Here is a 63,190-nt window from a genome sequence, read left to right on the forward strand (position 1 = left end):
TTAATATTACATTATTTTTAATGATTGTATGTCACAATATTCAGCAGTATGCTGCGACATTTTTAAGTAAACAAACCATTAGGCCATTAAAACCACATAATAACAGGGAAAAACAATTGACAAAAGTACAAAAAACAACCTAAAGTCGGTTCCATGGTTATTTTAACACAAACGGGTTTGAAACTGTGTAGACCCTAATAGATTCCAGGGGAATATTATACAAAATAAATATTCGGCAATGCGATACGAACACAATTTTTACATTTTATGTCGACCAGAGGCCTGGCTATACACACTGTACAATCGGGCGTCAGTGCATGATTTTGCTGTCTTTTTATTATGCACAAACTTGATCCAGAATTTTAGTTTTCCGTTCATGGAGTTTAAAAATGAGAAAAAAAGTAGGGGTACTTTATAGTCCAGCCTGTGTGCAAAGTTTGATGATTCGTGAAAAACAGCCGTGACAATAATAATTAATGAAACAATTATTTTTGTTGGAAGGGGTCATTGCCCATCCGAACGTCAAAACACAAGTTTTCCCGAGTCTTGGCATTGACACATGACAGTGATAAATTGTTCTAATCGTGGCACTTGGTGGCGGTCTTTACGCAACTATGTAGACTTGATTTCAAGTCCACGATCACGGTTATTTTCTCCGCATCAGCCATTCAAAACGCCCCACATAGCTATCATCACGCGCCACAACGGTAGGTAAATCTACAAGAGGTCGCTATTTCGGGTAGACTACTAAAAGCAACGATCACAGACTTGGAACCAAGTCTAGAGCCCATGCTGCATTTCTCCTATTGCTCTCTGCGGCGCGTCCGTGTACACTAATTTTCCAACCGTGATTTATAAAAGCAAAGAGTAGGGACAGAGAGAGCGAACGTGGGCTGGGTGGTGGCTGTCGTCTGGACAGCTGTTGTTGTTCGCGATGGACAATTATTTTCATTTACACACGTGAGCGTAAGTAGAATTGTGTACTTAATTTTTTTGCAGCAGCAAACATCCCATTGGTTATTTTGATCATCGAATAATGAGGTGCCAGGCTGGCTTGATTTTAATGCTGAGCTAGCTGAGAATTCGGTTTTACGCCATGATGCTTGATCATGACACTCTCAGTGTGACACGCGCGCAGGTAAACAAACAACAAAGCATGCAGTTACTGTACGGTTCCACGGGAATTACTCTATGGTTCAACCATCAACTTGCAATATTGACGTTTGACTCCTGACCAGTAGTGACAGTGCAACAGTGATTGAATGATCCATTATGATCCATTGTTGGGCACTTTGTCAGAAGCTTACAACTTATTTAGGTTAATCCCTTTAGCTCTTTGCAGGTTCATTGAAGCTTATTATGTGAAGAGTACACTGCTTTGAGTGGATTCTTCAAGGGGCAACACAATGGGGAAAGTCAACAGTGAACAGTTATTAAAGGCCAAACCTTTAGTACTCATCATGCTGGTCCATCTAGCAGTCATCTGGCATCCAGCTATGGCCCAAACTGGTAAGTGATTTTCTCTAAATTTGAGTTTCCAGACCAGACCATTATTTTAATAATAAATCTTAGACTGTGAGAGTGTGTTGGTGGAAGATAGGCCTAATAGGGAGTATAGAGAGGGAGTGGCAACAGCCTAGTTGGACAGTTTCTTCAATTTCAATAGGGGAATAACTTTACTATTAAGTATTAGTACGTAAAAAACAGACAAGATCTTAAAATACGTAGCTATGTTAAACTGGCAGAGTGGGGGTTGTGCGATAAAGGACCGAGCTGAAGGCAAGAAACGGCCGCAAACCTGCAAGGTTTTAAATAGCCGATTGTGACCCATCAACGCACTTCAATATTCCCATGGATTAGTTGAACTTTTTGTTAAAAAATAAATAATGTTCGAAGGTCTGTAATTGTACATTGAGTACTTTACTGGTATGTAAACTGTGTCACACGGCCACGACCTTGCCAGTTTTAAACGTCCATTTAAGACCTTGTCACAACCCTTTGTTCCCTTATTAACAAATGTAACAGTTTCAATTCGGAGTCAAACATAGTGTCGAATATAGAGAACTTCTACTTAAAGTGCTAAGTCACAATTCCTGCTTCATTTTTGTTTAATGTAACCTTGCCTTAGCTGAGGAGTACAAAAACAACTACTGAAATTTGAAGTAGATTATACCAAAATTTGGAAACAACTCTTTAAACTTTGTTTAATTTTGGCTGGTAACCTGTTTCTGCTTAGCAATACTATTATGTGCTTAGCAAGTTTGTGTTTAAACAGGCTAGATACAATTGGGCCCAGATGTGTGCAATCCAGATCTTCTAATAATATTATACATTATTTGAAAACGCCTTCCATCACAGACATCACAAAGCGCTGTACAAGTTATTAAAACAAATTACATTTAAATGCAACATCTTTAAAAATCATTCAGCCCTTTGTTTTTTGACAGGGAACAATTTTGTTCAGCAATTTTGTAAAACAAAATATATTAGCTGGAAAATTTTGCGCACAATGAATGCAGCCATTGAATAGCAAATGATGATTTTTGAGTAGCAACTGAGATATTTTGTGGAGCATTGTGGAGCATTTTGCTCTGCTATATAATGGAGTTTGTTCACAGGTTCATCTTGTCCCTGTTCTTGACTGTGCTAGCTAGGGCCACCGTGTGTTCAAATTATTTTATTTTTATGAAAATTTAAAATGAGATTTTAACAAAAATTGAAAGTAATGCACAAATTCATATGGAAAACTAGCTCAACGATCTTGTCCCTGTTCTTGACTGTGCTAGCTAGGGCCACACTGTGTGTTCAAATTTCATTTTTTTTTGTAAATATGATAATTTAAAATTATATTTTAAATGTTTTTTTTTAATTAAAAATTGAAAGTAATGCGCAAATTCATATGGAAAACTAGCGCAACGATCTTGTCCCTGTTCTTGACTGTGCTAGCTAGGGCCACCGTGTGTTCAAATTTCTGGGGTTTTTTCAATGATAATTTTAAGTTATATTTTAAATGTTTTTTTAAAATAAAAATTGAAAGTAATGCGCAAATTCATATGGAAAATTAGCGCAACGACATCCTCATTGTAGCCTTCAACACGTGAAACTTCATCGAGCAAACAGAGCTCTCAAATTCAGGGGACATAACTACAGCAGGGCTTGTAGCTCAAAATGTTTACTAAACCAGAATTAAGCTAACAAGACAAAAAACAGTTTGCACACTGGATACTATTTGAACAAGCACTAAAACATCTGCTTCATAAGAGACCTCATTTGTCTTTATGGGTATACACTCCAGACTCAATCATGCATTGAGAGTTATAAATCATACTCAAATTCAACATTTTAACACCATGCATTATAATTGGCTCAACACCAAAATCACTGTCCTCTGGCCTGTGGTCCAGTGTCTCGATCCCTTTTCAGTTTAAACTTTCAACTTTTCAGCCAGTTAATAAAAAGCTAATTTCTAACTGGCTAATTGATGGATATCTTTTGTAATGCATAGTCAAACTTTTTTAATCATCTCTATTTTTAGTCTAGTTTGCAGATTCCAGTTTGGCATGTAACCAATTCATGTCAAATGTTTCCGTTTCACAATGGAAAACTGAAATGACAGACTGAATACCTTTCCATGCTGTACGTTTTTCCCCACGACAGTGTGTGACTATCTCTAATTCCGACACCCCTTATTTAAAAAACATGTTCTGACAAACCCGGTGTTCTCAACCCTCAGTGAGTTACAGGCAAGAGTTAGGGTAGGTTCAGGTTAATAATATGCAAACACACTAAGATTAAGGGTGTCGGAACGTAGGGGTGTTGGAACATCTAGTGATGTCAGAACATTAGGTGTACTTTTCTGAGTTTCGTGAAAAAATAAATCACAGGCATATATCACTTGATTTGGATTCCAATTTTGAACCCAAGCCATTTGCATTGCTAGAGCAGATGTCTACATAGGGTGCGTTCGTTTAGCTTCCCTGGGTCGACCCAGGTGTGTGGCGGTTTTCTTTTCCAGGATGAACGTGGGTAATTATCTGCACACGATCGTCCTGGAAAAAAAACCCGCCACACACCAGGTCGACCCAGGGAAGCTAAATGAACGCACCCATATGTAAAGGCAATTAAAATAAAAGCAATCATTCACAAAATAAAATGAAGGACTGTCACACAATGTAATAGTTACCCCTTCTAAAGGGTACTTTTGTTTTTCAAAAATCTTCACATTATATCGTCATATCGGCGATGTTTACCTGACCATATATCGCCAGTCAAAATGTTCAGGGCTATGTATTCAGTGTTTGAATGTTTATGAACAAATCCATTTAGACTGAAGGGTTTGTTGCTCAGCTGTTTCACTGGACCAGTGCATTCTAATATAAGACCAGAATCAAAATGAGATTAAATAGTAGATAAACTGATTTTATTTGAGCAACACTAACGATAAGTTTTATCTCTCTTTATGTGTACACTAAACACAATAATGCTCAACATAATTGACAGGCTATGCTTATCAGATTCAAAGTCAACATTTGAACATTATTTGTTTGTTATAAAGCTGTAAACTACACACTATACACAGTGAAGTATTTTTCAATTACAAAACCCGGACTGTGTGGGCTTTAGCCGGCATCCATTTTGGATCAGTTCCTGGTCGCCTTTTTTTTGAAAAAAGATTTAAGATTATTTTTAAGATTTATTTTGGGATTGAACTTCCTGGTGGCACTACTTTTCAATATTTTCCTCCTCAGTCCAGCCCACTTAAACCAACCCTTGTTTCCGCACGTTTCGCCGTGTCAGTGGCTTTAAAGGGTATTTTTATGTACTTTTTCCTAACACAAAACACAATGTCCACGGATTTACATTAAACCTGCATAGTTTGAAGATTATGATAGTAAAAAGCTTCCCTTGAAATTCTACTTTACTTACTGAGGTTCGGCAGTTTTTGAGAAATGAGTAAAACAAATCATTTTCCTCTCAGTTTTAGCATGTAAAAACGTATTAACCAGTTATGCTATGGTTATGGTATAATCATAACTGGTTAAAGCCATTATACACTTTCGGTAAACAGTATGTCCAAGTCCCACACTTTGTGCACAACTTATTTAAAATAACAAACCTTCGGCTCAGTCGGTCATCGGAGTCGGGAGAAAATAACGGGAAAACCCACTCTTGTTTCCGCGCGTTTCGTCCGTGTCATGACATGTGTTTAAAATAAATCCGTAATTCTCGAATTGATATTGTTTTAATGTTTTCTCAAAAAGTAAAGCATTTCATGAAATAATATTTCACGAGAAGTCTTTCACCATTACCTTCTGTAATCCCTACAACGGGACCCTTTTTTTTTTCCTACCGAAAGTGTAAGGACACTTTCGGTACAGAAAAATAAGAAAAAAAGTTCACATATTTACATACAACTTACAGGGTTTACAGAAGGTAATAGTGAAAGACTTCTCTTGAAATATTGATCCATGAAATGCTTTACTTTTTGAGAAAACATTAAAAAAGTATCAATTCTCGATTTCGAGAATTTTTAATTTATTTTAAACACATGTCATGGACACAGCGAAACGTGCGGAATCAAGGGTTGGTTTTCCCTGTAATTTTCTCCCGACTCCGATGACCGATTGAGCCTAAATTTTCACAGATTTGTCATTTATTTTTATATAAATATAAGTTGTGGTACACAAAGTGTGGGCCCTGGAGGATACTCTTTATTGAAAGTGTCCAATGGCTTTACGAGGCCTTTAGTCAGAATTTAATTTTCAGTGTGATCATTGACTGTTTGGCCGTTGTGGTTGGTTTGGCAAAGTATTCCTTGCCTTCACCTATAGGACTCTGGTTGGAATCATGAAGGGGGCACAATATGAATCTGAGATTTCAGTTTGACCTGACTTCACTCCTTAGTGATGAAGTTTGCTTTTTGAGAGTCTTATTCTTTCGCAAAATTCACAACCAGAACAAATGAAATTGTTTACATTTGCTTTTTGTATAGAAAAAAGGAATAAAATAGCCCCCTCTGGTGGTTATGCATTTGTTTGCGACCATGACAACTGTGTCTTTGAACCTAGACAAGAAAGGGCATTGTCCATGTAGGTTCAGGGAAATAACAGAACTAGTCAATGCAATGTGTGCATTTATACCAGTATATTTTCATGCGCATATTACGTATGATGATGAAAAGGAAGTAAATATAACTGATAACTAGAGGGTAAACATTTTTAGAATATTTCTCTTTGAAAATAGTTTGTAAGGAATTTACCAAACTGCCAACCTGCGTTATAACTTGATGGTTCGCTGAGAGGATTATAATATTTGAGTGTTTTCACTTGTTTTGTTGTGATGGTAGGCCTACTATACGTCATCATACCATAGAGCAATCATACCAAACAAACAAATCCAAAATTTTAGTTTGCTGGCCTCGCAAAAATGTGCGCTTAGCTTGTCCCAACAACAAAACAATTTTTTGGGGCGGACATTTTTGTGTTTATCGGGATTGTACAGTTGCATTTTATGAGGGTCTTTTTGCTGAAACTTTGATTTGCAATTATTTGAGTGTTTTCACTTGTTTTGTTGTGATGGTAGGCCTACTGTACGTCATCATACCATAGAGCAATCATACCAAACAAACAAATCCAAAATTTTAGTTTGCTGGCCTCGCAGAAATGTGCGCTTAGCTTGTCCCAACAACAGAACAATTTTTTGGGGCGGACATTTTTGTGTTTATCGGGATTGTACAGTTGCATTTTATGAGGGTCTTTTTGCTGAAACTTTGATTTGCAATTACGCCCAAAACCAAGAGGTCAGCAAACTGAAATTTGGGGTTTAATCATTTGATTTGAAGATGTATCACTCTAACGTTCTAGAAGAATATCTGACAACCCATGCATAACACCCCCCCCCCAACTTGATATAAAACGCTTACATGCAAAGAATCTTTAAAAAAGGAGACACCAAAACAAACCCCAGTATACTCCACTTAGCTAAGCTGTGTGAAGAAAACAAATACACCAGTCAAGGGTTAGAATCCCTCTTGAGTGATTTGCCCATGGATTTTGTTTCACAGAACTCGGGAAAGTACCATCCACTCTTAGGGTTATATAATACAGTGCTTAGAACACATTGGTGTAAGGGTAAAAGCAAGTTATGTATTTCTTTATTCTGGATGCAATGTATTTTAAACAGTTTTTAGAAAGTTCCAAATTCTTCTCCAATCGTTGGTTGTTTGTTTGAGAATTGGAATTGTCCAGCTTATTGAGTGCCATATGTTCCAGTACTTAGCATCGCTATATTCAAGTATTGTAAATAATGTATATTTGCTAATTGGCCTTGATGAGAGACAGAATGAGGCACATGATCCTGGGTTGGATGCATGGATGTAAGCTTTTATCAAGTGTTCGTTATCATCAGGTATTTTTTAAGTGTTATAACAAATAGATGATAATAATAGTCAGTTTTTATATAGCCCTATATACACCATGTCTCAAAGCGCTTCCACATTTTTACCCCTGGTCACTGGGCCCTAAATCATTCCTTAAACCATCTCAGCTCCCTGGGGAGTACAGCCTATGCTGCTTAATATGTAGCGCACTAAGCTAATCAATCACAAGAACCAACTCTGCCCTCACAGGTACCAATTTACCCCTGGGTGGAGAGAAGCAATTAAGTGTCTTGCTCAAGGACACAAGTGTCACGACCGGGGTTCGAACCCACACTGTGCTGAACAGCAGAAACACGAGAGCTTGAGTTTGGTGCTCTTATCCACTCGGCCACGATACCCCACTGTATTTGACCCAAGCCTGATACATTTCACAGATTTTAATATGAGATTGAATTCAAATGTCTTGAATATGATAAGTGGAAGTAGTTGTCTTGTCTGATTTTGTCAGATAGATATATCATTGGTTTACAGGTTAAAGAATCCATGTTTTGTAAATATAATTAGCAACAAATAAAGCCATTAGACGTGCATGCCATACTTGTGCTTTTACATTTAATTTTTGAAAAGTAGCCCACAGGGCAGGTAAACTGCCTTTTACTTGCCCACAGGAAGTTATGATGGGCCTACGTACCTCATGTGTTTTTGGAATTTGAAGTGAAACAGATGACCTCAACATGTGTGCAAAACTGGAGTGTTTCTAAATAAATTGAAATTTAAGACAGTTTTGATAGCAGCTACTATATGTAAATTTCATACAATATAGAATGTATTTCAAATCTAATAAATTTGTGTTAACACGTAAATAGCACTTTGCATTAGCACATAATGGATTAATACGTGTACAACATATAAAAAGCAGACACAATTAACATAACATCAATGTCAGCTTATAGTTAATGAAAATGAGTCATGCTGTATCACAAAGCAATTGAAGTAACATATGGAAATGTATGGAATAATCATAGAAAAGCTGTAAAGGATACAGATTGTTTACTTTGGATGAACTACGTCTGAGAAAGGTAATATCATGTGGGATGTCCAGCTGTGACATGCTAGGATGCTAGTTAATCGATGGGGAGCTTCCTGGGCCCAATTTCATAGCGCTGCTAAGCGGCCGATTTTGTGGTTACTGTGCAATTTCTATTTCATAGCGCTGCTAACCGCAAGCACACAAAAAGGCATGCTTACCTTCCAGTGCTTACCGCATGAAAATAAATGACGTCACATTGCAAATCAACGGTAAACACGCAATATAGCCGACCAATTTTTCTGCTTACCTGTGAAATACGCTAAGGCTCAAGCAAATTTGTCTGCTACAGTAAGCACAGCAAATTTGCTTACCGTTAAACAGCGCTATGAAATTGGGCCCAGATTGAAACTACACAGCTCATGAATTTCTTTGCAAAGTCCAAGGAGAATTTATTGTTGATCTGGGCCCAATGTCATAGAGGTGCTTAGTAACCTTGGTGTATAGAGGGTCTGTATACATTCGGTAATGACTCTGAAAATTAATGGTAAAACAAAAAAATATGGTGAGAAGTACAAAAAAACTATGGATAGTAAAATGCATTATAAGAAACATTTTACTTTGAAGTAGGCTTAGTACACTACAGTCATGGAAATAAAATATGAGCGTTACCGAGGGTGCATATTCCCTCTGGAGTTTGTTTAGTTATTTTTGATTTATTTCTTCTTTAGCTTGGGGAGACCTCTCAGTAAAATACTTTTTTGCAGAGGTGCCCATCAACTACAAACACATTAAAAAGTTAAAATTGTATTAATATAAAAATACATATTGATTAAGAGCAATAAAAAAATAGAAGAACAGCCAAATTTAAATAAAGACTACGGATATACGAAACAGCACAAACACTTCACAACAACTAAAATATAAAATTCGGCATTACCTTGGCAATACCTCTTTAAATATTTCAATTTGTCAAACTGTGCATCTGACTATTGTGTTCAGCCAAGTTTCATATGATTTGAATTCGGACACAAAAGCGCAATATGATGACGTACTGTGTTTCCATACACACTGATGAATGCATGCTGCGTACGCAGTGAAAACGCTGGCGTATAAACCAGCCTGAAGGGTGGGAGGGCTTTCAGGGGGGGGGGGAGGGCTCACCACTGTATGTAACAACTCAAATTCTGTATACATGTAGTGCACTTGTAATACAAAGGTAATGGTTTCTATTTATTTGTTTACTGTGTTTTTTTTTGTCTGAAATTTGGGGTAATTTTCCTATATTTTGTCAATGCCTACAATAATTAAACCCTAACCATCTCACATCTTTTTAGGATGTGTCTGATTGCAGAGTTAAGAATTGACGGTCTTTAGAAAGAACATTTGGTGATAACTGTGCCACGCATACTAATTTTGTTCCAATTATTGTGGTGTTGGGTTACAATAGAGTGGAAGAAAGTCAATGAGTTAGGATGCTCTGTCTAGACAAATCAATGACTCAAACATATGTTGGATCTGCTTTTTGTTATTGTAATTTTGAATGTCATGTCAAATTCAACATTTGGTTTTATCTCACCAGATGGCTTCGCTACCATGAAGACCCAACCAGCTGCCACAAGTCATCAATATTCAACAGCTTCAACAACAAAGGTATCAGATTATAGGTGGATTAAACAACAATCCTGTTTAGCACAGTCTCCCTCTTTCTCAGCCTGCCTGTTTTGTTTTTTAAAAGATACATTTTTAACGACCCTTACTCATACTAAACAAATTAGATCACGTTTGTTTTTACTGTAGCACACCCCCCCAAAAAACACCTGCAAAACGGTGGCAACCATCTTGAAAAATATACTAGGCGTTTTTTTGGAAATAAAGTGTGGATGACCAGTTTTGAAACAAAAACAAGTAGATGTCTCTTGTTGCCTTTTTGGTGGATGTGTGTGTGTGAGTGTATCAAATATCCAAAATGATTAAGTATGCTGTTTTGATGCAACTAGTGCTTTGGAAACCCCAAGCATTTCATGATTTTTGTGTAATTATAATGGGAGACTTTTGGACAGTCCTTTTTTCACATTTCTTGCCAGGATTGTGCGTGCTCAGCCTTAGAAGGGCATTGCATGTGCGCGCATGCTCAGAGCCACAAAGGGATCGTTTATGTCTGCTGCTACCAGCTTTACAAAAGTCTCAAAATAATGCCAAAATCCTATGGTTTTTATATTTTCTTTTAATTATTAAAATATAATGTAACTTATATCCATCTTTTTGTGTGGGAGAAAAAAAAAATGAATGGACTGTTTGGTATATATTTGTTCAATATCAGAGCCTAATTTCATAAAGCTGCCTTAGAAGAAATATTGCTTAGCAGTTTTCTGCTAATCAGGAATGTGCAGGATAACAGTACAAAATTTACTGATACGATTGGATAGTAAACTTATTATTATACTTTGGATAGTAAACTTATTCTGGTAATTTGGGTATGCTTAGCTACTTGTTGTGCTCAAGCAGCTCCATCTAATTGGGCCCAGGTGCTCAATAAATCACATTATTCCCAGCTAATACACTATGTTGCAAGAATACTTTTGATTGAAGTTTTTAAACTTTGAAAAGTGTGGTCATTAATTTTGATCATTTCACTCTTATAACATTGTCATAAGGCTTTTTAATGAGTCTTTATGTGAAGTTAATCACTAATCATACAACAATTCATACAAAACCAAACTTATCAAACACATTGATTTGTGTAGAAATTAAAAATCTCAACCAAGTTATGAAGTTTTCATTGACGAGAAATTGCTCTACTAAAAAAAAGTTGGTTAATTTTCCTGATATGACAGTTACACTTACTTTACACGACTCCACTTAGTCACTGTCGCAATCTTTGGGTGTATATATCATTGTCTTTTATCTAATTCATAACAAGAATGTCTGTCTTTGTTCCAGACAAAAAGTGCAACAAGCACAGAACCATCAACTGCTACATTCTGGCCTGCAACAGAGTCAATGACTTCATTGTCTTCAAGTTCAAAAGAAACAATTGTTTTAACTTCTGACAGTTCTGAAATACTGCCTTCAACTAATTCGCCAACAGAAGAAGTAACAGAAGGAATGAAAACAGGTACTGAGAGTTTAGCAACAGGCATAACCCTAACATCAGACAATTTAGCAACCGATGATACCTCTTTTCAAGTTACTAGTGAGCTAACACAAACTGTACCAATGTCACCTCTAACTACTAATAAAAGTGAGCTATTAACAAGCACAGGAACCGCGACAGAAGAACAAACTGTAGTTGAGCTTACAACATTTGCCAATGTAACATTACTAACAACAACTGATGAGACTGCTACACAGGTTACTAATGAGCTTACCCAAACCAGTACAATAACAAGTCTAACCTCTGATGTTACAAAAATAACAAGCACAGAAGGCACAACATTGGAACCATCAACAGGAGAGCCAACTACAGTTGCAGATGTAACATTCCTAGCAACTGATGAAACTGCTACACAGGTTACTAATGAGCTTACCCAAACCAGTACAATGTCAAGTCTAACCTCTGATGTAACGAAACTAACAAACACAGAAGGCACAACATTGGAACCATCAACGGGAGAGCTAACTACAGTTGCAGATGTAACATTCCTAGCAACTGATGAAACTGCTACACAGGTTACTAATGAGCTTAATCAAACCAGTAAAATGTCAAGTCTAACCTCTGATGTTACAAAACTAACAAGCACAGAAGGCACAACATTGGAACCATCAACAGGAGAGCCAACTACAGTTGCAGATGTAACATTCCTAGCAACTGATGAGACTGCTACACAGGTTACTAATGAGCTTACCCAAACCAGTACAATGTCAAGTCTAACCTCTGATGTAACGAAACTAACAAACACAGAAGGCACAACATTGGAACCATCAACAGGAGAGCTAACTACAGTTGCAAATGTAACATTCCTAGCAACTGGTGAGACTGCTACACAGGTTACTAATGAGCTTACCCAAACCAGTACAATAACAAGTCTAACCTCTGATGTAACGAAACTAACAAACACAGAAGGCACAACATTGGAACCTTCAACAGGAGAGCTAACTACAGTTGCAGATGTAACATTCCTTACAAGTGATGAGACTGCTACACAGGTTACTAATGAGCTTACCCAAACCAGTACAATGTCAAGTCTAACCTCTGATGTTACAAAACTAACAAGCACAGAAGGCACAACATTGGAACCATCAACGGGAGAGCTAACTACAGTTGCAGATGTAACATTCCTAACAACTAATGAGACTGCTACACAGGTTACTAATGAGCTTACCCAAACCAGTACAATGTCAAGTCTAACCTCTGATGTTACAAAACTAACAAGCACAGAAGGCACATCATTGGAACAATCAACAGGAGAGCTAACTACAGTTGCAGATGTAACATTCCTTACAACAACTGATGAGAATGCTACACAGGTTACTAATGAGCTTACCCAAACCAGTACAATGTCAAGTCTAACCTCTGGTGTAACGAAACTAACAAACACCAAAGGCACAACCTTGGAACCATCAACAAGAGAGCTAACTACAGTTGCAGATGTAACATTCCTAACAACAACTGATGAGACTGCTACACAGGTTACTAATGAGCTTACCCAAACCAGTACAATGTCAAGTCTAACCTCTGATGTTACAAAACTAACAAGCACAGAAGGCACAACATTGGAACCATCAACGGGAGAGCTAACTACAGTTGCAGACGTAACATTCCTAGCAACTGATGAGACTGCTACACAGGTTACTAATAAGCTTACCCAAACCAGTACAATGTCAAGTCTAACCTCTGATGTAACGAAACTAACAAACACAGAAGGCACAACATTGGAACCCTCAACAGGAGAGCTAACTACAGTTGCAGATGTAACATTCCTTACAACTGATGAGACTGCTACACAGGTTACTAATGAGCTTACCCACACCAGTACAATAACAAGTCTAACCTCTGATGTTACAAAACTAACAAGCACAGAAGGCACAACATTGGAACCATCAACGGGAGAGCTAACTACAGTTGCAGATGTAACATTCCTAGCAACTGGTGAGACTGCTACACAGGTTACTAATGAGCTTACCCAAACCAGTACAATGTCAAGTCTAACCTCTGATGTTACAAAACTAACAAACACAGAAGGCACAACATTGGAACAACCAACAGGAGAGCTAACTTCAGTTGCAGATGTAACATTCCTTACAACTAATGCGACTGCTACACAGGTTACTAATGAGCTTACCCAAACCAGTACAATGTCAAGTCTAACCTCTGATGTAACGAAACTAACAAACACAGAAGGCACAACATTGGAACCATCGACAGGAGAGCCAACAACAGTTGCAGATGTAACATTCCTAACAACTAATGAGACTGCTACACAGGTTACTAATGAGCTTACCCAAACCAGTACAATGTCAAGTCTAACCTCTGATGTTACAAAATTAACAAGCACAGAAGGCACAACATTGGAACCATCAACGGGAGAGCTAACTACAGTTGCAGATGTAACATTCCTAGCAACTGGTGAGACTGCTACACAGGTTACTAATGAGCTTACCCAAACCAGTACAATGTCAAGTCTAACCTCTGATGTAACGAAACTAACAAGCACAGAAGGCACAACATTGGAACAATCAACAGGAGAGCCAACTACAGTTGCAGATGTAACATTCCTTACAACTGATGAGACTGCTACACAGGTTACTAATGAGCTTACCCAAACCAGTACAACAACAAGTCTAACCTCTGATGTAGCGAAACTAACAAACACAGAAAGCACAACATTGGAACCTTCGACAGAAGAGTTAACTACAGTTGCAGATGTAACATTCCTAACAACAACTGATGAGAATGCTACACAGGTTACTAATGAGCTTACCCAAACCAGTACAATGTCAAGTCTAACCTCTGGTGTAACGAAACTAACAAACACCGAAGGCACAACCTTGGAACCATCAACAAGAGAGCTAACTACAGTTGCAGATGTAACATTCCTAACAACAACTGATGAGACTGCTACACAGGTTACTAATGAGCTTACCCAAACCAGTACAATAACAAGTCTAACCTCTGATGTAACGAAACTAACAAACACAGAAGGCACAACATTGGAACCATCAACAGGAGAGCTAAGTACAGTTGCAGATGTAACATTCCTAACAACAACTGATGAGACTGCTACACAGGTTACTAATGAGCTTACCCAAACCAGTACAATAACAAGTCTAACCTCTGATGTAACGAAACTAACAAACACAGAAGGCACAACATTGGAACCATCAACAGGAGAGCTAACTACAGTTGCAGATGTAACATTCCTAACAACTAATGAGACTGCTACACAAGTTACTAATGAGCTTACCCAAACCAGTACAATGTCAAGTCTAACCTCTGATGTTACAAACCAAACAAATACAGAAATGACAACTGATTTAACTAACTCTTTTACTTCTGCTGGCACTGCACTCTCAACCCCAAGCACTACTACTGATGAGACTTCTTCCAATAAAACATCAGGTACAACTGCTAATACAATGTCAACTTCAATTGAACCAACAGTAACTACTGCGCCCAACACAACATTTGATGCTTTAATCTCTACTATTACAGCTTTATCCACTCCTGTGGAAGTGAGTACAACTGAAGCAACAACACCCAACACAACATCTGATGCTGTAACTTCTACTAGTACAGCTTTCTCCACTCCTGTGGAAGGCACTGCAACTGAAGCAACAACACCCAACACAACATCTGATGCTGTAACTTCTACTAGTACAGCTTTCTCCACTGTTATGGAAGGCACTGTAACTGAAGCGACAACACTCAACACAACATCTGATGCTGTAACTTCTACTAATACAGCCTTCTCCACTCCTGTGGAAGGCACTGCAACTGAAGCAACAACACCCAACACAACATCTGATGCTGTAACTTCTACTAGTACAGCTTTCTCCACTGTTATGGAAGGCATTGTAACTGAAGCGACAACACTCAACACAACATCTGATGCTGTAACTTCTACTAATACAGCCTTCTCCACTCCTGTTGAAGGCACTGCAACTGAAGCGACACCACCCAACACAACATTTGGTGTTGTAACTTCTACTAGTACAGCTTTCTCCACTCCCGTGGAAGCGAATGCAACTGAAGCGACAACACCCAACACAACATTTGGTGTTGTAACTTCTACTAGTACAGCTTTCTCCACTCCGGTGGAAGCGAATGCAACTGAAGCGACAACACCCAACACAACAACTGATGCTGTAACTCCTACTAGTACAGCAATCACAACCCCTGTGGAAGCGAATGCAACTGAAGCGACAACACCCAACACAACATCTGGTGTTGTAACTTCTACTAGTACTGCTTTCTCCAATCCTGTGGAAGGCACTGCAACTGAAGCAACAACACTCAACACAACATCTGATGCTGTAACTTCTTCTAGTACAGCTTTCTCCACTCCTGTGGAAGGCACTGCAACTGAAGCAACAACATCCAACACAACATCTGATGCTGTAACTTTTACTAATATAGCCTTCTCCACTCCTGTGGAAGGCACTGCAACTGAAGCGACCCCACCCAACATAACATTTGGTGTTGTAACTTCTACTAGTACAGCTTTCTCCACCCCTGTGGAAGCGAATGCAACTGAAGCGACAACACCCAACACAACATCTGATGCTGTAACTCCTACTAGTACAGCAATCACAACCCCTGTGGAAGCGAATGCAACTGAAGCAACAACACCTAACATAACATCTGATGCTGTAACTTCTACTAGTACAGCCTTCTCCACTCCTGTGGAAGGCACTGCAACTGAAGCGACACCACCCAACACAACATTTGGTGTTCTAACTTCTACTAGTACAGCTTTCTCTACTCCTGTGGAAGCGAATGCAACTGAAGCGACAACACCCAACACAACATCTGATGCTGTAACTCCTACTAGTACAGCAATCACCACCCCTGTGGAAGCGAATGCAACTGAAGCAACAACACCCAACATAACATCTGATGCTGTAACTTCTTCTAGTACAGCTTTCTCCACTCCTGTGGAAGCGAATGCAACTGAAGCAACAACACCCAATGAAACAACTGATGCTGTAACTTCTTCTGGTACAGCTTTCTCTACTCCTGTAGAAGGCACTGCAACTGAAGCAACAACACTCAACACAACATCTGATTCTGTAACTTCTGCTAGTACAGCTTTATCCACACCTGTGGAAGCTAATGCAACTGAAGCAACAACACCCAACACAACATCTGATGCTGTGACTTCTTCTGGTACAGCTTTCTCTACTCCTGTGGAAGCGAATGCAACTGAAGCAACAACACCCAACACAACATCTGATGCTGTAACTTCTTCTGGTACAGCTTTCTCTACTCCTTTGGAAGTGAATGCAACTGAAGCAACAACACTTAACACAACATCTGATGCTGTAACTTCTACTAGTACAGCAATCACAACCCCTGTGGAAGCGAATGCAACTGAAGCAACAACACCCAACATAACATCTGATGCTGTAACTTCTACTAATACAGCCTTCTCCACTCCTGTGGAAGGCACTGCAACTGAAGCGACACCACCCAACACAACATTTGGTGTTGTAACTTCTACTAGTACAGCTTTCTCCACTCCTGTGGAAGCGAATGCAACTGAAGCGACAACACCCAACACAACATCTGATGCTGTAACTTCTACTAGTACAGCTCTCTCCACTCCTGTGGAAGGCACTGCAACTAAAGCAACAACACCCAACACAACATCTGGTGTTGTAACTTCTTCTGGTACAGCTTTCTCTACTCCTGTGGAAGTGAATGCAACTGAAGCGACAACACCCAACACAACATCTGATGCTGTAACTTCTACTAGTACAGCTTTATCCACGCCTGTGGAAGCTAATGCAACTGACGCAACAACACCCAACACAACATCTGATGCTGTAACTTCTACTAGTACAGCAATCACAACCCCTGTGGAAGCGAATGCAACTGAAGCAACAACACCCAACATAACATCTGATGCTGTAACTTCTACTAATACAGCTTTCTCCACTGTTATGGAAGGCACTGTAACTGAAGCGACAACACTCAACACAACATCTGATGCTGTAACTTCTACTAGTACAGCTTTCTCCACTCCTGTGGAAGCGAATGCAACTGAAGCGACAACACCCAACACAACATCTGATGCTGTAACTTCTACTAGTACAGCTCTCTCCACTACTGTGGAAGGCACTGCAACTAAAGCAACAACACCTAACACAACATCTGGTGTTGTAACTTCTTCTGGTACAGCTTTCTCTACTCCTGTGGAAGCGAATGCAACTGAAGCAACAACACTCAAAACAACATCTGATGCTGTAACTTCTACTAATACAGCCTTCTCCACTCCTGTGGAAGGCACTGCAACTGAAGCAACAACACTCAAAACAACATCTGATGCTGTAACTTCTACTAGTACAGCTTTTTCGGTTTCTGATGAAGCTACTGCAACTAAAGCAACAACACCAAACACAACAGACAATGTCCTAACTTCTTCTAGTACAGTAACGCGTTTGGTAGTTTCTTCAGCCCTACCAACATCAGTTGACACAACTACAGCGTTTACAAGCATTCCACAGACATCACATGCCACGCTCTCAACTTTAATATCAACTGTTCCTTCTATACAAACTACTGAACAATTTGAAGGAACAACGTCAATACAAACATCACCTTTAATAACAGTCACAACACCAGATATCACATCTAATGCTGTAACTGTGACTGAAGTCGGTGGTACATCACCTACAGTAAAACCAGAGATCACATCAGGATTTTCAACTCCAATGGAGGTGTCAACCACCGCTGAAATGACTACTCCTGAAATAACACCAGCTTTGGTAACAACTGATATGTCTAGCGCCTTTACAACTACTGAAACATTATTAACAACACCTGTTAAAGTGACTGATGTAGTCTTAACAACTACTTCAGCCACATCCCAATCAGTAACAACAAAAAAAGCAACCAGTCCCTCTGCATCAAGTGAGATTGTTAAAACCACCTCACAAATGGTCACAAGAGAACCTACACAGACAGTCAAACTAACATCAGCTTCTGGACCCAAAACATCGAGATCATCCGTCTCTGCTGATAAAATACTTCGTTTAGAAGTTCTCATGGATCCAATGAAAAATGAAACGAGCCAGACTTTCATTGAGAAAATAGAAGCTGATCTTGAGCAACTGTACCTGATGGGGAAGGAAATATCCAATAGGAAACGGAGGTCATTGCTGGAAGATATTGTTGGTGCTGTCCACAGACTTGTGCAGAGGAGCAAAAGAGCCGTAGATCCTGATCCATCAGTCACCATTGAAGTAAGTATTTATTTTTTGGGGATAAATTTGTTTGATTTACAGTGCTGTTAAACTAGGTTTTCTACTTGGTTAAAAACTTTGTGTTTAATTACTTCCAAACATGTACATTTTTGTGCTTCAAGCTTGTTCCCGACAACACCTAGCCAAATAGCATGCCAGTTGTGTTGTGACAATCAGGTTTTATTTGCAAAAGAAAATCCATTATTGACCAGCTCTCTGGAATTCTCGTTGGAATTAAACAGCAACTACTTTGCCTTGGGGGTAATAGCTCTTACTGGGTTTTATAAACCAGCTGGGACATCTGTATACTTGTACAATGGCTTTTAGCAGTGCCCTGGTTCTTTATTTGGATGATTTGGGTAGGGTGGTTTTGCAAGGATAATCCAGACCATGGAGCTCAATGCAAACATTTCAAATAGTGTAATCGTGTGAGTTTTTATAAACTAGGCAAATATGGAGTCATCTTTAAATTGATTTTATTTTGCTGGGAATTTGTTTTATTCTCTCCAAATGGTCTAAATCTAGTTTTGACTGGGCATTTAAAAGTGGATTTGTCTTCACAAGGACATAACATGCTGATATCAGAACGGACAACTTTTAAAGTGTCCGAGGGTGTAAATGTGTGATTTTTTTAATGCTTTCTCACTCGCATGGTTTAAAGGGAGACGTTGCCTTGGATCGAGCGACTTGGTCTTTGAAAAGCTTTTGAAACCGTTTATTTTAAATGCATATGGGTAGAAAGATAATTCAAAAGTAGAATATAATGATCCACACAAACATGCCAGTTGACATGGTCGACCATTTTATGGCCGACTGTGTTTGAAAACTGCAATATGAGGCAAGTTGGTCTGGATCGTTGTATTCTACTTTTAAATTACCTATCAAACCATGTGCATTTCATGACAGTTTCAACTGATTTTTAAAGACCAACTTGACCAATCCAAGGCAACTTGTTCCTTTAGAATACCAGCTATGGGGGGCAAATTTTGTTATTGATCCTTGGATTACTCATCGTATGTTGTTTTGTTTGTAGGTAACCCATTTCGTTAGAGTAGAACCGGGACCAAGGAATGTACAGATTGAATTTTATGTGGTTGAGAATGGGACTGTATTGGAGCCTAGTGTTGTGAGTCAGGTATACTCAACATTGACTCTAGCAGCAATGAGTGCACAGTTGGGGTTTGAGGTAAGCCTATCCAGCATGCCATATTTTTGTATAATCAATAGCATAGCAGTTAAAGGAACAAGTTGCCTTGGATCAGTCGAGTTGGTCTTTAAAAAGCGTTCTTTAACCGTTTGTTATAAAATCGATATGGTTAGAAAGATGTTGTAAAAGTAGAATACAATAATCTACACAAATATGCCTCGAAATTGCACGGTTTTCGTTTTACCTCGTCGACTAACACGCTCGGTCATTTATGGGAGTCAAATTTTTGACTCCCATAAATGGCGGACCGTGTTAGTTCGTGACGTAAAATGAAAACCGTGCAATTTTGAGTGATACTTGTGTGGATCATTATATTCTACTTTTAAAACATCTTGCTAACCATATGCATTTCATAACCAACGGTTTCAAACGCTTTGTTTAGACCAACTCGTCCGATCCAAGGCAATGTGATCCTGTAAGGAAAATACCAAAACCTTATAATAAATGGGTAAGGAAAGATGATCTTTTTAGAGCTAACATTTAGTTTTTGATTATATTAATTCTGTTTTTAGATTCAATCCAGTTATTCTGGTTGTGAATCCGAGGATTCTCAATCACGTTAAATTAATCACTAAACTATCCAAGAACCCCACTATACTAGCTAAGAACCCCACTATCCAATATCCAAGAACCAAACTATACTGGCCAAAAACTCTAACATAATATCCAAGAACCAAACTATACTGGCCAAAAACTCTAACATAATATCCAAGAACCTAACTATACTGGCCAAGAGCCCCACTATACTAGCCAAGAACCCTACTATACTAGCTAAGAACCCCACTATCCAATATCCAAGAACCAAACTATACTGGCCAAAAACTCTAGCATAATATCCAAGAACCTAACTACATTGTATACTGGCCAAGAACCCCACTATACTAGCCAAGAACCCTACTATACTGTCAAAGAACCATGTTACCCTAGCCAAGAATGTCATAGCCAAGAACCTGATGAAGAGAAAAACAAAGAAGGAAGTTTCAGTTTTAGATTTGTGTTTACCTCTTCACCGGCTTCCAGCCAGTTGACCCAAAACTCATTTTAATTAATTACACTTTCAATTTTACTGGTAAAACCCTTAAGGTTCTATCTTCAGACAGGTCCGATCAACATGGCCTATGACACTTTAGGCAGTATGAATTATGGGCTCAGAATCTCTAGTTAGAAAACACTGTCGACATATTGCTTGAGCACAAAAATACTGCAGAGTCAGTGTAGACACTATAAGTTATCACGTTAGCGCGTGTGATAACGTATTTATCTTCAAGCAAACTTGGCGCGTGACATAGAACACACAAGACGCATGGTAGTGATATTAGCCGTGCAATATAGGTTTTTATCACCACTCCATTCTGCCAATCTGATTGGATGATTAGCGCGTACTTGAAGATAAATACAATTTATCATTAAAAAAAAGAAGAAAATTATACTCTGGAAAGATTACAAATGAGTAATCCAGGTTTCCTGATGGTCTACTGGCTGCATACCGGTATAGAGCATTTGGGTAAATCTGACAGGGCTGGGGCGTCGCAGGGTTTCTGCATTAACTGGTAGAGCCATGGAACTATGTTGTATGTATTCTGTATTCAGTATTGCACTGCTTTGATTGATTTCAACAGGTGATAACTTCACCCCAACCCGTGGTCCCACCATCTTCTACAACCGTACAACCAACTGTCGGTCACCCATATTCAATCCCTCCTGCTGGTATTGAAAACATCCTCCAGATGACACTCGTTGATCCCCAAAACAATGACGTGTCTAAATCTGTTTTCAAGAACGATATCAAAAATGGATTGGAGGTAGCTTATCTTGAGGGATTAAGCAAAGTAGGAGGCAAGAGAAGAAAGAGAAGCATCTTAGATCATGTGGACTCCATCGGCCTCAAGAAACCTTCAGTGGCACAAGACAAAGGCTTATATGATGATACTAAAGATTTAGTAGCTTCCAGTGATCTACATTCTTCTCTTGGATATCTCAAAAATGATAACTGGAAATCATTTCAATCTGGACTGTGGAATTTACTCATTACGTCCGACAGAAACCTCAATAATATGAGAGTGCATAGTCGTCAAAGGCGGCAAACAGTGGATCCAAGTAATGAAACAGAAGTGGTGGTGAGTTATTAAAGGCATTGGTAATTTCTTAAAATAATTATTAGCATAAAAGCTTACTTGGTGCTTACTTGGCAGTGTCATACCCAAGCCTACATCCGATATGGACTGTGAAAGGGGTAACCCTGTTTCAGCCCTAGGAGTAGGTGGCAACGGCCTCTGGAAAAAATAATTGACAGGTTTCTCATCCTAACTCAAGATAGGATTAATCCTGGCGTTTCGTGAAATCGGTTGCAGGACTTAAACCAAAGCCAGCTAATCAAAAGCACAAGACAAGTCTACCTCAATAACATTTTTGTTTGCTCTTGCTAAATTTACACACAAACTAAGTTTTTGGTCAATCGCATTCGTGTGCACAGCATTTTCAGATTTTGCCTGCAAGACAAAGATCAGGAGAACCTCCAGATAAAGTAATCAGTGGTGGCTTGGAATCCCAACTGAGTGATTTGCCTGTGGGTTTAAGAGCATTTAGAGTGGTTATAATAAGAGCATCAAATTGTAGTTCTGGTGGTTAAGTCAATTGAGTGTGGACTTGAATCCAGGCCGTGGTACTTGTGTCCTTGAGCAAGATATTTTAATATGTACATGTAAGTGTTTCTCTTCACCCAGGGGTATAAATATACATGTACCCTGTGAGGGTAGATGTTGATATTTTGTATGAAAAAGCATTTGGAGCACTGCGTTTGCCAATTTTTTTTTTTGTAAGTCGCCAAACACACACGGCCTGAAGGTTACTTCAAGTTGTGGGCTACAATGCTAATGGCCCAATGACCATGGCACTAATGAAAAACGCATTGAGGAGGTTGTTGTGAAATGCCCTTGATAAGAATTTGTCTTTATTATTATAATTGTTATTATTTTTGTTTTTTTCAGGCGTTCCAAGTTGTGCGAGATGGTTCTGAAGTGTTATATCAGTTCTATGTGGTGAATAAAGCTGATGTCGTGCGGGGTTCTCAAGCTCTAACTGTATTTGATGTCATTTCAATACAGCGTCTGTCGGTGATTCTTGGTTATGAGGTATTTATAGCTAAATAAAACTAATAACTTGAACTGTGTGTTCGTTTACAATCGAACCACAGAGTTTTCTAATTCAGCTTTAAGGTGACGTCAAGTTACATTTGATGATGTTATTATAAAAGTCATGTGCAATGTTCCATGAGCTAGTGAGCGAGGTCAAATATTATTCTTACATGTACAGAACATGTATACGTGAATCACATGTAAACTAAGCTACACATGCAATGTGTTCATCAGGGTGTAAACTGAACTGAACTACACCTGCAATCGACACTTCCCATGAAATAGGTGCGCTCTAACATTTTGATGGGCAAAATGAGGGAAAATTGTGCTGTTTTGTACACGTCTTATGGCTGTGCGACGTAGACGCTGTTGCGCATCTGCCTAGTGCACAACTCTTGAGCGTTTCCCAACCAATAGGGTCTGTACGCATGCGTGAATGTAACTACCATGGGAAGGGTCCAAACAGTTTCAGTGTATATGTTGGGCTTACATCACGTACTGTGATTTCCAAACAACTATTATGAAAATTGTAAAAGATCATACATTCATCTTAAAAAAAAAAAAACTGGAACACTTAATGTTTACAAGCCTTCAGTTAAGATCTATAAAGAGCTTTGAAGCATCAATGGTTGGAAAGCAAACATGAGATCATACATTGTAAGTATAGTGATACCACAATCCAAGCCTTATGTATATCATTGGCCCCAATGCCCTTCTTTCATTGTTGGCTTCATTGCCTGTCTGTGCTCCAACATTGAACAGGGGAACAGCGAAAGGTTTGTTCAGTGTCGCATGGCTCAAGCATTTTTGCCAGGATTGTAGAACAACCACCATAACCACGATAACTTTAAAACCGGATTCTTATTTATTATTGTAGCAATACAAGTAATAATAACTGATTGTCTTGACTGCAGGTGAAATCTCCAGGTATAACACTGTTTGTATCACCTAGTCCTGCCGAGGACTACACTCTATGGATTATTGTAGTCAGTGTTGTATGTGCTATACTCCTGATCATTGTCATTATCTTCATCATCTACTGGATCTGTCTTTGTCATCGTAAAGCTCACCAATCTAAAGTCATAGAAATGGTAAGACAACAGTTAACATTCTAAGAGGCATGTAGACAATCAGATCCCAAAAAGGGTTTCGTTCATGATAAATACATCATTTGGATTTTACCCTTACACCGATGTGTATTAAGCACTATATACTTACTGCTTTCCCGAGTCTTGTGAAATACTACGCAATACTAGAGCACATATTTTATCACCGACCACCGAGCCCCATACATTGTATGAAGCTCCACTGTAAGAAAACTACTCTCAATTGCCCGGAAATTCTTAAGCTTGATTTAAAATTTGTTTCAATTTTAAGCGCTGTTTTTCCAGATAACTGGTATCTATGCTAAGTCTGTGCTAGTGCATGGCATTGGAGATGATTCGGATAAACACACAAGACTATATCATTCCCAACTTGTATCATATTTAGTTCAGTATTATATTTAGTTAAGTTCCACCTGAAAATTACACAAACTAAAAAATCTATACAGTCAACTGTTAAGGTGAAACTTGTCATTTGTTTTTTTAGAAAACTATGGAAAGAGCCACTTGTACATCTACTGAGTTTGGTCGCTTACGTATTGATATAGAGAAAGGAGAAGTGTTTGTTGAAGAGACGTCATTAGATAAACGCCTACCAGTCAAGAAGACTGCCAATGGAAAACTCCATCAGGAAAGAAGTAGACAAAGACAAGCTGTTAAGTAAGTAGAACAAATTATTGTTTTCATTGTTAACTGTTTTTTTAGGGGGGGGGGGTGGTGAATTGGTCTAACATCTTTCTTGTTGTGGCGTGTTTAGTCGAGCAGATAAAAGCGATTCAAACTCAAGCTCTGGTGGTTCTCTTCAGTTCAGCAAAGTATGGGTTCCATCCGCGGTCATGAGACTTGTTTCCTTAAAGACACTGGACACTACTTGGTGTATCTCAACATATGCATAAAATAGCAAACCTGTGAAAATTTGAGCTCCATTGGTTGTCCAAGTTGTGAGATAATATAAATGAAAAAACGCCCTTGTCACACAAATTGTGTGCTTTCAGATGCTTGATTCTCACGAGCCATTTCTCACAATGTTTTATACTATCAACAGCTATTCATTGATCGTTAACAAATAAGTTTTTTAAGATAACAATTATTTTGAGTGTCCAGTGCCTGAAGCAAGATACTTAACCAGTATTGCTCCGCCTTCGTATTGAACTTGCCGTTAGTCCCGTTTGTTGTGTAATGTACTTAAAATAACCCAGTGCACTTATTATTCAAAAGAGAAGGGTTTTGGTCCAGTGGTCCCGGTTTGATTGTAAAAAAGGTAGCTCAGTTCAGTACAACCTCTCTGATGGCCGCACAGATGGCTAGGGATGGCACTACATGTACATTGGGAAGACCATATTATGCCAAACTTCAAGCTCTACAACGCCCTACCAAGAGTATCTTTTAAGATCAGGAAACGAAGGGATGAGGCTGGCTGACCACTGTGTCCGCCATCCAGAGCTAGCTGTGAGCCCCTTGTAGTTCTTTCGGAACCCATCAATGGGAACAGAAGCAAGGGCAGGAGAAGACTTGCATGTACATTTGTAGTCTTGGTGCAAGACGTTTCTCGTTCCCTTTTCACGCACACCGCGGCCAATTCACCGACAGCGCGCGCACCGACTCACCTAACTTATAGTCCACTCACCGCCCCGGAGAAACGTCTTGGTCCGTGTGCATGTTTGAGTTATGTGACCTCACATACATATTCAACGTGTGGGTCAACAAAATACTACGCACGCGCACAACTGGAAACAGACAAGCGGGCCAGCCTGGTAACTTGCATGCACCCGACGTGTCGAGTAAAATCATGCTACGGCGGGAACCTGGGGAAATACACACCGTGTTCATTTTGTTGCGCATGCAAAGGCGATCACTGATCTTTATGTTATTATTAATTAGAGATCAGCGGTTGCGATCGATTGTTAGAGGGAAGAAATTGTCAGTCAATGAAAAAAATACTATAACAATATTGCTGACCGCATCGGCAAGACTCGAGGAGTCAAGTGTTTTATTTGCAGATGAGAGAACTTGTAACTTGTATGGGTATATTTGCACATTATTTCAAAAATAAAGAAAGATATCCTGCATGGCTATCGGCACTTAACTATAAAGCACAGTTGATCACAATCGTTCGCCAAAATTGTCCTCCATTACATGTCACGTCTAATTGTGGCCAAGTGCGTGGGCAAAGGATTTGTCTCAATTCTCAAAATCTTCCCCAAAAACGTATTTTAGGGCAAACTAATATTAGCACATCGTTCTACAGCAATCATGTTTAAAAAAATTAAAAGACGAACGTAAATGTACAAGCCCTACACACCTACTAACATACGAGGAAGCCTGGCTGTTTCTGGTTGCGTTGCACCGAAGACGTACAGATACCAGGCTTTGGGAAATTATGCTGATACTGCTAATGTACGTCAGAGTTATGCAGGCCTAGCGCAGCACGGAATGATTGGAATGTGCTCGGAATTTCCCGACCGATCAGCACACGGACCAAGACGTTTCTCCGGGGCAGTAAATGGACTATAAGTCAGGTGAGTCGGTGCGCGCGCTGTCGGTGAATTGGCCGCGGTGTGCATGAAAAGGGAACGAGAAACGTCTTGCACCAAGACTAGTACATTTGTAGCAGCTTACGCATGGTGCAACACAGCAAGAAACAACTGATGAGCTGAGGCTGCTGATGCTGGACCGGGATGCGTGGAAGACATCAAGAGGTTCCTGAGAAGGTGTTGAGAAGACAATTTCTCACTCACCTCCCTGAAGGCCATCTTACGCAGTCGGTTTACAGGCCAACAGTTTAAGGCAATCTCCAGCCTGAAAACTCATTCATTTTTTAATTTCACTGGGCCTATCTTTTCCTGGTGATAGAAAGATAAAGCTGAAAATGGTGCTTCTGTGCTGCCAAAGTGTTCCTTGTGTATGCAATGCAGTTGGTTGCCTCCAAGTTTACTAATTCCAAGTTTACTAATTCCACTTTTCCTCTTCCTATGTCCTCATTTTTTCTCTTTTTCTGATCTCCTCTTGTTCAAATCTCAGTTTTACTATTCAAAATTGAAAAATACTAAACAAAATCATTGAAATTTTTTAATTTTCTCTTTTTTTTTGAAGTTACAGTTGAATGCCTGTGTACAGATAAGTTTTGACTCTTGATTTAATTTGACACACGATTTCTAACTTCTTATCAATAATTTCAAAGTTCATTGTCGTTTTGTTTTACCCCTGGACATGTAGCCTACCACCTCACAATTGTATTTTGAAAAACATGTATTTTCCTTGGCCACTCACAATGTTTGTTTTGAGACTTTTTTTTCTTTGACAAAAATACTCTTACATCGAGTTCAGGGGATTTGATGTTGTTGGTGAAAAACATTTGAAAAGACACTCACAGTGGTTCACATAACTCTGGTGGGATTCGAACCCACGACCCCTTGCAATTCTGCAATTGCAATGTTATCGGGCAACCTCGGTAGTCTAGTTAATAAGACACTGCTCTAGAATTGCAAGGGTCGTGGGTTCGAATCCCACCCGAGTAACATGCCTGTGATATTTTTTTCACAGGACTCGGGAAAGCACTGAGAATACAGTGCTAACACACATTAGTGTATGGGTAAAAACCAAAACAAAAATAAGAATAATATTTTCTAAAACCTGTTTGCGCTTTTTGTAAAGGTACATGTACAACAAAGCATTAATGCCTGCCTCAACATGCTACACAAAAGTCCACTTGAATCAAAACATCAGCCCTCCACATGTCAGCAAAAAATTGAAAAAAAAAACCAGAATTGTTCTGGCCACTAAAAACTTCTGTCACAATGATAGATGTGTGTCTACTGTACAGACACAAAGTGGGTTCGTTGGTATAAAATTATATTTTATGATAATAACAAAAGAGTGATGGCTGATGATTTTTCTTTGCACAGGATCGAGGATCAAGTAGGAAGTCGTGCACCATTACCAAAGAGAAAGACAAGAAAGAAACATAATAGTGATAATGACAAGACTGCATCAGATGGATCCATGTCACAGGAGGTGAGACATTCTATTGCATTTAGTAATTCTGGTTGTGAAGCCAGGGACTTTCGTATCAGAAAGATACCATTATCACTCTACTAGATGAGAATAGACCGATCCATTAGGCTCCGCCCACGGCCCACATGTGAGCAAGAACATGTGAGCCTCCAATGCCATTCTGCACAACTCTGGTGCGCACGCCAAGCATATGCACATGCATGTCAGACGTTATTTTTTCAGACTTTCTGTTGCGCAATAGGTTGAGCTCTGGTTTTCTTTTCAGCAGAGTATGGTTCGAGTGATGGTCGTGATACTTGTGTCCTAACCATTAATGCTGTGCCCTTCAGATGGGACATAAAGAGATTGGTCATGTGTGTGATTGTACTTGAACATAACTGAGTGATATGAATGCTATATAAGAAGCCACTATTATTATGACTTATTATTATATTGTGTTGCAGGAAGGGCCGCTGTTTAGTCATGTAACATCAACACCTACTCAAGCAGCAAGGACTCTACCTAAGCCACCTCCAGTCAGATTCCGTAATTCAGTCTATCCAGATAGCAAGTTGCCTCCATTAAAACCTCATGCTTTGGAGGGGGAGTGTATCAGTGATACTGACAAAGACAGCTTATCACTATTGGGCAATCAGCAGGTATTGTTATTCAGTCACAATAAACTGTGTTAGGTTGTTAGAATTCAATATAAACTAGATTTAAGTTTTTGTCGTAACAAAAACAAGTTGTTTGGAATGTCTTTCAATTTTTAGTTGTAACACATCCATAAAAAGCGTATGAAGCTAAAAGGCAGTGGACACTATTGGTAATTACTCAAACTTATTAAAATCATAAAACTTTAATGGGGAGCTGTTGATATATAAAACATTGTGAGGAACAGCTCCCTCTGAAATCACGTAGTTTAGGAGAAAGAAGTGATTTTCAACAAATTTGATTTTGAGACCTCAGATTTAGAATTTGAGGTCTCGAAATCAAGCATCTGAAAGCACACAACTTCGTGTGACAAGGGTGTTTTTTACTTTCATAGTTATCTCGCAACTACAGGACGACCAAACAAGCTCAAATTTTCACAGGTTTGTTATATTATGCATATGTTGAGATACACTCGGTAAGAAGACTGGTATTCAACAGTTACCAATAGTGCTCATTGTCTTTAAAAAGCCTTATACATGTAACACCCGGTAATCCCAAGCGGTCACCAATTAAGTACTGACAGCGGCTGATGTTGCTTAAGTTCGGATATCTGAAGTGAACCAGTGTATTTTATCATAGTATGGTCGTAGCCCAAAAATGTATTTTGGAAGAAAATATACAAATGGAAGGAGGGGTCATACTTTTTTGGCATTTTTCAAATTTAGCACCATTCTTGATCTATTAAATGCCCACATATAAATATAAAAGCTGTAAAATTCAAAGACTTACAGCAAATAGCATATGGTCACTTTTAAAACCTAGTAATACCCATTGCAATTTGACACCTGATAATGTCATCAATAGCGACTGGATCACTTGTATTTAAGCATTTCTTACATGTTATTATGGTCAGAAATGGTACGGTCGTTCCGAGACTCATGAAGCATATCCAAGAAGTGGAGATTTTGAACAAGCAAAGACTCCCAGTGATAGAAAGGTACGGAAATCCACAAAGAAAGAGAGGCGGATACAAGAACAATTAACCAAAGAGTTGAATCGGCGAGAACAACAAGTCAAAGTAAGTTTGATTTCATCCAATCCTAACAGTGGGTTTGGTTAATGGCACTGAACATGTTTGGTTATTATCAAAGACTTGGTATTCTCACTTGGTGTATCCCAACATATGCATAAAATAACAAGCCTGTGAAAAGGAGGTTGTTCATTTGGCCAATCCTGTGCGCTGCACGTACAAATTTGTGCGTTTCGATTGTTCGTCACCGTTTGACCTCTGAGATGGCCACTGGATGACGTCAATGCATATTGTTCAATTATTCCGCTTTTCTTAGAATCTAGGACGCATAACCAGAAGAAATGAAATTAAATGAAATATCATACTTTGAATGTGAATGTTTGATGCATGATGATGACAGAGTTCTTAAATCCATTGTTCTCATGTAAGTAATCTTTTTCTGCAGGTAAACCAAGCACCTGATGCCACTCATGGGCCTGATGATCAAAATCCAACAGCCAGGTAAGTCTTATTTATAAGAACAATAATAGACCGTTTTTTATATAGCGCTTTTCACGCGCGGGGGGTGTCTCAAAGCGCTTCCGACATTATTACCCCTGGTCACTGGGCCTTTAAAATCATTCCTTAAACCATCTCAGCTCCCTGGGGAGTATACAGCCTGTGCGCAATTTATGTGCTACTCGGCTATTACCAATTATAAGAACCATCTCTGCCCTCACATTTACCCTTGAGTTGGATGAGAGTAGCAATTATAGTTAAGTGTCTTGCTCGGGGACACAGGTGTCACGACCGGGATTCGAACCCACACTCTGCTGAACAGAAGCATCAGAGCATGAGCTTGGTGCTCTAATCCACTCGGCAACGACACCCCAGTCAAATTCTGCACATCTATCATGTCTATCAAATATTCCAAAGTGAACAATGTAGGTATTAATAAAAATATCAAAGTCTTATGTAGTGCATGCATCTACCTAACAAGGTACTTAAGGCGCTTAGAATATACAAACTTTCAGGTTATTGAAGTGATGAGTTCTGATACCCAATTATGTAGCACCTTATAAGGGTTCACAAGGTGCTACGGTGGATAGTAGGGCACCCCTTAGATGATCATTCTCAGATATATCCAAACTATTTAGCCCTTACTTCAATCAACCAGCTGATGCATTCCACCTGTCAAATCACATGGAGTCTAGCCTAGTTTTGGTTTCTTGTTTACTTTTTACGCACAGCGCAGCAGGCCCACTCATTCAACTCATGGTTAGGGCCAACAAACCGCCCCCCGTCAGGTTAGTGTATATGGGCGGTTTGTCATGGCGGGCACTAATGGTGAGTTGAATGAGCGGGTCGGCTGCGCTGTGCATGAAAGGTAAACGAGGAATGTCTTGCCTTGCACCAAGACTAGGTCTAGCCATGCTTGACTTGGGCTACATCACAGTGCTTCAGTGGGCCTGTCATTAAAACTGAAAGGCACGGGACACCTTTGGTAATTTTCAAAGACTGGTTTTCTCACTTGATGTGTTTCAACAGATGCATAAAATTACAAACGAGTGAAAATTTAAACTCTATTGGTTGTGGAAGTTGCGAGAGAATAATGGAAGAAAAAACACCCTTGTTGCACAAGTTGTGTGCTTTCAGATGCCTCGAATTCGAGACCTCAGCTATTAAAATATTTTATTGAGAAATTACTTCTTTTTGAGAGACTGTGTTACTTCAGAGGGAGCTATGTTTTATACTGTTGACAACTCTCCGTTGCTCGAAACTAAGTAAGTTTTAATGCTAACAATTATATTGAGTAATTACCAATAGTGTCCGGTGGTGGTGAGTTCAATTCCACAGGTCAAACGTGAAATTCACATTGCTCAGGTTTAGGAACATGGTCCTTGAAAACCTGTAACAAGATAAGTTTTGAGAGGAGATTTAAATTTTGGGGTTCAAAGACAAGATGTAAGATTAAGTGGTAGAGAGTTCCAGATGCTTGGTGAAGCTGGCTAAAAAGACCTGTCACCCCAGGAGTGTTGAGACTTTGGTTCAATGAGGAGAAGCATGGAAGTTGATCGACATCCATGATCAAAAATTCCTTGACCGAGTGAAAACTTTAAGTTGTTTGAAAATATATTGGGTGAAGTCTTGCCATTAAGTGCTTTGTGGACAATGAGTGTCAGCTTGAAGATGATTCATCGTGAATTAATTAAACTCTAGATTATAAAAATGTAAGGTTTAACGAATTGTCTTTCAATGCCTTTTTGAAGGAAAATGAAAAAATCTCGGAATGAGCGATGGAAAACAGAGAACTTGCCATCTACAGAGATAACGAACAAGGTAAACCCAATCTCTTTTTATCTGTACATGGGGACATTTTGTCTGAAAGTAAATCTGCTGTGGTAGAACATTTCTTTCAATCAAGTTACAGGGAGAAACTTTTCACTTTTATTGGGTTATGTTAATTATATCAGTTTTTATACACCCAAGTTTGAAAATTACTTTCAGTAACACTTGTTAAATTGTGTATAAAAACTACAAACTGAAAAAAGACTGGATTGTTTTCACGCAGAAAGAACAATTAATCCATAACAGGCGTACACAGTCTGAGAAACATTACTGAAAGCAATGATTCTCAGATTCAAGTTTTAGGCAATGAAAACAGATACCTTTTTTTAACCACATTACTTTCAAGTGACCTGTTTGTTAAATGATGTACTCTTACAAAATCTCCTGTAGGGTACCTTCCCTTTGAGAGTACAAGCCTAATTTCTGGGCCCAATTTCATAAAACTGCTTAAAGACACTGGACACTATTGGAGATTGTCAAAGACCAGTCTTCTCACTTGGTGCATCTCAACATATGCATCAAAAAACAAACCTGTGAAAATTTGAGCTCAATCAGTCGTCGAAGTTGCAAGATAATAATGAAAGAAAAAACACCTATGTCACAGGTGCTTGATTTTGAGACCTCAAATTCTGAATCTGAGGTTTTGAAATCAAATTCGTTGAAATAACTTCTTTCTCGAAAGCTACTCCACTTCAGAGGGAGCCGTTTCTCACAACAATGTTTTATACAACCAACCTCTCCCCTTTACTCGTTACCAAGTAAGGTTTTATGCTAACAAATATTTTGAGTAATTACCAATAGTGTCCACTGCCTTTAAGCAGAACATTTTGCTTAACAATTTCCTGCTTAGCAGAAATGAGCAGGATACCAGTCACAAATTGAACATGTGACATGGTATTTTGACTGGTAACTGTATTCTGTTAAGTACAATTTTGCTGTGCCTAGCTACTTTTTGTGGTTAAGCAGCTCTATGATTTTGGGCCCAGAGAATCTTTTTTCAAACAAAGTTCACAGAAACATAATCTCATCATATCAAATTAAAGAGTTAATAGTAAATGCAATTAGTCACTGTGGTTGAATGTATCGGATTACCAGGACTGCATCAGTAGAGTCATTTGACTGTAGTAAGTTAATAAATGGAAGTACATGTACATGTAACAACTCATTGACAAGTCAGGGAAAACCGGCTGTAACAACTTTGCCATGTTTGTGTAAAGGTCTGAATGTTGATATCAAACTTGTCTGAACAAGTCTGAAATTCAAACAAGTGAAGGTAAAAACAAGCTGCCATTTTGCACAACTAAGAGGCAGTCTTATGATTACATTAGAAGTAGGGATATTGTAGAGAGCTAGTTGATATAGATCCCTAGTGACTACACATTAACTTACTGCTATATGCCAGGTACTGGTTAAGTCCCTTTAGCAAGGAGTCTCATGCTAAATTGTAGCATGATTGTATGTGCAAAATGGACCTCATGTGAAAGGACAACAAAATCTTGCCAAATCTTGGCAAACATTGCTACATTTTACAACCAAGCCAACAATAAGTAAGGGACCCCAGTTAAATTGCTGTGATGTGAATAGCACATTAGAAACTACCACTTCAGGCTACCTGTCTAAATACAAACATACACTTGAACATGTGTCATACATGTACACTATAAATAGTGTAGTAACCACATTGGATAACTGCCTCTGTGTGTATTTATTGATCAAACCCTCTTAGAACCGACCCTTAGTCAATATTATTCCTTCCTCCTACACAATTGCACTCCCACAAACTTGTTACTTTAAGTTCTTTCTGTCTTGTCTATTGTCTTCTTTTGGTTTGTCATTAAAGGAACACATTGCCTAGGATCAGTCGAGTAAATCTTTGAAAACCATTTGTAACCGTTTGTTATAAATTATATATGGGTAGAAAGATATTGTAAAAGTAAAATACAATGATCAACACAAATAGTCTCAAAATTGTGTGGTTTTCACATGTTTTGGCAATTTTACACAATGGTTCGCCACTAAGAAGTTTTATAACATGTTTTGGCTTATACACACACGAATGGTCTTGTTTTGTGTACATGTTTTAGGTGGGGCTAGGCTAAGCCCACTTTTCACACAATCCGGCAACCTGGACTCACCCTAAGGGTTATAAACCGTCTGGAATTAGAGGGTTTCATTGAAGTAAAAAAATAAAAAAAAATCAGCAGATGGAGTTGACCCATAGATAATGTAGAAATTTACATAATTACGAAACCTGTCCTTCCAACCACTAACCTCGGTTTTCCTCGAGTTAAGGATTAGAGGGCCCTTTCGTAACACAAAACACATTGTCCACAGATTTACATTAAACTTGTTGTAAAATGAGGTAAACAATGCCATGAAAGTACGTTTTAAATGCTAAAATAATTGTTGTCTCACTGAGACGGAAATAGTTTTTGCGACTTGTTCGACTCATCTCTCAAAAACTACAGTTCCTCAGTAAGTACATGTATTATATTGGGAAGCTTTCTACCATTCATTGAACCATGTAAGTTTAATATAAATCTGTGGACATTGTGTTTTGTACCCAGACCCATTAATAGATGTTTAGATAAAGTATAAATTTCACCTTAGAGACAGTTGAGTGTCTTCAGAAAAGGGCAATGACCAGTTGATTACCTATCATTGCCGCTCCCTCGGGCATTCATTGTGTATTCAAGATATCTATACATGAGGAGACACTCATTAAGTATTAAATATGCAGTCTTGGCTATTTAAAAAATTCGGGTGTTTCAAAATGTCCACAGATTTACATTAGACTTGCGCAGTTTAAAGATAATTATATTAGAAAGCTTCTCTTTGAATATTACTTACTGAGGTGATGTTTTTTTTATAGAAAAGAGTAAACAAGTCACAAAGTAGTTTTATCTAGCAGGTAAAAACATATTAGGCCCTAATCATTTATGGTATTATACATGTACCATAACATGGTTAATACGTTTTTTACATGCTTAAACTCAAGACGCAAAATATTTTTGTGACATTGTTTTACTCATTTCTCAAATTCTGCAGTATTTCGCAAGGGAAGCTTTCTTCTATCATTATCTTGAAACTGTAAATTTCATGTAAATCTGTAGACATTGTGTTGTAGACCCTTTAATGGTTACACTTTCTTTTTGACTTCCTGTGACATATTTTTCCAACAGGTAAAAATAGAAAATGTCATCAGCTTTGTCTGTTATTCATCTACACAGCCCTGATTGCGTTACACTATAATGTGAAAAGTCAGAATTTTTTTTTATTTTTTCAATTTAAACTGGATCTGTTTTTGGCAAATGTTTTATGTTTTTTTTTGTGGTTTTGAAGCTGAGGTATAAATCATGTGGGTTTAATCCATATTCCCTGTGGCTACTCTTGTCAGCTTGTGGCAGTTCTCCTGTTTTTTGTTTGCATTTTAGGTTAAGTATACTTGGTGTCAATTGATTGAATGCTATACATAGTAGGCAATAAAGCTAAAAAACTGTGATAATTTCATTTCAAAAGGTGGTCATGCTTTTGAGGTGTCACCAACAAATCTGGACAGATTATGTCCAGGCAAGAAGAATATTCTGTAATAAGTATACTTAATCAGAGAATCATAAGTGACACTTTGACAGTAATGTTCTCAGATTTAATTTTTAGGTCATAAAATTGAGAAATCTTTCTAAAAGTGCTATTTATCTAGGCTTCTTACCAAAATTGTTGATTGACACTAATATTAAGAGTGCTTACCAAACGTATAGCCTACCTTTAAAGCCAGTGGACACTTTCGGTAAACAGTGTTGTCCAAGGCCCACACTTTGTGTATCACACCTTATAAAACAACAAACCTGTGAAAATTTAGGCTCAATCGGTCATCGGAGTCAGGAGAAAATAACGTGAAAACCCACCCTTGTTTCTGCCGCGTTTCACCATGTCATGACATGTGTTAACTATAAATATGTAATTCTCGATGTCGAGAATTGATAGTTGTTTTAATGTTTTCTCAAAAAGTAAAGCATTTCATGGAATATTATTTCAAGAAAAGTCTTTTACCATAACCTTCTGTAAACCCTGTAAAATATTTGTAAATCTGTGAATTTTTTTTTTTTCTGTTCCAAAAGTGTATAAGGGCTTTAAAGGCATTTTAGCTACTGCTCTCAGTTCCTTGACCATGTGACAAAAATTCAACAGTGTTCGCATTGTAATGATTACTTCACATTCATAGCAAATAAATGGCCCCTTAACCTGCATGTATTGCATACAATTAGTTGGTGCTTTGCACTGTAATTTCATTGGCAATTGTTTCTTTGTTTAACCCAAATTAAGGGGTTTCTGTTCTGCCAAGTCATTCATAATTAGTGGAATTATATTTTTCAACAAATACTGTGGAGTAGAGTACATGTCGTTTCCTGTAAGTTTTAAAGAAATGTTTGTAGTTTTGAAGTAATGTTAGCAGTAAAACCACTGGGTTAATACAGAGGAAAAGCAAGGCTACATATATACAGATCTGCAACAGATCCGTGTTTTTCCTTTGCTTTTGAAGATGTCATTCATGACACAGATCAAAATTAGTTCCTAATTTGTCATAAAAATATGGGGAAAATGCAGTACAAACAAAGGCGTCTCTTTTTTGTCATGCTTGCTGCAAAATTTTCTTTACATGCCAGTGCTAACGCGTGAAAAAAAAATTTGATAAATAAAAACACTATTCAATGACGTTCTCAAATGTAAGAAACACACAAGATGTTTGGGGATTTGTTTTGCTTACAAAGACTTTTGCCAACAAATTGTCTGTACTTTGGCTTATAGGCCGGACATATAATAACGATGATTGCGAAACAAAATCTGCCACGGATCTAACGTGAAGGATAAGGTTATCTTGTATCTGTATCCGTATTGGTAATCACACATGTATCTTTTCTTGAAGTGTGCAACCTGAACCCTGTGGAAAAGGGACCTACAATCCCGGCCATATCTCGTTGGGCCCCCCTGCCCCCTTTCAATGTTGGTTCCAATTGCCGATTTGGTTCCAATTGCCGATCGTGTTCTGAGTTACAGTCAACATTGAGCGGGGGGTGGGGGACAAATGTTTTGAATGTGAATGGGAAGTGCACAGGGAATTGTTGTATACAACGTTAGGAAAGGGTGGCCCAAGCATTTTGGCCGGGATTGTAGCTACTTGAGCGGAATGTTTTGAACGGAAATGCTATTTTCATTTGTTTATCATGCGTTTGTTCACCATTAAATGAAATTTTGATTTGTGTACACTTCTGATTATCGATTTAAAAATCAGGCTCCAACCTCAAGGTTTTGAAAAAACTAAAAACACTTCTGCATTTGACGCCGCGTTATAATGACAATGCTTTGACGTCATGTATGGGAGTTTGCTTTGTTATACCTCAAAGCTGCAACTAAGCAGCTATACAGCTAAGAGCTCCCAACTACATGTATGACGTAACATGAGTGGTTACTTAACGGAGCTTTTGGCAAATCTTTAATAAAAGCTGGATGGGTATTCAAATGATTGTTTTTTTTACACAATAAGAATCTATTTATAGGCATATGACTCGCTTTTCTTACTGATTTAAAACATTTGAAATGAAATTCAGCAAATTTCACAACTTCAGGGTATGGTGTTAAAAGCACCTGGGGCCTCCCTCGGCTGTATTCCTGAGGGACAATTGAGAGATACATGTACCAGTGTGAGAGGGCTCTTAGCGTATCTTTAAGATCGTTTATACTGACATTTTTTAATTGACACAAATTTAGGTTGTGCCATTTTGGTTGCCAATGTCACTTTGGTTCGTGGAAGTGTTGTGGCCAAGCGGTTAAGAGCACTGAATTCAAACTTTGGTGTTTCTGATCAGCAGAGTGTGGGTTTAAATCCCCAGCCGTGACACTTATGTCCTTTAAAGCCATTATATACTTTCGGTAAACAGTATTGTCCAAGTCCCACACTTCGTGTATCACAACTTATATATAAAATAACAAACCTGTGAAAGTTTAGGCTCAATCATTCATCGGAGTCGGGAGAAAATAACGGGAAAACCCACTCTTGTTTCCGCGCGTTTCGCCGTGTCTTGACATGTGTTAAAATAAATCCGTAATTCTTGCTATCAAGAATTTTGTTTTAATGTTTTCTCAAAAAGTAATGCATTTCCTGGAACAATATTTCAAAAGAAGTCTTTCACCATTACCTTCTGTAAACCCTGTAAATTATTTGTAAATCCGTGAACTTTTTTTTTCCCTGTACCAAAAGTGTACTTTAAGCAGGACACTTTTAACCATTGCTTCGTCCTTCGGATGGGACGTACATGTAAGCCTTTGGTCCCATGTGTTGTGTAACGCATGTAAAAGAACCCAGTGCACTTTTCAAAAAGAGAGGGGTTCGCCCCGGTGTTCCTGGCAGTGGCTGCTAAATGCACCACTGTAGCACCTTAAAAACCCTTAGGTGTTAAATAATTGGGTCTCATAATTCATCAATTCAATAGAATATCTTTCCGAAAGTTTGTATAATATACTAAGCGCCTTGATTACCTTGTTTAGTAGTATACATGCGCTATACAAAACTTTTATATTATTTTGTGTGATATAATGCGCATTTCAAGTGACGCAAATGACCTAACCTGTCTCCCATAATTATCAATACAGTCAATGTTTGACGTGTATTGGGGTCACTCCAGTGCATTTTCTTAGAAAACTTGTTGTTCTGATAGTTATTATTGTGCTTGAATTGTGAACCAGTTGATATTAGTACAAAATTAGATCACACAGCTGCAGGCTCAAGGGTGGCACAATATGTTAAGATCTATATATGCTAGAGTGCTTATAATTGCCCTGTAATTTTGAGCAGCTCTGCATAACAGCTTGTGAACAAATCGTTGTAGCAGGCTTTCTTTGATTTGCCTACGGCTGTTGTGTGGCCATTTTCATAGCAAGATCAGTGCTTTTTTTGTGTTAATTTATTTTATAGAATTAATAACGCATAAAATGAAAGTATACTTATAATTTTGTGACTTTGTTGTGTATTATGCCAACCCTCCTATACATTTATATTATGCGGTTCAGACAGTTGGACCAGAGTTGTATCAAACTAAATAGATTAGAAGCGACTTAAGGTCGACCCAACCCGAATAAATGTGACCAGTTCCGGAGGACAGGTGAACTTAAATTGTATGTATCTGCTTGGATTAAAGACAATGGACACCTTTGGTAATTGTCAAAGACCAGTCTTCTCACTTTGTGTATCTCAACATGCATAAAATTACATAACATAAAAACGAAAATTTGAGCTCAATTGGTCTTCGAAGTTGCGAGATAATAATATAAACGGTAAAAAAAACACCCTTGTCACACTAAGTTGCGGCTTTCAGATGCTTGATTCCGCGACCTCAAAATCTAAATTATGAGGTCTCGAAATCAAATTCAAGGAAAATTACTTCTTTCTCGAAAAAATAAGGTTACTTCAGAGGGAGCCGTTTCTCACAATGTTTTATACTATCAACAGCTCCCCATTACTTGTTATCAAGTAAGGTTTTATGCTAATAGTTTTTTTGAGTAGTGTCTTCTGCCATTAAAGCCAGTGGACAGTGGACACTATTGGTAATTGTCAAAGACCAGTCTTCTCACTTGCTGTATCTCAACATATGCATAAAATAACAAACCTGTGAAAATTTGAGCTTGATTGGTCGTCGGAGTTAAGAGATATCTATGAAAGAAAAAACACCCTTGTCACAAGAAGTTGTGTGCTTTCAGATGCTTGACTTCAAGACCTCAAATTCTTAACTCAAGTTCATGGAAAATTACTTCTTTCTCGAAAACTACGTTACTTTAGAAGGAGCCGTTTTTTCACAATGTTTTATACTACCAACCTCTCCCCATTACTCGTTACCAAGTAAGTTTTTTATGCTAATAATTATTTTGAGTAATTACCAATAGTGTCCACTGCCTTTAAAGAATCGTTACATTATAATGATTATCAGAGTTTGATACTGCTTCTAATCTGCTGCTGAAGAGTCCTTCTGAAAGACTGCATTAGTCGCAGGATCTTTCAACTTACAACAAGTCCATTTGCTCCTAACTGTTTCAGACATTAAACTGTTCAATATATACTTAATTCAATAGTTTGGTTTGGTGCAACTCTAGGTTGCCTGTCTGTAATGTCAATGCTATGAGCTCTGAAAAATAGCGTGGTTCCCTGGACGCAGTATAGTCCCACACAAGCATGATAAATGATTTTATCCGAAGAGGTTTAAAAGTATTTGTGCCAGTAGAATGAAGAGTTGGCTCTCCAGTGACATGCCGGTCAATAAAAACAGCCCTGTGTTGTATCCGTTTGTCTCCAGTGACTTTGGTTTAATGGCTGGCATCTATTATACGTGTTGATGCTTCTGCCTTGATGCATAATTTACACCCTTGTCTAAAATTGAAATCTTGAATGAGGTTCAGTGAACCACTGTCTATTGTAGGACAGTATTGACTCCTGTTTGTCATCAAGCTGATGGATTTTATCTCCCGAAATGTCATTCTACATACATGCAGGATATATTGAATGTTTTGACTGTATAGGCTCGATGATATTGGTTTCTTACTTTTTCCTTGTATATCAATAATAACCCTGAGCGCAACTGACTGAATCAATTTAGAACAAAATTGGGTTGAACATAGAAAAAATGACAAGAGCAGAAATTGAACCTTTAACCTTAATGTTCTTATTTTGTAAATATTTTTTGAGGAAAAGCCATGCAGAAGTCATACAACCTGTAACGTTATCTATGGATCTACCCTGTCAGTTTTATTTTTGTTTATAACTTGATACTTCAAAAAAAATTGTGCATCCCTTAAAGGAACATGTTGCCTTGGATCGCCCAATCAGAATAAAGAATTCAAGCCTACTTGCAGATAATACACATTATTATACTTCATTTCTTTACTACTGCTGCATGATGTAACAAATTAAATCACAAAAATGTCCTAAGCTTTGGTATTCCCATGGTCCTTGTATAACGAAAAGAGTCACAAAATCACAGTCTTAAGGGAAGATCTTTTTTTGGGAATCACTCTTAAAATTAATTGCAATGACAACTCTTGGTTGAGAAACCTGCGACAGCTTTCAGTAGTACATTTATACAGCATTTTGAGTGCTTTTCACTCATTATGAAAGATTTATAAAACAAAAACAAAACTTCTCATCTTCTCATTTCATTGAACTTTAAAGAAAAATCATCAATTAAAATCAAGAAACTTCTAATTATTCTTTAATCACTATTCCTAATTGCCAATTAACAGTTATCCTCAGTGGATGGACTGTTTGTTTGATCTCACCTACTGTACATGTAACAGATGTTGCTTCTTTTACAGAAGAAGAAAGCTAAGAAGACAAAGGTTTCTTAACACAGAGTTGTTATCTGTTGTTATAACCTAACATTTGAATTTGAGAAGTGTTACCGTCAGTAACATTTCTGAGAATGTGTTTTGCAATTAGAAATAATTTTTCCAGCTTGGACAAAAACGCCCGGATTTTCATCAATATCAAGGCAATGCTACAACCATTTAAAATGAAATTTGCACAGGTTTGGTTTAAATGTAATTGTTGTAGAAATAAACAACTGAGTGATTTATTCTTACCCCCCCCCCAAAAAAAAAAAAAAACCTAAAACAGATTATAATGATTCTATAATCACTATTACTAATTGGCAATTAACAGTTTCCCTAGATGGATGGACTGTTTGTTTGATCTCACCTACTGTACATGTAACAGATGTTGCTTCTTTTACAGAAGAAGAAAGCTAAGAAGACAAAGGTTTCTAAACACAGAGTAGGTGTGGCTCCTGTCAATGAATCCATCACAGCATCACAAGCTCCGCCTCTTCAGTCGATGGTGAGTTTGTTTTACCTCTCAAATTCTAAGGTTGTACTATTCCAGGCAGTTTACATAAATGCAAAAGAAAAACATGTTTACTTGGATTTGTTGTTGGTTCACGTAAAAGCTAATTACAAAAAAATAAGTCTATTTGTGATGGGCTCTGTGAAAATGAGTCACAATTAATAAGGGGGACAATTAACTATTGGGTTTTATACATGGCTGAAAAGAGCATACAACAAGCTTAATTTCTATATTACTTGGTTCAAAGTTTTGACCGTATGAAAAATAGATTATGTCATTATCTGAAGAAAAAAAAAAGGGGGGAAACAGCCCGTTTAATAAAAACATCAACTATTGATGTCGAAGGGATGAACAAAAAGAACATGACCTTTATCGATCAAAAACAAAGTTTCTATTTTAGAAAATGTGAAAGACCCTAAAGAAGCATAAAACCATATACACAAACTTTTTACCCTCCGATCACTCAACAACCATGTACTGGAAAGTGGGTTGTGTGGCAAGCAACTCATTTCTGTATAGCCTGTCACATTTTTTCACGCATATCTTGCTTTTTTTGTGACTTCTTTTACTAATTTCTCATAAACTGCAGCACCTCAGCAAGTAATATTTCGCCAGGGAGTTTAGCTTAGTTTGTTTCTTTATTAGTCCACCTTTTAATAATTTGCTGTAGCCCATTCACTTATGCAATATTTTAAGTCGTTGTAAGTTTACTTTTTATTTATTTATTTCTTTCCTTTTATTGTTTATCCTTGCCTTATAATTTTTTTTTATTTTTTAATTAATTTTACTTTTTACTTGTTTTTTAAAAATTCTTCTTAGATATTTATTATTTACCATCGATTGTATAATTATCTGCTTTTATTCTTGCTTTGTGCACTATATTATGTTAAATCCATATTAATTTCATAGTGTACCCCAGATGTGGGGCAACAGATCTACGGATCATAGTATGTATTTGCTTTTGTTGACCCTTGCCCATCTCAGTGTATATTGTCTTGTATTTTGTTTTATACTGTCATGGCAAATACAATAATAATAATAATAATGATAATAATAATCATAATTATTAAACTGTGTGAGGTGGATATAAATCTTTGGACATTGTGTTTTGTGTCCTACAAAAAATACCCAGACTCAAAACTGAATGATGAACTCTACCATGACACTGAAAAAATTCCTTACAAGTAAAACAATAATACCTACAGACTTAATGTCTACTGTTTGTTGAAGAAGCAGTAATATTATCGGACCAGTCAAGATGTGAAGTATGTACAATCCTCTGGTTACACCGTAATGGTTGGAGAAAGACATTCTTACACACAAATGATTGATGATTTGCTACATGGATTACAACTGACTCAAATTGCAAATATGTGTGATTTATAGCAGCTCTTTTCGCCATGATCTTTGGTTACAGTTTCACGATGGTATGGTAGACTAGCTGTTTTATTTCAAACTTGTTTGATAATTTGGCCTCGTTGGATATGGTTTGTCCGGTTTTCCATGACTGAGGGTGTGATTAGGGATTTATCTTCAAGCAACCTTCAAGCAACGCACATGTGACAATCGGCATTTGATGCAAACGTGCCACAATTGATTTGACATTAACTTCTTATTATAAGCTTTAAGCCTGCATTTTGTGTTAAGCTAAGGAGCACAAATGTGATGGGCTCTGCACAAATTAGTCACAAGGGGGACAATTGACTTATTGAGTTTTATACATGGCAGAAATGAGCAAACAACGAGCTTCATTTTGACATATCTTACACACTTGATGTTTGGTTCAAAATATACAACCTTTTTGAAAAGTAGAATATGTCACAAGCTGAAAATAACCCATACTGGGGAACCAGACCATTTAATAAAAACATCAACTTCTGTTGCGTAGGGATGAACAAAAAGTACATGTTTTATTCACCTTTAGCGATAACAAACAAAGGTTTTTTTTCTTCAGAAAATGTGAAAATATAGACCTTAAAGAAGCATAAAACCACATGAAAAAACAAACCTCCCATCACTCAACAACCCTGTACTGGAAAGTGGTTTGTGTGAGAAGCAAACAAATTTGAGCTCAATTGCTCGTCGAAGTTGCGAGATAATAATGAAAGAAAAAACACCCTTGTCACACAAAATTGTGTGCTTAAATATGCTTGATTTCAGTACCTCAAAATCTAATTCTGAGGTCTCAAAATCAAGTTCGTGGAAAACTACTTCTTTCTCGAAAACTATGTTATTTCAGAGGGTGCCGTTTCTCACACTGTTTTATACTATCAACAGCTCTCTATTGCTCGTTACCAAGTAAGTTTTTATGCTACAATTATTTTGAGTAATTACCAATGGATGTCCAGTGCCTTTAAAGGTTCCTTTGAATGTCTTATTTTCATCTGATTCTTCTGGTACTGGTATTTTCTCAGGCTGTTCCATCCTTTGATGTTGCAAGTGGGGATATGGGTCGAACTGCCGATGATATGAGAACTGAGATGGCTATGTTACTTGGCAACCAGCCAGCAAGCATGTATGGATATCGATCAAATAATTCTACTCAATATTATGAGGTGAGATAATCGATATGTTCATTGGTCATGTGTGTGGCAGCACGCTGCCAAGCAACAGATATTCAGTTTACTTTTGTTACCCCTGACCTGCATGATTTGTCCTTGTTTTGATTCGTTCAGGTTGTCCTACCCAGTCGCCCTCATTAATTTTTATATATTTTTAAAACTCATTATCTGATTACAATTGCCTTAATACTTGCTTTATTTCGACCTGTTCTTTCTCTATTTGTTCTCTCTTCTACTATTGTAACTTCGGTTTGGTTTGTAAGGATCAAATAAAGATTCATTTAGTAATAAAACTGAATTATCTGCGATGAGAATCATGACTATTAAGGGTAGCATTAAGGGTAGCAATATTTCTATATTTGTTCTCTCTTCTACTATTGTAACTTCGGTTTGGTTTGTAAGGATCAAATAAAGATTCATTTAGTAATAAAACTGAATTATCTGCGATGAGAATCATGACTATTAAGGGTAGCATTGAAGAGAAACAATTGTTTTTCAATCTGCGATGAGAATCATGACTATTAAGGGTAGCATTAAGGGTAGCAATATTTCTATATTTGTTCTCTCTTCTACTATTGTAACTTCGGTTTGGTTTGTAAGGATCAAATAAAGATTCATTTAGTAATAAAACTGAATTATCTGCGATGAGAATCATGACTATTAAGGGTAGCATTGAAGAGAAACAATTGTTTTTTAGAGATTGCCTATTATCATTTAAAAAAAACAATATTTAATGGCAAAATGGTAGGAGGGTTAACATTTTTCGATGGAAGTTACTTCATAGTGAGGGCTACACGTAACCGATTTGGGCTGTTGACTCAAATCAACCGCCACCAGGGGCATGTTGCTGGCTACTCCTTGGGGCTGAAACAGGGTTAATGTAAGAATGTGTTGTAACCAATCGGAGCCTGGTCGGTAGACAATAATGCACCACATTCCCAACCTTTTATGAAGCATTAATAATTTGGAAAACAAGTATTGAGTGAGCTATTGTTTTTTTATGGACTAATCAACGAGTAACAGCTGTTTCTGACAGGCGCTCCAGAGTCGCACTAAACCAGATTCTGAAATAAATACATGAAAATTTTGACAACTGAAACAGTTCGAAGCAACTGGATGCGCTAGAAGTCGAAAGATCAATTGTTGCAGGTTTGGTTTCCGAGCCAATGTTAATGTTATGTTGAGTTCGCCTGTCTGAAACGAAAAGCTATTTGGATCGACCCAAAGTTGCTCTTAAAGGAACACGTTGCCTTGGATGTGCGGGTCTTTGAAAAGCGTTTGTAACCAATTATTATAAAATGCATATGGTTAGAAACATATTGTATTTAGAATACAATGACCCACACAAGTTTGCCTCGAAATTGCATGGTTTCCTTTTACTTTGCGAACTAAACACAGTCGGCCATTTATGGGAGTAAAAAATACCATGTTTGTCGACGAGATAAAAGGAAAACTTCGCAATTTCGAATGATACTTGCATTTTATAACAAATGGTTACAAATGCTTTTCAAAGACCAACTGGACCGATCCAAGGCAACGTGTACATTCTGTTTGGTTGAGTGCGCCTGTCTGAGTGCATCTGTACCATTGCTTACGCTATAACAGCTTTAATACTCAACCCTGTCAGCAGCAGTTTGGTTACCATTGTTGTCAAGATCTGACCTTTCTCTTACCAAGAATGGTAGACTGAGGTAGATGGAGGGTGATCATGGATAAAACTACAGCTTTATTACAAATGGCCTTTATGTTTAAGGTTTGAGTGCTTGTGAGGAAGCTTGTTGAACTAAACTTGCCAATGGTAAGGAAGAGGAGGCTATGTGAGCAGTTAACAATGTTGTAAATTGGTCTAAGGTACACGTAAGCAAAGGATTAATCACCATTTTCTTTTGCTTTTAATTTTTTTCCGCGTCAAAGGTAACTTCTTCAGATTAATTAATTAATTGTTTTCTTGGTGTTTCTTTTCCCCTGCATCTACATGTACAGCAAACTCCAGAAGAAAAGTTACGTGAGCAACAAGAGAAAGAGCAGAGGGATCTTGAGATCAAGAGACGATGGGCTGTAGAGCGCAATCATCTATCGCAGATGCTTGATGAAGCTTTTAAGCTAAAGATGAGCTCTCTACCTTCTGCACCACCCCCTGGACATGCAATGTATGATCCAAGATCAGATAGGTCCCATAATGATTCATACATGCAACCACAATATACCGGGGGCTTGGGTGCAAGACCATCATCTTATCCTGGTTATGAGCATCAAAGGGGGATACCTGGAGAGTTACCGGGTACCAGTTATGCTGACAGGGTAACCCCATTCAGTACAGGTTACAGTGATAGGGGGACTCCAAGGAACCCATCCACCAATCCTGCATATAATCATCCTGCCTATAATACTACACCTGCTAGTCTATATACACACCTCTCACCAAGAAATGTTGAGCCCAGGGGCCCTTATGGTTTGTATGGTGAGAGATCGGCTGACTATGATGACTTGTCCGATAGGAGACGACATCGCTCAAGACGTCATGGAAGTATACATGATGATGATTTAAGAAATAGTGTAAGGAGAACTGACAGAATTGGAAGAAGTGCCTCTTCATCACACAGTAGGGGCAAGACAGAGGACGTTGCTCTTCTCAGACAGCAGAATGATTCTATGCACAAGCAACTACTGGAGCAAAAGAGAGAACTAGAACAAGCTCTTGCCGCTGTTGGACAACCACAAACACAGATTGTGTAGATCAATGCACAACACTTTTATCATCAGTGCAGGAGGGCCTCAATACAGCTTTATCATGCTGCCTCCATCTTCGTCATGTTCCTTGTATCGAATAACAATATTGAATGATAATAATCATTATGCAAATTGGAACCAGACTATTTTGTTCTTCCAGCCTCGGTTTGGTTACATTGTTATTATCAATGTGGAACAATGAAGATGGCTGCACAATGATAAAGGTCTTTAGAGAGGTATCGCAAGCATACAGGGATACAGATACGATAACTATATACGATCATGTTGGATGCGCGTCAGATTACAGCTGATAAGCTCTTCCTTGTGTTGCATCCCCCAATGTTAGAAATTGTAAAGTAAGTTTCCTGCAAGCACCCCAAAACATCAATATGATCATTAAAAGCAATAGTAGTAAAATTGTTTTTAATCTAGGTCAAAACTACTAAAATCAGCAAAATGGTAACAATCTTTTAACGTATTTGGGGTGTGTTTGAGCTCCCACATCTATTCTCAATGTGCTCGCAAAACACGGAAGCCTTGGTTAAGGGTCATCTTAATACATAAGTAAAGTGTTGATGTATCCAAATTTGTGTCCGTAGCCTTGGGAAACCTCTCTCTAACCGTCTTATCTAGAAGAATTATGGCAGTAATACTTTGTAACATAAAGTATCGTTGTAATTTGCACAGATTGATAAGGCTTTGGTCTGATTCGATTTACTTAACATTGTAACTTAGTTTAATTTAAGCCCATGTCTATATTGTTTGTATTAACTCCATACAAATGTGAAAGGATCAAAATTTAAAGAAGAGAAGTATATTTTCCAGTAATGTTTTTTAGACAAAACAAAGGTAACTGTTTTTTAAAACTAATCAGGCTGAAATCGAATGTTCAGTACTTAAAGTAGAAGTATGTTTTCTATTTTAAAGTGTGAGTTTGTCACAAACATTTTAACTTTAATCATTTATCTGTGTTTTTTTATTTTAGTACTAAGAGAATGTGATGATTTACTCGTGTGCCTATATTCCGTATGGATACATTATATTTATGAAAACTTGTAACTTCTGCAAAGCTTTCTAATAATGCCACTTAATTCGCCATTTGATTTAATAACACTTCAACTCCTCCATTGTTCTTGCCATTTGTAATTAACTGATTTAACTTATATCCAGTCCGAGCCACTTTATCCAATACATTATTCACCGATGTGCACTTAATGTAACTCTGATCACTAGTTATGTAATCTCCATCAATTTAATATGTAGGGTGTGTATTACGTGTGTGTTTATTGTATATGTTTCCTTAATGTGTGTGTTTATTTATGTTTCTTACTTGTCATACCAATTGAGAGTGAACTAAGTGTTATTTATTTACAGTCTGTGATATTAAAGGGTTCTGCAGCCGATTTCATGAAACGCTAGGATTAATCCAATCTCGAGTTAGTACGAGTAACCCGTCCTAACTTAGGATGGGTTTAATGCGTCCTACGTCTTTGGATACGGAACTTTACTCGTCCTAAGTCCTAAGATTAATCCTAAGTTAGGAAGAGTTTGGTGAAATCGACGGCTGGTACTTTTTGTAGTATACAAAGTACAATGTGTACACATTAAGGGTAAACTTACTTGGTTTGAAGAATGACAGTAGAAAGCTTCCCTTCAAATTTTACTTGCTGAATGCTGAGATACTGTCTGTCTGTCCTTGTCTAGTCCTAGTCTTGTCTGTCCCAGGGTAAATTTAAAAAAACATTATGCTTCAAATTTTCCCTGCATATTGGCGAGTAACTTAACGGGTATCTTTAACCATGTCATAAATATGTTTCAATTGATTATGTAGCATGTAAATTGCTTAAATTACATTTGATACGTTTGTTTGTTGTTACCAATACCACCAAACCATCAATACAAATAAAAAAAATGTGCCAAGGACACACACAATGAGTGAAACAATGTCACAATTTTATTTTAGCATGTACATTGTACAACGTATTTACCAGTTTTGGTCTTAAAATAGTACTGACAATTATTTTTGTGACATTGTTTTACATTCTTTTCTTAAAAATTACAGCAAGCAAGTGATATTTTAAAGCAATCGCACAACATCGGTAAAAAGTGTTGTCCAAAGGCCCACACTTCGTGTATCACAACTTATATGTAAAACAACAAACCTGTGAAAATTTAGGCTCAATCGGTCATCGGAGTCGGGAGAAAATAGCGGAAAAACCCACCCTTGTTTCCGCACGTTTCGCCGTGTCATGACATGTGTTTACAATAAATCCGTTATTCTTGATATCGAGAATTGATAATTATTTTAATGTTTTCTCAAAAAGTAAAGCATTTCATGGAATAGTATTTCAAGAGAAGTCTTTCACCATTACCTTTTGTAAACCCTGGAAGTTATTTGAAAATCTGTGAACTTTTAACTTTTGTTCTGTTCAGAAAGTGTCCAATAGCTTTAAGGGAAGCTTTCTACCACCATATCTTATTTATTTTTTATTTATTTTAAATCTTTAGACATACACAATAGTTACAAGTTGTTCAGGGGCCGTCAAGGTTAAAACAAAAGTATAAAACTGTCATCAAAAGATGTATAAAACCAGACTTCAACGTTTAAAGGAACACGTTGCATTGGATCGGTCGAGTTGGTCTTTGAAAAGCGTTTGTAACCGTTTGTTATAAAATGCATAGGGTTAAAAAGATATTTGTAAAGTAGAATATAATGATCCACACAAGTATCACTCGAAATTGCGTAGTTTTCCTTTTACCTCGTCGACAAACACGGTCGGCCATTTATGGGAGTCATAAACTTGACTCCCATAGTGGCTGACCGTGTCAGTTCGCAAAGTAAAAGTAAAACCGCGCAATTTCGAGGCAAATGTGTGTGGATCATTGTATTCTACTTTTAAAACATCTTTTTAACCATATGCATATTATAACAAACGGTTACAAACGCTTTTCAAACACCCAACTCGACCGATCCAAGGCAACGTGTTCCTTTAATGTAGATTTGTGGACTTTGTGTTTTGTGTTACAACCAAACCCTTAAAGGGATCCATCCGTTTAATGTATTTGCTTCTACAGCTGCTTGATGTGTTCTATCGTAGCACTACTTTTAAACAAAGTAGTCTGGTACCCTAGTCTGGTGACCTTCTAAAATACTTGATTGTTTATATTTAGTTAAAGACAGGTTAAACTTTGGGTAATTTCCAAATACCAGTATTCTCATTTGGTGTATCCCAAACATATTATGCAGGAAACAATGAAAGTCAAAAACATTCTTGTTGTTTAGAATTGTGTGCCTTCAGAGACCTGAAGCCTTTCTCAGTTTAACATTTTGGGGTGAAAGATTACCCCCTTTTTAACTGCAAAAGAAAAGGTCGTGGTTTCTAACAACGTTTTATATCAAGTTACTAATGGTCATTAAATTGTTGAGTAATTGCCAAAGGTTTACATTCCCTTTAAACCATATACAAACCTACGAAATATGAAAATGCAAGCTTTTTTGTGTAAACAAGTAACTCGGTGATAAACCAGTATCAATCTTCCAGAAAAATATTTCACAAATTTGAATTTGAGACCTCAGCTGATGAGGTCTCGAATTCAATTCAAGTATTTTTGTGAGATTTTTTTTTTTTTTTTTTTTTTTTACTTTTTCTTTACTTACTACCAACGACTCTCCGTTGTTCGTTACCAAGTATGTTGTTATGCTGACAACTATTTTGAGTATTTACCAATAGTGTCGTGTTATATTTTAACTTAAAAAAGTGTTACTCATTTTTGTCTAGAAGATTTTGAAGCAGACGTCATTTTAAGATGAGGCGTTAGCTGTCTTTATATACGAACAACATAAAGAAGCTCCTTTAAAAGAGTATTATGTTATGATGCAGTGGATTATTTGCCTTCCATGCAACACTTAAAAAGGTAGTGCGCCTTTTCTCTTTACCGTCCAATAGATTTAAATAGACCAACACGACGCGATAATGGCCTACCATTTAATAAGTTAACTGAAACTTTTACACTATTTAAAATGCCTACATTCCTTCCTATTTAGTAAAGCCAAAGTGAACAAAGGTGGCCATTTTGAATTGTTTTTGCATTGTTATCATCTAAAACTGTCTTGTTACTTAAAAGGGTCTGGGTACTTTTTACATAAGTCCCAAAAAATAAGTTGTTTTCCCACTCTCAGACAGTGAGACGAAAATTATTTTTGCATGTAAAAACGTATTAACCAGTTTTGGTGTGTTATGGTAAAATACCCTTCCTGGTTATTACATTTTTACATGCTGAAACTGAGACTAAATTAATTTTCGTGACATTGTTTTACTCATTTCTCAAAAACTACAGCACCTCAGCAAAATAGAGCGTTATTAAGCCGTAAATTTAGGGCGTAATACCGCCATTTAGGGCAAAATAACGCCATATAGGGCGTTATAGCGCCATACTGAAAAAGTGTTTAGTTTTTGGCAGAGATCAGTCACCGTAGTAACGTTATATTCTTCTTATAAAACATATTTTTATATGAATTTTATAACAAACGCTTTTCAAACGCTTTTCATAGACCAACTCACCCGATCCAAGGCAACGTGTCCCTGCCCTTGAAACATGATCTCCCTCTATTCATATGTATTTCCACCTATACACTTGTGTACCTGTCAATGTATGTTGTCGTGTTGTCATCTAGTCTTCAAGTAAGACTCTATACAAGTGTCTCTGTCAAACCAATCACTTTTGTGTCTGCAGAGTAACATCAAACGAGTGACTTTAAATCCTACAGTCCTAGCAGAGTTTGAAACCAGCATCAATTCTTGAGATAAATCTCTTCCATTCCAACAGTGTGGCAACTATTGTCTGAGGTCACTCTTCTAACTGCATACCACCAAAATCAAAGTTTCAAAAGAAAAAGAAAAAACTGTAAAAAGAACTTGTTAAGATCATTGATGGAATGTATTTCCTCTGTATTTTTCCTTTTCGAATTCTTTACTGTTCACTTTTGTGCACAGAATCAATGGCTAACTTGATATTAATTCTTAAAGAAAGGTTTCTTTTGGGTGTAATACGCTGTTTTGTACGAGAGATAATTATATTATTTATTTGATATTTCAGAGAATAACTACTGATAGTTATTTATTTCAAATAAGGTCATAGTCCATAAGTTTGAGTTTAGATAAAAAGTGGTGCTTTGTAAACACATTAATTGTAGTTTTAAAACTTGATATTTTTTCATCTGAGATTATAACTGATTACCCTTGCACCGATGTGAACTAAGCACTGTACTCGGCACTTTGCCGACAACAACATATACACAATACAAGGGTTTGATTCGAACCAGCTGACATCTAGCCAAAGGACTACCTCGTTGGTCTAGTGGTAAGACATTTCCTCTACAGTGCAGATCGTGGGTTCGCATCCCATACAGAGTGATTTGCCAATAGGTTATGTTTCCCTTGCATAACTCTGTAAAGTTCTGAGTATTACAGATCTTCAATACATATCGGTGTAAGGATTAACACATTTTGTAGTCGGTTTATGCAGTCTGCATCGCCCTTTTCCGTACCAATAAACATCCATTCCATACCGTCCGCTTAGAGAAGTTAATGATATAATTATTGTATATTGCACTGGTGCATTTAAGGCTTTAAATGAATTGCTGTTTTCATTAAAAATGGTTTTTAACATCAATAAATATCGAGTCAAATTGTTACTAATGTTTTGTGTCTTCTTTTATTGGTATTTGAAGTCTGACTGTGTGGACCTGAGAATTTTGACCAAAAGAGGTTTGTGAACAAAAGAGGTTACCTAAGTGTAGGCACTTGAAATACTATGTGGACTTACATACGTCCACACATCAACTTTGTGTTTTTGTTTATACTGTTTAAAAATTGGATTTTACTGAAAAAGATACGTTGCCATAGATCGGGCGAGTTAAATCCACTAAAAATGCCGAATGCACGGTTTTTCTTATACGTCGTGTACTAACACGGCACACAAGTTTTTGACTCCTTAAAATGGCCGACCGTGTTAGTTCGCAAAATAAAAGAAAACCACGCAATTTCCAGGCATATTGTGGATCATTTACAATTCTCTCTACTAATAGCGTATCCAAAACCGTGCAGCTGCCCAGTTTCATAGGGCTGCTAAGCTCCAAAAATTTGCTAAGCATGAAATTTCTTCCTTGACAAAAACAAGATTGCCATACAAATTTCCAGGTGATTTTCAGGATAAGCAAACAACAGCTAAATACCAGTACCAAGCAATATGCAACAAATGGAAATTCGGTTGGTAGTCCTGTTTTTATCAAGGAAGAAATTTCATGCTTAGCAATTTTGTTGTGCTTAGCAGCGCTATGAAATTGGGCCATGGTGACACGAGCACGGCGTCATCACTTCTATTTTCAAACACCTCGTCTGGCGTCCTATAACTGAACGCATTCAGTTTTTCTTCTGCTAACTTTCAAAACTCGTAATGGTCAGTGTCCTACATATTTCTCAAAACTCATCAATAAAAAAGTTCCTTCAACCCGGCAACGATCTTCCGCATCCTAACACCTTCAACTGATGCCTGATTCTCGTGTGAAAACACGCTACGGTGACAGAGCTTTTTCTGTTGCAGCTCCCAAATTATAGAACACTCTCCTTCCCAAAAATTCAAAATGCTTCTTCCTTACAAACATTTAAAACCATGTTGAAGACATTTGTAGTTATTTTCTTGTGAATCTGCTATTTCTTTGCTTAAAGGCAGTGGACACTGTTGGTAATTACTCAAAATAATATTTGTTAGCATAAAAGCTTTCTTGGTAACGAGTAATGGAGAGCTGTTGATAGTATAAAACTTTGTGAGAAACGGCTCCCTCTGAACATCTCTGAAGTAACGTAGTTTTGATTTCGAGACCTCATAATTAGATTTTGAGGTCCCGAAATCAAATAAACGAAAGCGCACAACTTCGTGTAACTCACCCTATCCAAGGCAACGAGTCACGTTCCAAGTGTGCAGAACCAAGGAATTTTCACAGATTTTCACAGCCATTATACATCTTCGGTACAGAAAAAACCACAGATTTACAAATAACTTCCAGGGTTTACAGAAGGTAAATGGTGAAAGGCTTCTCTTGAAATACTATTCCATGAAATGCTTTACCTTTTGAGAAAACATTAAAACAATATCAATTCTCGAAAACAATTTTAATTGAACTTTGCACTTTAAATAATATCGAACAAGGAATGCTTGATAAACCGATGATGTGAGATTTAAACACCCATGAAGTCTCCTAAATTGAAAAACTGGTCCAACTGCTTTACTGTTCCCTTTGTATACGAGTAAGCACATTATTTTTCTTGGTTTTTTTTTGCCCAACATTTGTTTTTCAGCACATGCAGATACTGCCTACATTGAAAGAACTTTTCTGGATTTTTTTTCATCCAAATCAGTAAAAACAGAGACGATACTCCACTATATAAAGCTATATGAACATTACAGACAACTTTATAATGAAACAACTAATTTAAAACCTAAAAACGTCGATTCTTGCGTTCAATTACTTTACAAATCCATGGAGGATTGTTGTTGATTAGTTTGATTACTTCCCTTTGATCTGCCGGGGAAGATAGACACCCAATCTAAGAATGTAAATTAATGATTTATCCTTTGTAGATCATTTGTTAATCCCATGTGGAATCAGTGTTCACACACGACACGACACAATCACAATCAAACTCGAATAATAAGTTTATTCAAAGCGCCTGTTGATCACAATGAACCCAGATAATGTCTACATTACAACCCTATCTGTTCTTGTTATCGGTCTTAGTTTTGAGACTATATAGTTACAAACAATGCACAGGTGTGGCGGTTTCAACTTTCCGAATGACCAAATACGGTAACATTACGTCATGCGACGCCTGCGCACAGCAAGCGAAAGTAGTCAATTGTTGTATGCTGTACTGAGTCCCGGAAAACTGAACACGGCGGTAGACTGAAACCGCCACACCTGTGAACAATGGCATGTTGTAGGTTTGGATTGTTAACGATATACAATTGTTGCACGCTGTGACGAGGCGAAAACCCATGGACAAAACCCATGGACCCAACTACAGCGTGCAACAAATCGAGGTGATGTACACCGGTGTAAGTCACTTTTCATGTTACCCGGCCCCGTCGAGCCATGTAACGTCAAACCTCACAATTTGTTACCGGGTATAAAAAACATAAAGTCACCTGGAAGTGGTAATTTTTCAAAATAAAGCTTTTGTCACTAATATATGTGTTTTGATGAGTGGAATGTGAATAAACAGTTAACTAAGGTTTTAGAAAAATCAGTTCTTATGTTATTTACAAATTTAAAAGTAGACCCCGACCCGAGAGGGCGCTGTTCGTGACGTCAATCGAGGCAGACTTTGCCTGTAATGCGTAGAGTAAACACAATTGCAAAGTACATGTACGGACCAAGTCGTGAGTTTGTACGTTTCAAAAAAAAAAAAAAATTTCCGGCAATGCCGACCAGGTGTATTGCTGCTGAATGCAGAAAAAAACTTTTTGAAATGTACCAACTCACGACTTGGATGTACATGTACTTTGCACGTGTGTTTACTATACGCATTGCAGGCAAAGTCTGCCTCGATTGACGTCACAAAAGGGGTAGGCGGAGTCAGCCCCCCAAACAACTTTATATATTTTTTAAACATATAAATCGTGACAAACAATTACTAAAAAAATTGTTTTATTGTTCGTAAGCATATACTCTTATGTTTGAAAGAAAAAACATTATATTTCCAGGTGACTTTAATAAATCTAAAGGAACATTTCAGAATTGTTTGTTTGCTAACAAAAACAGTTGCTGACAGTGTATACACTTTATTTAACCCACCGTATACATATGTAGTTAAACCTGCAAAAGTTTGAGATCGATCGGCCATTTCGCTTACGAAAAAATAAATAGTGATCAATTACTGATACGCATTATTTTTGCTTGACATCGATTACAACCAACCAACCGCTATACAAAACCAACGTCTTTGTATCTAGTCATAGCCATCTAAACTTGTAACAATCAAAACTTATAGCCTAGCAATCCAAACTTCCAAAATAACTACTTGGGTTTTATGCATTCATTGCCTGGCTATGCAGTGAGTGCTGCGGGCGGCAATAGACCTTTATCGTGGTGCAGCCATCTTGAATTTCCCCCATTTATATCAATGTTACCAAACCGAGACTAGAAGAACAAAATTTTCTGGTTCCTATTTGCAAAATGATTATTATCATTTAGTATTGTTATACGATACGAAGTACATGACCAAGATGAAAGGTTTATAATTGGCCAAGACGCCCACCTAAATACCTTACTTGGTAACGAGGTATGGGGAGAGGTTGATAGTATAACACATTGTAAGAAACGGCTCCCTCTGAAGTAACGCAGTGTTCGAGAAAGAAGTTATTGTCGAGGAATTTGATTTTGAAACCTCGGAATTAGATTTTGAGGGCTCGAAATAAAGCATTTGAAAGCACACAACTTCGTGTGACAAGGGTGTTTTTTCTTTCATTATTGTACAGTCTTACATTCTCGACGACTAATTGAGCTCAAATTTTCACAGGTTTGTTTTTTTATTTTATGCATAATGAGATACACCAAGTGAGAAGACTGATCTTTGACAATATTATTATAGTGTCCAGTTTCTTTTAAACGGAACGATCAGTCCTGACATTCTTGCCTTTATTTTAGACTTTGATACTTGCTGCTCTTCGGGGCTTGCTTGTCAATTCAAGAAGTGACATGTTTACACGTTGTTCTTCTTTACTAGCCCCTTGAGGGCGTTTTAATGTTCCACAAACCCATTCTGCCTCAGGTGGTCTGCACTCAATCATTTCATTAGGTGTTCGGGCCAACAGCCCGGAACACCTCTTATTGTAAAAATATGTTATTCAACTGAGACATCTCAATAAAGCTGCTGGATATTTAAAGGCACAAGCTCATGGGTAAATAAACAATACAAAAACATAGGGCCTACTCAACTTTTTATTAATAACCATGATGAACACATTTCTGACAAGTATTGTTGTACACCAATTTGGCCTGTTTTTTTGTGGTCTAAACAACAGACCAACAAGGAAACACATGGCAAACACGTGCGTTTATGGACAACAACGTTATTATGCCATGACGCTCGGTGGTTGGAACTGTTCCAACATCCATATCAATGTTCAGTCTGCTGCGAGCAGTCTTCACACTCAAGTACAAACATGTCGTCGCTGTATTATCAAGACCGATTAGCAGAAAGGAATAATTAGCATTTTCTTACCTCAAAGGGTCTATGTAATGTTTTTCTTATGTGACCAGGGGTGGATTTCACAAAGGTAGTCCTAACTTAGGACTAGTCCTAGGCAATGCTAAGAGATAGGACCAGTCCTAAGTTATGATGAGTTACTGGTCCTAACTTAGGACTGGTCATATCTCTTAGCATTGCATAGGACTAGTCCTAAGTTAGGACTACCTTTGTGAAATCCACACCAGGATGTTAATAGAGTCGATAAGAAGGGATACTGAGGAGAATAGCTTTGCCGTTCACAATTCAATTATTTATTCTGGAAAATAGGAGAGAACAGAGTCCGTTTTGTGGTGTGGTCTCTCGTGAGTATAATTTGAAAGTGAGTCTATTTATACATTCTCGGACTCGTAATTAATTAATATAAAACATACAATTCTGACATAAATGATTAAAGGAAATCTTACAATGAAAATGAATAGTTGACTGTACAATAAAAGAACTACGAGAACGCACTAAAAAATGTCGACTTGAACCAATTGCGTTCCCGCCAAAATAATGACAATGGTGGCATTGTTGCCGCCACACCTTAAACTAGAAATCCTTACGAAAATACACATTAATAGCAGCAAACCTTTAATAATTACTGCAACTTCTATTAACTTAAAGAAATATAAATAAATGAAACGAATAATAATAATAATATAAAAACGATGTGAATAAAATAATAGTGTTATATTTACCTGGAAAATAGGAGAGAACAGAGTCCGTTATGTGGTGTGGTCTCTCGTGAATATAATTTAAAAGTGAGTGAAATGTGAACGTGAAACACACGAGGGCGCAAGTGTTAACAGGTTGATTTGCATAAATAAACGTTTCTAAGACGAACTTAATTGGCGGAAGGATAAAAGGTAAGGTAAGTAATACGTTTACAAATGAAAGAAAATAATACATTTAAAGGAAAAGTAAGAAAACTCTGTGGGGTGTCTTTATAACCGTCACACGTACACAAACAAAATGTCCACAGACTACATTAAACTTACACAGTTTGAAGGTAATGATAGTAGAAACTTTCCCTTCTGAGGTGCCTGTAGTTTTTGAGAAATGTGTACAACAATGTCACGGATAAAATTTTCGTTTCAGTTTTATAAAGCATGTGCAATCGTATTAATCATGTACGGTATGTTAATGGTATAATATCATAACTTGTAAAAACGTTTTTGCATGCTATAATAGTTTTTGTACTGACAGACACGTAAACTATTTTGTAACTTGTTTTACCAATTTCTCAAAAACATACAGCACTTCAGTAAGTTATATTTCAAGGGAAGCTTTATCTTCCAACCGTGTTTATTGTAACTCTGGTACATTTGAAAAAAAAGTACCGAATCTTTCAAAACACCCTAGACACCGATTGTCAGACATTTTTTGGTTGTAACTATCCTTCGAAGAATAAAGGCAATAAGAAGAAACATTTTGGAAATGCTAGGACCCAATTTGTATGACTAATACAAACCTTCGAATGGAGTTAAATAATGACTGTTGTATTGAATATGACACGAAACAGCCGTTTTCTTTGCTAGAAGTGCACTGACATGCGGTGCATGCAGTATCATTACCGAGTTTCCTTGTTATAGCATAACATTAGAAATACAACTTTTCTCAACCCCCCCCCCAATCTTTCTTCCGCATTTAAACATCAAACATAAGGTCTGTTCTAACCATTTCCTTGATTATTTGGAAAACCACAAAACAACATCAAACAGTCAGGGAATGGTTTATTATCAGAGACCACACCGATAACATGTGTTTTCCTTTTCAAACCCCTCCACACCCCGTGTCGAATTTCCCGCTGCAGAGTTATTTCCGCCTTTACTCTTTGGGCAGATCTCTCTCTTCCTCGCACCTTCTCGATGAGTTCCAAACCCCACCCCTACCAACACCTGTTCCGCGAATATTTTAGGCCTGACTTGGTGCCCTCCCACCCTCCCGATCCCCGGGCACAGTGGTTAATTTGATGGTATTTCCAGTCGCCGTTTTCTTTCTCTGTTCTTTCAAAAAAAATTCTTCCTTTTCAGGCATGCCGTCTTTTGAGTCGTGCTTCTCCTGTGTAATGTTTGGCCATTGGTCCAGAAAATGCCCATTCATTTGGTTCCAACACCTACTCACGTTTCTGAAATCAGTCAAGACCAACACCAGCCGTCCCTCTTTCACCGGGCACAGACCTCCATTCTCATCATGGCACGTTCCATCCTACCAGTTCCAGAGAGCATTGCCCAAGCACCAAGCAGGCAAGAATCGCCCCGACATGGCCTTTTGATACCGCCTTGTACCAGCACCGCCTCAACATTGCCAAAGGCACAGTAAAGACAACATCATTCGCAATAATTTCGATGACGTTCTTAAGGTACATTGTTTTCCCCAAATGGCACCCTTATAGTCTGATAAGTTACCAGTCAAATGCACTGAAAACTTTCTCTTGTCAATTGACTAATAAAAATTAATCATGCACACTGTCTTATTTTACTAATCAAAAGATAGTCATGCATAGGTAGTTTTGACTAATTATAATTAGTCATGAAAAAAGTGTCTTATTTGACTAATTATTAAATTAATTAGTAACGCACGAAAATTAATTGGTAATGCAAGAAAATTAATTAGTATTGCACGAATATTAATCAGTCACGCGACTGTTAAAGTTAGTCAGAATTACAAATTAATTGCCCTCACATAAGTCAAAACTAGCTAGGCATGACTCTTTTAACAAGTAAAATAAGACAGTGTGCATGACTTATTGTTAGTCGTTTGACTAGATACAGTTTGGACATTAACACATTATGTGTGCACTGCACACAAACGAAAGGCCTTTCGTATACAAACATCATGCAGCTATAACACGACACATGCCTATTGTTTTTGTGATTGCGTCCGTACACGTACATTATATACACGCAGCTAAACTAGCTCAACAAGCTTTTGTTACTCGTCCTTTTGCTGTCGTTTTATCTTTAAAATATTCAAACTATACACCACAATATTCTACATTAAATTCTTATTCTACTAATATAAATTACAGGGTGAAATTCGGAGAAGTTTAAATTTATTTTACTTGATAAACGTCAGTATGCTGCAATTGAAGACATTAAACGAAATACCCAACACTAACGTTATGTCAAACAACACAAACTTTTCCACGGTGCAATGTTTAACGTTACACATCATTGTTTATATCTTATTATAATGGAATTGCTATGATCGCAGGCTACAGACTCTATTCTTTACTGGCAAGTGTCATATAATTATTCCAATGATTAATGCTCACCTTCACCAGTCAACTTGAGCTGTCATGCCCCATCTCAAAACAACAACGCGATATGACAATTATCCGATTCTGTGCCACGCCCCCAAGAGGGCTTTTGGGAAACCCGGCACAAAAAAATAAGTCAAAAGTCATATCGCCGCCAAAAAAAAAAATTGGCGGGATCGCGCTCTTAATTAGTCGTAACGCAAAAAGTTAGTCAGGTGGATTGTCATGAAAAAATATACTTCGTCATGTCTTGTTTCGTGACGATACTTATTTGTCAATTGACGAATTAGCCCGCCCTTCAAATTAGTCCATTATTCAAAGTAGTCTTTAACTTTTATTAATTAGTCAAACACTTTAAACGATTCGTATTGCACTAATTGTAATTTGTCATTCCCTCAAAGGAAATCGTCAATTGACTAATCACTCGCATTACTAATCATTTTCGCCCAGTTTGACGAACTTTTCACTATGTTTGACTAAATAAAACTGTGGGTGTGGAGACTAAAACAACATGTTCAATTCTGGCGTGATATAGGTTCCCCTGACATCAATATTATTTGAGCATGGTTATGCAATCCCTTTTGAAGAGGAACCCCCTCCTACATCCAACACTTGCATGAGTTCTGTGAGTGACTACACTTTGAAAGTGTTAAATCCAGCATTTTAAAGTATTCAGTCAACAATTTAAGTGCCAGTTTAACATTTAAAAAGCTGATCCAACAATTCCAAGGAATATTTTTGAGAAATGTTGAACTAACATAACACTTAAATTGTTGAATTAACCCTTTTTGCGTTGGATCAAAAAATTAAAATGCTAGATTTAACAAACAAAATGCTAGATCCAACACTTTCAAAGTGTAGTCACTCACCGAACTCATGCAAGTGTTGGATTTAACACAGTACTTTATAGAGTGTATGTTTCTTAGGAATAATGAGTTAGCTTTACGCGATGCCAAGTTTGTAACAGATTCCATTTTAGATTTACTGGCTTCTTCCCGTATTTCATAAAAATCTCATCCTTCTTACGTAAACAGCCCTTTAATTATCTCATGTTCAGCTTCCAAGAAAAATTGTATTTTTCTTGATCTCAGCGCTCTTAAAAAAATTCATACCAAAAACGCGCTTTAAATTGGATGACTGGAAATCGGGTATTCAATTTCTGTCCGAAAATGCTCTCCTGGTTACATTCGACATAAAATCGGGCTACCATCATATTGACATTGCCCCTGCCTCCCAATGTTAACTAGCATTGGAGAGCTGTTGACAAAGTATAAAACATTGTGAGAAACGGCTCCCTCTGAAGTAACGTAGTTTTTGAGAAAGAAGTTATTTCTCACTAAAATATTTGAATTTGATTTCGATACCTCAGAATTAGATTTTGAGGTCTAGAAATCAAGCATCTGAAAGCACACAACTTGTGCAACAAGGGCGTTTTTTCTTCCATTATTCTCTCGCAACTTCGACGACCAATTGAGCTCAAATTGTCACAGGTTTGTTATTTTATGTAGGCATATAACATGTTGAGACACACCAAGTGATAAGACTGGTCTTTGACAATTACCAATAGTGTCCAATGTCTTTAAAACACGTTTCTTTGTTTACATGACAGTCATGCAGGTCAATGATTATATTCCACTTTATGACATGTAAACATACTGTGATTAGAAGGGTTTATGTAAGATTCAATGAAGGCTACATCAAAAAGGCACAAACACAACAAAGTGTTACCTGATCATTCGGAGTCTTTCTTAAAAATGCAACATGTCAAAAGAACTGAAGGGGGAAACAGAGTTTCAGAGTAACTAATAGCCTACTAAAAGCAAAAGTTGCTCTTATTAATAATAGCAAGTCCGTCACTTAGCGAAGCTCATGGCGCTTCAAAATTATCATCAGTTTTTTAACAGTATATACATAGGCCACTAGGCCTATTATTCATGTATTTAGCAAATCTTTTTCCAAATTTTGAAACTTGCAAGAAGCTACACTAGTTCGTATCTCACAACAGCATCAAACTATAGCGCATGACGTTTTCCGATCACTTCTTCAAAACGAGGCCTTTATGGTTTTCATCGAAGAAGAGACATTAAAATGTACACAAAGCTCTTTTTGACATGTTCCTATAACGACTCTCAGCAATAAAACGAAATACCGGAGACAACCAACATGATGGTGTATGCAGGAAGAAGGAAACCCGCCTTTGA

General features: G+C 37.6%; 2 protein-coding genes across 2 annotated transcripts; both read left to right on the forward strand.

Annotated features, from left to right (window-relative positions):
- Positions 1-883: 883 nt before the first annotated feature.
- LOC139954062 (uncharacterized) lies at positions 884-12,107 on the forward strand (the record flags this gene model as incomplete). The annotated part of the gene is made up of 4 exons (XM_071953723.1): positions 884-966; positions 1,333-1,509; positions 9,988-10,058; positions 11,349-12,107. Coding segments are annotated over exons 2-4 (933 nt in total), but the record flags the coding sequence as incomplete, so codon positions are not given.
- On the forward strand, positions 12,095-53,114 carry LOC139953636 (uncharacterized). The gene is made up of 14 exons (XM_071953131.1): positions 12,095-18,812; positions 19,846-19,998; positions 21,639-22,136; positions 23,007-23,150; positions 24,068-24,244; positions 24,744-24,916; positions 28,162-28,270; positions 28,714-28,908; positions 29,817-29,981; positions 30,379-30,434; positions 32,183-32,252; positions 42,037-42,138; positions 44,559-44,699; positions 46,689-53,114. Exons 1-14 carry the CDS (start codon positions 12,108-12,110, stop codon positions 47,439-47,441), a joined length of 9,441 nt encoding a protein of 3,146 aa, XP_071809232.1. The 5' UTR covers positions 12,095-12,107; the 3' UTR covers positions 47,442-53,114.
- Positions 53,115-63,190: the final 10,076 nt, after the last annotated feature.

The sequence above is a fragment of the Asterias amurensis genome, chromosome 22, assembly GCF_032118995.1.
Source record: "Asterias amurensis chromosome 22, ASM3211899v1".
In the NCBI taxonomy this organism is placed as follows: domain Eukaryota; kingdom Metazoa; phylum Echinodermata; class Asteroidea; order Forcipulatida; family Asteriidae; genus Asterias; species Asterias amurensis.

Bases quoted from the DNA above. Each gene is read 5' to 3' on its own strand.
- LOC139953636 (XM_071953131.1), top strand. From the start codon at position 12,108: ATGTCAAGTCTAACCTCTGATGTTACAAAACTAACAAGCACAGAAGGC. The intron at 23,151-24,067 runs GTATTTATAGCT...TCTTGACTGCAG, and splicing joins CGGTGATTCTTGGTTATGAG to GTGAAATCTCCAGGTATAAC. The intron at 32,253-42,036 runs GTAAACCCAATC...CTTCTTTTACAG, and splicing joins CTACAGAGATAACGAACAAG to AAGAAGAAAGCTAAGAAGAC.